Here is a 72,089-nt window from a genome sequence, read left to right as displayed (position 1 = left end):
TAATGTGTTAGTGGTCACTGACCATTTCACCCGATATGCCCAGGCCTACCCCACTAAAGATCAAAGGGCAATTACTGTGGCAAAAACATTATGGGAGAAGTTCTTCATACATTACGGGCTGCCTGCCCGCATCCATACCGATCAAGGAAGAGATTTCGAAAGTAGACTAATCAAGGAGCTATGTGCTCTCTGTGGGATCAAGAAATCCAGAACCACACCATATCACCCCCAAGGGAATCCTCAACCTGAGAGATTCAATCGTACCCTTCTGAACATGTTAGGCACTTTAGATCCCAGGAAGAAGGGACACTGGAGCAGGCATGTGAGCCAGTTGGTTCATGCCTACAATTGCACCACAAATGAGTCAACTGGATACTCTCCTTATTTCCTCATGTTTGGAAGGAAAGCCCGACTACCAGTGGATATTAGTTTTGGGACATCCATTAACCGTTCTAATGGGAAGACCTACTTAAAATATGTGTCCCAGCTGAAAGAAGATTTGACAAAAGCTTACAGATTGGCAGAGCAGGCCTCTGGTCGGTCAGGGAAGCGCAATAAGACTCGCTAAGACTGTAGGGTTCGAGAACAAGTTTTACTGCCTAGAGATAGAGTCCTTATCCAACTTCTGGGCCTTCCTGGGAAGCACAAGCTTGCTGATCGGTGGTGTCCTGACCCTTACGTGGTGATGGAGAAGTTGCCCGGTGTCCCGGCCTACAGAGTGAAGCCCGAGAAAGGGGGCGGAGCTGTTAAAACCTATCATCGACACCATCTGTTGCCTGTGGGAAAAAACATCACTTTACCCCCATTGCTAACTCAAGGAGGTCATACAACTCTTCCATGCAATAGGAGAAGTCGAAGTGTAAAAAACCACCCCAGACTGGAGTTGCCTCAGGAGGAAGTGACAGCGAGTCTGACGGTCAATGGAGCTACAGGTGGACCGAGGACCCATGCCCCATGGGCGTAGACCCTGAAAACCAGACCCCTGCAGTAGAAACAAAGAAAAAGGACATTTGTTAGGAGGCAAGTGCACCCTGCTCACAATTGGGGGAAAGTTCAGAAGAGGGACATTTATTGAATGAAGAGATCCACCTGGAGGAGCCCGTTCTTGAGAGACAAGAGTCGGGGGCTGAGGAGGGGGGCCCCTCAGTACACACTCGTCCCAAGCGGGACACTAGGCCACCCATGATGTTGACCTATGATAGAATGGGACATACCACTGAGGTCCCCAGATTGATACACCCTAATTCAAATTCTGTTTGGCCTTATTTCACAATATCTCCCATGTGTCCAGGAGGTGGTTTGTATGCATGTAAATTTGGTGTTAGTCAGGATGCCTTAACCCCCATTCATGGTTCAGGTGGTGAGTCCTCATGTCGTGATGGGACACTTTCAATGACTCACCAGGGGGAGAATGTAACACCTGCACATGGAACTGTCAGAGCAGCTACTGGTATACTGGGACTTACAGACACTAAGAAGAGCTTTGCAGCTGCTGTTAAACAGGGACCTACAGACATTAATCGTTTTTTCCCTGAGCTGCAGTGGACTACAATTTCCATGGACCCTTGTTTCAGTCAGATGACACAGCCTGGGAGGATAGGAGGGAGGAGGGACTTGGGGGAGGGAGCTGGAGAGAAAGTGAAAAAAAACTTGAGAGGGAAAAGAGTGTGGCAGCTTGTTGTTGTGAAAGACGGAGCGCTGTGGATCTGTATTCCTCTACGCTGCAGAGCGTTGCCGTCCCCTCTGATATACCCGCGCTGCTGGAGAGAGCGTGGCCCGGTCACCCGGTGCAGCAAGTGACATCAAGGACTCGGAGAGTTCTGCCGGCACTCCCACCGTATAAAGGCCTGAATCCTGCCGCCCCCAGCTGGTGTCCAGGGAAACCTACGACCAGTTGAGACGCACCGTGAGTGCCCCTTTTGAGACTTGTGGTTCTACCAGCGCCAGTTACAGTGAGTACACTACGCCCCAGACTTTTTACGTTAATGTTCATCTAAGTGCACCAACGGTTATAAATTTGCGCGCCAACATCCGCGGCAACTGGGCCCCAACGTTTGGACTGAGTTAATACAAGAAAAGGGAAACCCTGCTACGTTATATTTGCAGGGTCGGGGAAGAATTAGATTGTGATGTGTATATGATTTTTTATAGAGCACTGTTACCTGTATTGTATGTTATTTCTTTAAATCCACCTCATTTCTGCTGCATAGCAATAAACCTGTTAAACCGTTTTACTCCTGTCCCGGATGAGTGTGTACTGAGCTGTGGCAGGGGCTTCCCGAATCAGCCCCTGGCAGAAGATACCAGTCCTTCTGCAGTCCCAGTGAGAGCTCCAATCAAGATTCGGGTGGAGGCACTGCGCCCAAGAGAGGTGAGACCCCCCATAACACCCAGCATACCGTGGTAGCCCTAAAGGGGTGTTACACTGAATAGAAACTGTTATGCACACGCCCGGGCTAAGCGGCGTGTGCGTGTGATTGTAGTGATTCCACTGGACCGTGCCGGAGAGTGAATGCCTGGAGGGGCGTGACTAAGTATTCACCCGATCCGACCAGGGTCGCACGACGGCATACGACGCCAGTGCACCAAGGAGGAACCGAGCAGAGGGACCAGGTGCTACTCCAGGACAGACCCCGGACACGGCTGTTGACCCACACAGGGGAATACAGGAACAGGCTGGTAGGCTGGCACACAGACTGGTGGGTATAGGCAGGCACGACTGGTATGCAGGCAGGCGGGTATGCAGGCAGGGGGGTAAAGGCAAGCACAGAAAGGTTAAGACCCAGTACAGACTGGGTCACAGAACCGCAGATGCGGTAGACAACCACAGCAGAGAGGGAACGCCCGAAGCGGTGGGCAAGAACAGAGCAGGACAGGGCTGCAGGAGCAGCGAGCACAAGCAGGGCAGGACAGGACAGGACTGCCGGAGCAGCGGGCAGAAGCAGGGCAGGACAGGACTGCCGGAGCAGCGGACAGAAGCAGGGCAGGACAGGACTGCCGGAGCAGCGGACAGAAGCAGGGCAGGACAGGACTGCCGGAGCAGCGGGCAGAAGCAGGGCAGGACAGGACTGCCGGAGCAGCGGGCAGAAGCAGGGCAGGACAGGACTGCCGGAGCAGCGGGCAGAAGCAGGGCAGGACAGGACTGCCGGAGCAGCGGGCAGAAGCAGGGCAGGACAGGACTGCCGGAGCAGCGGGCAGAAGCAGGGCAGGACAGGACTGCCGGAGCAGCGGGCAGAAGCAGGGCAGGACAGGACTGCCGGAGCAGCGGGCAGAAGCAGGGCAGGACAGGACTGCCGGAGCAGCGGGCAGAAGCAGGGCAGGACAGGACTGCCGGAGCAGCGGGCAGAAGCAGGGCAGGACAGGACTGCCGGAGCAGCGGGCAAAGGAGTCAGAGCAGGCTAGGCTGAGTAGGGGGGACAGGGCTCTGTTCACACGGAACAGACAGGAAGGGAAAGGCAGAGCCAGACATCCACAGGATACTTGCAGTGAAGTAGCGAGTGGACCACAAACTCACAAACGGGAGTACAGAGACAACAAGCAGGAGTTAGGTACGAGTTCAGACTCTGCAGAAAAAGGAAGGGAACGGACATAGAGGCAAAACAGGTAAAGGATAGGAGAGAGTTCAGACTGGAACTGAGTGTACGGAGGAGACCGACACTGCAGCGGGATACAGGAGCGGGTCTGGGAATACGGCCCCCAGAGAGGCAGGACGAACAGGCAAGGAGCGTGTTCAGACAGGACAGACAAGATACAGAAGCGGGTCTAGGAAATCAGCCCCTAGAAGGCGAGAGGAACAGGCTAGGAGCGTGTTCAGACAGGTCAGACAAGATACAGGAACAGGTCTAGGTAATCGGCCCCTAGAAGGCAGGAGGAACAGGCTAGGAGCGTGTTCAGACAGGTCAGACAAGATACAGGAACAGGTCTAGGTAATCGGCCCCTAGAAGGCAGGAGGAACAGGCTAGGAGCGTGTTCAGACAGGTCAGACAAGATACAGGAACAGGTCTAGGTAATCGGCCCCTAGAAGGCAGGAGGAACAGGCTAGGAGCGTGTTCAGACAGGCCTGGAAATACAGCCTCCAGGATAGGCAGAAAAGAGAACACAGAACGGGACCTGGCACCTTCAGAGTGCAAGCACACACTGAAAGAAACACTATGCTCAGGCAGGGATAGAAGGGAGCTGCTGAGCTATATACCAAGTGTCAGACAGCAATAGGCTGAGGACGCACAAGGGGTGTGACCCACAGCAGGTACAAAAAGCAGGAAGTGATCGGGCGCCGCCCTTAAGCAGCAGAGACAGACACAAACAGACAGCATGGAGGGAAGCCAGAGAGACACTCTGGACAGGAGATCAAGTGCGCTCTCTTGCACAGTGGGAGATGGACCACCATGCAAGGACGCCGCCAGGTATGTTACAGTACCTCCCCCCTTACGCCCCCTCTTCTTCAGGCCTGCCAGAATCTTCCGCAGGGAATTCGAGGACCAGTCGTTCACTGGGTTGGAGGGGGACAGAGACTTGAGGGTAATCTCTGCTTCGAGGTACATCTTGTCAAGCTCACAGGAAAAAATAGACGGGTTATCAGGTACATAATGAGGAAAAGTCACTGTCTCTTTGTTATCTGGTGGTACCCCGGAGGATTCAGGAAACAACTGGAGGTCCTCCGCCGGATCAGAAGAGTGCAGAGGCTCAGAGAAAACAACTGCTTCAGAGTACACTAGGTCGGACTCACTGGAGGAAGCAGGCGAGGTATCGGGTACCGAGTATAGGAAAGTCTCTGTCCATTCACCACCAGGTGGCACCCCGAAGGGTTCTGAACACAACTGGAGGTCCTCCGCCTGGTCGGAGGGGTGTAGAGACTCGGGAGTAACCTCTGCTTCGGAGTACACTAGGTTGGACTCACTGGACGAAGCGAGCGAGGTATCAGGTACAGGATATAGGAAAGTCTCTGTCCATTCACCACCAGGTGGCACCCCGAAGGATTCTGAACACAACTGGAGGTCCTCCGCCTGGTCGGAGGGGTGTAGAGACTCAGGAGTAACCTCTGCTTCGGAGTACACTAGGTTGGACTCACTGGACGAAGCGAGCGAGGTATCAGGTACAGAGTATAGGAGAGTCTCTGTCCTTTCGCTACCAGGTAGCACCCCGAAGGGTTCAGGAGACAACTGGAGATCCTCCGCCTGGTCGGAGGGGTGTAGAGACTCGGAGGTAACTACCACTTTGGGGTACCCATTGTCAGGCTCACAGGACGAAGCGGACAAAGTATTGAGTACCGGGTGTAGAGAAGTCTCTCTCCATTTGTCATCGAGTGGTATCCCGGAGGATTCAGGAGGCAACAGGGGATCCTCCGCCAGGTAGTAGAGGTGCACAGACTCAGAGGTAACCACAGCTTTGGAGCATCCTTGGACATGCACACCGGTTAAAGAGAGAGAAGCATCTGATGCCGGGTGCAGGAAGTTCTCCTGTGTGGAGTCTGGATGGGCAGAAGTCTCTTCGGGCAGGAGAACTGGTGCACTACCCACGCACACTACCCATTGGGGTTTCTCCGGGATACAGGGAGATGAAGCTTCAGTAGGGACTTCAAGGTTGGGGTCAGGAGGTCTCAGGGAGGACAGGCCCTGGCGTGACGGCTTGCCTCTAAGTCTAGCACGTCTGGACTGCCTCTTGAGGTTGAGAGAAGTATTCCGGAAAGCGTAGTCACCCTGAGAGGATTCTGGGTGGGCAGTAGTCTCATTGGGCTGGAGGACTATTGCGCTACCCACACACATTACCCATTGGGGCTGCTCCGGGATATTGGGAAGTGAAGCTTCAGCAGGAGCCTCCGGGTTAGGATCATCGAAGACCATTAGAAAGGCCACCAGGAAGGCCATTAGGTCCCGGAGGATCGGATCCTGTGTTTCATATAGGGGGTTGATCCATTCCAAGGCATCACCCGCCAGGTAAGACATCATAAAGGCCACTTTAGCCCAATCGGAAGGAAAATAAAGAGGGTAGGCCTTAAAGTGTAGCATGCATTGCTCCACAAATGCACGACACTGTCTTGGATCCCCATAGTAACGTGGCGGATCCGCAGGAACGAGAGCTGATAGATCCATCTGGACGGTGCGTAATTCGCCTGGAACTCAGCTAAGGGAAAAAAATTTATTTATTTATTTTAATGCATATATTCGCTGGAAAACTTCTCAGAGGGCGAAGGCCGTGGGGCTCAACGGGAACCATGGCCTGAGCATGCTGTTATGCACACGCCCGGGCTAAGCGGCGTGTGCGTGTGATTGTAGTGATTCCACTGGACCGTGCCGGAGAGTGAATGCCTGGAGGGGCGTGACTAAGTATTCACCCGATCCGACCAGGGTCGCACGACGGCATACGACGCCAGTGCACCAAGGAGGAACCGAGCAGAGGGACCAGGTGCTACTCCAGGACAGACCCCGGACACGGCTGTTGACCCACACAGGGGAATACAGGAACAGGCTGGTAGGCTGGCACACAGACTGGTGGGTATAGGCAGGCACGACTGGTATGCAGGCAGGCGGGTATGCAGGCAGGGGGGTAAAGGCAAGCACAGAAAGGTTAAGACCCAGTACAGACTGGGTCACAGAACCGCAGATGCGGTAGACAACCACAGCAGAGAGGGAACGCCCGAAGCGGTGGGCAAGAACAGAGCAGGACAGGGCTGCAGGAGCAGCGAGCACAAGCAGGGCAGGACAGGACAGGACTGCCGGAGCAGCGGGCAGAAGCAGGGCAGGACAGGACTGCCGGAGCAGCGGACAGAAGCAGGGCAGGACAGGACTGCCGGAGCAGCGGACAGAAGCAGGGCAGGACAGGACTGCCGGAGCAGCGAGCAGAAGCAGGGCAGGACAGGACTGCCGGAGCAGCGGGCAGAAGCAGGGCAGGACAGGACTGCCGGAGCAGCGGGCAGAAGCAGGGCAGGACAGGACTGCCGGAGCAGCGGGCAGAAGCAGGGCAGGACAGGACTGCCGGAGCAGCGGGCAGAAGCAGGGCAGGACAGGACTGCCGGAGCAGCGGGCAGAAGCAGGGCAGGACAGGACTGCCGGAGCAGCGGGCAGAAGCAGGGCAGGACAGGACTGCCGGAGCAGCGGGCAGAAGCAGGGCAGGACAGGACTGCCGGAGCAGCGGGCAGAAGCAGGGCAGGACAGGACTGCCGGAGCAGCGGGCAAAGGAGTCAGAGCAGGCTAGGCTGAGTAGGGGGGACAGGGCTCTGTTCACACGGAACAGACAGGAAGGGAAAGGCAGAGCCAGACATCCACAGGATACTTGCAGTGAAGTAGCGAGTGGACCACAAACTCACAAACGGGAGTACAGAGACAACAAGCAGGAGTTAGGTACGAGTTCAGACTCTGCAGAAAAAGGAAGGGAACGGACATAGAGGCAAAACAGGTAAAGGATAGGAGAGAGTTCAGACTGGAACTGAGTGTACGGAGGAGACCGACACTGCAGCGGGATACAGGAGCGGGTCTGGGAATACGGCCCCCAGAGAGGCAGGACGAACAGGCAAGGAGCGTGTTCAGACAGGACAGACAAGATACAGAAGCGGGTCTAGGAAATCAGCCCCTAGAAGGCGAGAGGAACAGGCTAGGAGCGTGTTCAGACAGGTCAGACAAGATACAGGAACAGGTCTAGGTAATCGGCCCCTAGAAGGCAGGAGGAACAGGCTAGGAGCGTGTTCAGACAGGTCAGACAAGATACAGGAACAGGTCTAGGTAATCGGCCCCTAGAAGGCAGGAGGAACAGGCTAGGAGCGTGTTCAGACAGGTCAGACAAGATACAGGAACAGGTCTAGGTAATCGGCCCCTAGAAGGCAGGAGGAACAGGCTAGGAGCGTGTTCAGACAGGCCTGGAAATACAGCCTCCAGGATAGGCAGAAAAGAGAACACAGAACGGGACCTGGCACCTTCAGAGTGCAAGCACACACTGAAAGAAACACTATGCTCAGGCAGGGATAGAAGGGAGCTGCTGAGCTATATACCAAGTGTCAGACAGCAATAGGCTGAGGACGCACAAGGGGTGTGACCCACAGCAGGTACAAAAAGCAGGAAGTGATCGGGCGCCGCCCTTAAGCAGCAGAGACAGACACAAACAGACAGCATGGAGGGAAGCCAGAGAGACACTCTGGACAGGAGATCAAGTGCGCTCTCTTGCACAGTGGGAGATGGACCACCATGCAAGGACGCCGCCAGGTATGTTACAGAAACTTGGTAGGGAATATATACAAGAGATTGCCGATATACAACCTTGTGAACGTTTCCTTCATAATTCGGAGGATTTTCTACTCAGTTTCCTTCCTTCTTTTCTCTGTTGCTCACTATCTTCCTCTTTCCTCTGAGCTCTCTCCACTTGTCCTCGGTATTCACTGTTTCTCACTATTTCACCACAACGCGGCTTAGTACTACAGTCCTGTTTAGCAAGAGTCCTGTACTTGACCCGCGGTTCCACGTCTTCTCTACCCTTAGAAGAGCTATGTGTTATGATCTGCAACATAAACTAAGGAAAGATAGGGGAAAGCTGGCCCTACAGTAAGACTAAGCTGAATCCCTACGATGTAGCGGGCTGCCTGTTCCTTGTGATCAGACCCACCTTAGTCCTCGGCTAGTCTGAACGAAGACCTATAGAATTTAGGGAGGAGTCCCTAAATGAACTAATGACTGGGACAAAAATGGGACACCTCCTAAACAGAAGTTGTTGCAGAGCACAAAAGACAAACTGACAAAAAGTACTAGAGGTTCCAGAGGACCAAGCGAACTAGACAGAGATAGGCACCAAAGCGCCTCGCTAGAGAGACAGTCTAAACAACACTGAAGTCCAGCAAGGCCAGAAGGGCGGAGCTGGAATATATAGGCAGATGGTCATGTGACCAGAAAACACAAGATAGAAAAAACTAACAGGAGGGTTCTAACAGTACCCTCTCTTTTATGAGGATCCTCAGGATCCTCCAGGCCCAGGCCTATCCGCAAACCTCCTGTGGAAAGCTTTAACAAGCCTAGGAGCAGAGACATCATCCGACCTTACCCAGGAGTTGTCTTCGGGACCGAAACCCTTAAAGGAGACAAGATACTGTAATCTCCCTCTATGCCGTCTAGAATTCAAGATACGCGAAATTTCATATTTGCCATCTTCCACCACAGGGAGAACTGTGACAGTGGCATCCCTATCAGATACATCAGCCTTTTTCAACAAGGAAACATGAAACACATGATTAATCTTCCAGGAAGTAGGGACATCCAATGAAACAGCAGACGGGTTAACAACCTGAAGGACCCACAAACTTAGGACCCAGTTTTTTAGAGGGAATCCTCAACCGCAGGTTCTTCGAGGACAACCAAACCATGTCACCCACAGTAAACAAAACCTCTTTACGTTTCCTGTCAAAATACTTCTTGGACTTTTTGTTAGCCTCTTGAAGGTTACAACGTACAGTACAGACCAAAAGTTTGGACACACCTTCTCATTTAAAGATTTTTCTGTATTTTCATGACTATGAAAATTGTACATTCACTCTAAAGGCATCAAAACTATGAATTAACACATGTGGAATTATATACTTAACAAAAAAGTGTGAAACAACTGAAAATATGTCTTATATTCTAGGTTCTTCAAAGTAGCCACCTTTTGCTTTGATGACTGCTTTGCACACTCTTGGCATTCTCTTGATGAGCTTCAAGAGGTAGTCACCGTAAATGGTTTTCACTTCACATGTGTGCCCTATCAGGTTTAATAAGTGGGATTTCTTGCCTTATAAATGGGGTTGGGACCATCAGTTGTGTTGTGCAGAAGTCTGGTGGATACACAGCTGATAGTCCTACTGAATAGACTGTTAGAATTTGTATTATGGCAAGAAAAAAGCAGCTAAGTAAAGAAAAACGAGTGCCCATCATTACTTTAAGAAATGAAGGTCAGTCAGTGCGAAAAATTGGGCAAACTTTGAAAGTGTCCCCAAGTGCAGTTGCAAAAACCATCAAGCGCTAGAAAGAAACTGGCTCACATGAGGACCGCCCCAGGAAAGGGAGACCAAGAGTGACCTCTGCTTCTTAGGATAAGTTTATCCGAGTCACCAGCCTCAGAAATCGCAGGTTAACAGCAGCTCAGATTAGAGACCAGCTCAATGCCACACAGAGTTCTAGCAGCAGACACATCTCTTCAGCAACTGTTAAGAGGAGACTTTGTGCAGCAGGCCTTCATGGTAAAATAGCTGCTAGGAAACCACTGCTAAGGACAGGCAACAAGCAGAAAAGACTTGTTTGGGCTAAAGAACACAAGAAATGGACATTAGACCAGTGGAAATCTGTGCTTTGGTCTGATGAGTCCAAATTTGAGATCTCTGGTTCCAACCACCGTGTCTTTGTGCGACGCAGAAAAGGTGAACGGATGGACTCTACATGCCTGGTTCCCACCGTGAAGCATGGAGGAGGAGGTGTGATGGTGTGGGGGTGCTTTGCTGGTGACACTGTTGGGGATTTATTCAAAATTGAAGGCATACTGAACCAGCATGGCTACCAGAGCATCTTGCAGCGACATGCTATTCCATCCGGTTTGCGTTTAGTTGGACCATCATTTATTTTTCAACAGGACAATGACCTCAAACACACCTCCAGGCTGTGTAAGGGCTATTTGACCAAGGAGGAGAGTGATGGGGTGCTACGCCAGATGACCTGGCCTCCACAGTCACCAGTCCTGAACCCAATCGAGATGGTTTGGGGTGAGCTGGACCGCAGAGTGAAGGCGAAAGGGCCAACAAGTGCTAAGCATCTCTGGGAACTCCTTCAAGATTGTTGGAAGACCATTTCCGGTGACTACCTCTTGAAGCTCATCAAGAGAATGCCAAGAGTGTGCAAAGCAGTCATCAAAGCAAAAGGTGGCTACTTTGAAGAACCTAGAATATAAGACATATTTTCAGTTGATTCACAGTTTTTTGTTAAGTATATAATTCCACATGTGTTAATTCATAGTGTTGATGCCTTCAGTGTGAATGTACAATTTTCATAGTCATGAAAATACAGAAAAATCTTTAAATGAGAAGGTGTGTCCAAACTTTTGGTCTGTACTGTACATTAGTCCAAACTCTCTCCAAATCACCGGAAAAATTCTCCTCCTCCGGCACCGCAGACCCCAATTTGGAAAACGAACCAAAAGACGGATGTCTCCCAGTACAACAAAAAAAAGGAGAACACCCAGCAGAGGAGGATGTATGATTGTTAAGAGAAAATTCTGCGAGAGGCAGAAACTCAGACCACACCTCTTGATTGTCCGACACAAAACAACGCAAAAAGTGTTCTACATCTTGGTTCTTTCTTTCAGTCTGTCCATTAGACTCAGGATGATAACCAGACGAAAATGACAAATGGAGTCCCAACCTGACACAAAAAGCACGCCAAAAGCGAGCCACAAACTGAGGTCCTCTATCAGAAACAATATCCGTGGGAATGCTATGGAGCTTGACAATCTCCTTAACAAACACCTTAGCAAGTGTCTTGGAGCAGGGCAACTTAATGAATGGAACCAAATGACACATCTTACTAAAACGGTCCACGACCACCCAGATGACAGTAAAACCCTCGGACACAGGAAGATCAGTAATAAAATCCATAGTGAGATGCGTCCAAGGCGCACTAGGAACCTCCAGAGGGCAAAGCAACCCCGCAGCAGGAGTATGTGAAGCCTTTGACCTAGCGCACACAGTACAGTGACGCACCCACTTGATGACTTCCTTCTGCCATCCAGGCCACCAAAAACTGTGACTGATCAGTCTCTTAGTCTCCGAAATTCCTGGATGACCTGCCAACACAGACTCATGACACTCCACAAACAAATCTCTCCTAAAGGCTCTAGGCACGAACAACCTCCCATGGGGAGTGTTAGATAGAGCATCATCTTGAGCTTTCAGAATCCCATTCTCCAAAATGGAGTCCAAAGCCGCCACCACAACTCCTTTCTGTAAAATCCTCTCCTCCTCCTCGGCACCGACCGTAGGAGAGAAGCTGCAAGATAAAGCATTGGCTTTAACATTCTTAGTACCAGGGATATAGGTAACAGAAAAATGAAACCGAGAAAAAAAAAATGCCCACCTAGCTTGACGGGCATTCAAGCGCTTGGCAGCATCCAGATAGATCAAATTCTTATGATCTGTGAAAACCTGAATAGGAAATCTAGCGCCTTCCAAAAAATGACGCCAATGTTCAAACGCGAGTTTAATAGCCAGCAACTCCCGATTTCCAACATCATAATTCAGTTCGGTTTCCGAATTTTTTTTCGAAAAGAAGGCACACGGATGTACTCCACCCTTGTTCTCCTGAGACAAAACTGCTCCGACCCCCACCGATGAAGCATCAACCTCGACCAAAAAAGGCTTGGTCTCATCAGGCTGCATAAGGATAGGGGCAGAACTGAACCTCTCTTTGAGATACTCAAACGCTTCAATGGCCTCAGTAGTCCACTGGGCCGTATTCGAACCTTTCCTGGTGAGATCGGTTAGAGGTTTAACAATTACAGAAAAATTCTTAATGAATTTCCTGTAATAATTGGCAAAACCCAAAAATCTCTGTATACATTTCAAACCAATAGTCCTAGGCCATTCCTGCACAGCCTGAACCTTCACAGGGTCCATCTCAAAGCCCTCGCTGGAGACAATGTAGCCCAAAAAACTAATTTTCTGCACAGCGAACTCACATTTCTCCAGCTTAGCAAAGAGTGAATTATCACTCAATAACTGCAAAACTTCACGTACACTCTGCCAATGGGACTCCAGATCTGGTGAATAAATCAAAATGTCATCCAAATTCACAACCACATTCTTACCAATCAGAGGTCTCAGGATGTCATTAATAAGGTTCTGAAAAAATGCAGGTGCATTGGTAAGACCAAAAGGCATCACCAGATTCTCAAAATGACCTACCGGAGTGTTAAAAGCAGTTTTCCATTCATCACCCTCCTTCACACATAACAAATTGTATGCCCCCCGGAGATCAATTTTGGAGAACCACTTGGCTCCCACTAACTGGTTAAACAAGTCAGGAATTAATGGTAATGGGTAGGAATTGTGTACGGTAATCTTATTAATTTCACGAAAATCCAGACATGGACGTAAACCGCCGTCCTTTTTTTTAACAAAGAAGAATCCAACTGCCACAGGCGACTTAGAAGGTCTAATGTGACCAGCAGCCAGGCTAGTCTCTATGTACTCCTCCAAGGCCTTTCTTTCAGGGATAGTCAGATTAAACAAGCGACTTTTGGGAAGAGTAGCTCCAGGAACAAACTCAATGGCGCAATCATAATCCCTATGAGGAGGTAAAACTTGCGACTCCTCCTCCGAAAAAACCCTCCAAAAATCTTGAATAGGTACAGGTAATTCCCCTTTTTTCACAGCCGCAATGCGACCATTACAACATTTATCATAGCACTTGGGACTCCAAGACTTTATCACATTAGTAGACCAGTCCAATAAAGGATTGTGCAGTTTTAACCAAGGCAATCCTAGAACAACTGGAAAGGGCAAATTATCCAAAACAACCAAGTCCAAAATTTCTTGGTGAATGCCATTGATAGTGAGGGGAAATGCAGCAACCCTGTGAGTAATACATTTCAAAGGAGTGTTATCAATTGCAACCACAGAAATAGGTGATGACAAAGGTTTGGATTTCAATTTAAGGTTTTCCAAAAGCCCTTTATCAATCACATTAAGTGTTGAACCACAATCCACAAATACCTGAAATTCAATCAAATCTCCCTGCAGAGTAGTACTCCCAGAAAGAAATACTCCTGCAGAGCGTAAACAAGCTATACGGGCGTAACTGACCTTTTTTTTTCTTTACTTAAACGAAGCTCACAATACTTAATCAAATGATCAGCCTTACCACAATAAAGACATAAACCCTCGGCGAATCTCTGGTCTCTTTCCTGAGAGCGGAGTGACATTGCCCCCACCTCCATTGGTTCTCCGCTCTCAGAGCAGATTTTCTGGGAACTAGGACCTGACTTTACAGGAGTTTTTACATCATTCACCCTGGACCTCAGTCTCCTGTCCACACGAACAGCTAACTGCATAGCTTCCTGCAGAGTCTCAGGTGCAGGGAATGCAATTAGCAAATCCTTAACCTTTCACTCAGACCAGCAAGAAATAAACTTCTCAGCGCAGAATCAATCCATTTAACTTCTGAGGCCCATCTCCTGAAGTGTGTGCAATAATTTTCAACATCATCAGACCCCTGATTCAAACATCTAAGTTCTGATTCAGCAGATGAGATTCGATCAGGATCGTCATATAATAGCCCCATAGCAGAAAAAAATTCTTCAACAGAACTTAAACATGGATCATTAGGCTGGAGAGAAAAGGCCCAACCCTGTGGTTCTTTGCGCAAAAGTGACATAATAAAACCAATGCGCTGTGATTCACTCCCAGAGGATCTGTTACAGATCCGGATGGTGGAACCTCTGTGCTGCGGTGCAAGGAGGGACCCAGAGGGGCGGAACTAAGTATCAACTCGGACCGACCTAGGTCGTACGGCGGCTATCGACTTCGTGACCAGGGAGGGACCGAGCAGAGGGACCAGGTGCTACTCTGGGGACGACCTTGTAAGAGAGCAGGTGACTCCCACGGGTCAGATGGCTGGGACTGACCGATACAGCAGATGGGCACAGCAGGCAACAGGCGGGAGCCTCTAGGTAGGCTGTCAGGTGGTCACGGCAAGTGACGGGAAGGAGCCTCCAGGTAGGCTGACAGGTGGTCACGGCAGGTGACAGGCAGGAGCCTCTAGTTAGGCTGTCAGGTGGTCACGGCAAGTGACGGGAAGGAGCCTTCAGGTAGGCTGACAGGTGCTCACGGCAAGTGACGGGCAGGAGCCTCCAGGTAGGCTGACAGGTGGTCACGGCATGTGACAGGCAGGAGCCTCTAGGTAGGCTGTCAGGTGGTCACGGCAAGTGATGGAAGGAGCCTCTAGGTAGGCCCGGCAGGTAACAGGCAGGAGCTTCCAGGTAAGCAGGCGGGCTAAGCCCATAGACAGACTGGCGGACTGAACGGAAGACAGACTGTCGGGCTGGAGAGTAGTCTGGCTGGCAGGCAGGACTGATAGTCAGGCTAGCAGCAGGACCTGAAGGCTGAAGCAGAGGCCCCTTTAAAAGGGAGGGAGCGCGCGCCCTAAGCACAGTGCCCGGGGAGCTGCGCGTGCCGGCAGCAGGAAGAGGAGCACTGGAGAACGCAGAGCGGGGAGCGTGGGGAGCGAGGAGGTGAGTGGGACGGCGTCTCTGCCTGGCAGGGGGCAGAGACGCCGATGCTACAGTACCTCCCCCTTTACGCCCCCTCTTTTTTAGGCCAGAAAGGAATTTTTCAAGGAGAAGCGGGGCATGAATGTTCTCCCTGGGTTCCCAAGTTCTCTCCTCTGGGCCAAACCCCTTCCAATCCACTAGAAAAAGGGTCTTTCCTCTTACCCTCTTAGTGGCCAGAATGTTCTCTACCTCAAAAATGTCCTCAGCGGAAACCGGAGCAGGGGGAGTACCTGGATTGTTGGAAAAAGTGTTAAACACAACTGGTTTGAGGAGAGATACGTGGAAGGAGTTGGGAATCCGTAAGGTGGCCGGGAGTTTTAACTTGTAGGCCACTGGGTTGATTTGTTTGAGAACTTCAAATGGACCGATGAACCGAGGACCCAACTTATAGGAGGGTATTTTGAGTCGGACATGTTTGGAAGAGAGCCAGACTTTATCTCCCTGGCGGAATTGAGGCGGATCCAGACGTCTCTTGTCAGCATGTTTCTTCATCCGTTCGGAGGACTGAAGAAGTGCGGACCTAGTATTCTCCCAAATGGTGGAGAATTCGCTGACAAGAGCCTCCGCGGCAGGGTTGTCCACCGAGGCGGAGATGGGAAACGGAATCCGGGGAAGTTGACCGTAGACCACGAAGAACGGGGATTTAGAAGTAGATTCGCTCTCATGGCTGTTGTAGGAGAACTCGGCCCATGGTAGGAGCTCCACCCAATCGGTATGGTGAGCGTTGACAAAGTGCCGGAGGTAGCTGGTAAGGATTTGGTTGATACGCTCCACTTGGCCATTGGACTGTGGATGGTAGGCGGAGGAGAAATCCAGGGTGATATCCAGTAGCTTACAGGTAGCTCTCCAGAAACGTGAGGTGAACTGAACCCCTCGATCCGACACAATGTGGAGGGGTAGGCCATGGAGACGGAAGATATGACGGAAGAAATCCTTGGCCAGCTCTGATGCAGACGGGAGACCAGGCAGAGCGATGAAGTGGGCCATTTTAGAAAAGCGGTCGGCGACTACCCAAATGACTGTACAACCGGCAGAAACAGGGAGATCAGTAATAAAGTCCATGGCAATGTGCTGCCACGGGGCAGCAGGTACAGGAAGAGGCAGGAGGCGACTTGTTGGAAGATGTCTGGGAACTTTGTTGCGGGCACAGGACGAACAGGCCGAGACAAAGTCTACCACATCCTTGCGCAGGGTAGGCCACCAGTAATGCCGGGTAATGAGCAGGAAGGTCTTCTTTTGGTCAGCATGGCAGGCTAGTTTAGATGAATGACCCCAGTGAAGAACCTTCTCACGATCTGGTATCGCTACAAACGTCTTACCGGGTGGAAGACGAGTCAGATCCAAGGGAGCCACAGTCATCACTTTGGAGGGGTCGATGATGTGCATAGGCTCCTCCTCTTGATCGGAGGACAGGAAGGATCGGGACAAGGCATCGGTTTTGACATTCTTGTCCGCCGGGCGGAAATGTAGGATAAAGTCGAAGCGGGCGAAGAACAAAGAACACCGGGCCTGACGCGGATTGAGTCTTTGGGCATTCTGGAGATATGCCAGGTTTTTGTCATCCGTATAGATGATCACCGGGTATAGAGCCCCTTCAAGCAGGTAACGCCACTCCTCCAGCGCCAATTTAACGGCTAACAGTTCTCGGTCTCCTATGGAGTAGTTGCGCTCAGACGAGGAGAAGAGTTTGGAGAAGAAGCCGCAGGTTACCATTCTCCCGGATGAAGACTTTTGGGTGAGCACCGCTCCGGCTCCGGAGGAGGAAGCATCAACCTCCAGGTAGAACTGTTTGTTGCAGTCCGGACGGTGCAGCACTGGGGCAGAGCAGAAGGCTTGCTTTAAGGAAAGGAAGGCCTTCTCAACTTCGGGCGACCATTCCTTGGGATGTGCTCCCTTACGGGTGAGCGCAGATATGGGAGCAGCCCGGGAAGAGAAGTGCAGGATGAAGAGACGATAGTAGTTGGCGAAGCCCAGGAATCGCTGAATCGCCTTCAACCCCTCTGGACGGGGCCATTTTAGGACAGCAGAGAGTTTCTCGGGATCCATTCATAGGCCTGTCTAGGAGATAACATAGCCCAGGAATGGAAGAGAGGTCTGCTCGAAGAGGCACTTCTCGAATTTTGCATAGAGGTGATTCTGCCTGAGCCTAAGCAGGACCTGACGAACATCCCTCCGGTGTGTGGGAAGATCCAGAGAGAAGACCAAGATATCGTCCAGGTACACCACCACGCAAGAGTAAAGAAGATCACGGAAGATGTCGTTGACTAATTCTTGGAAGACGGCGGGAGCATTGCAGAGACCGAAGGGCATCACACGGTATTCATAGTGACCGTCCCGGGTATTGAATGCCATCTTCCACTCGTCTCCTTGACAGATCCGGACCAGGTTATATGCCCCACGTAGATCTAGCTTGGTAAAGATCCTAGCTCCCTTAAGACAGTCAAACAACTCGGAGATGAGCGTCAGGGGGTATTTGTTTTTGACTGTGATTTGGTTGAGACCTCTATAGTCAATACAGGGGCATAATGAACCATTTTTCTTCTTGACGAAAAAGAATCCGGCTCCAGCCGGGGAGGTAGATTTCCGGATGAATCCCCTGGCCAGATTCTCCTCGATGTACTCCGACATGGCTCAGGTTTCGGCCGACGACAACGGGTAAATACGGCCACGGGGTGGAGTGGCACCCGGTACCAGGTCGATCGGGCAATCATATGGCCTTTGAGGTGGCAGTGTTTCTGCTTCCTTTTTTTCGAAGACATCTGCATAGGACCAGTAAGGTTACGGTAGACCAGGTAAATTAGCAGGGGTAGGTGGAGGACGAGCCGGGCGAACCGGAACCAGGCAGGTCCTATGGCAATCCTGCCCCCAACGGAGTACTTCACCGGATTGCCAGTTCAGCACGGGTTCATGTCTCTGATGCCAGGGTAGACCTAGCAATAGGGGGTGAGAGAGTCCGGACAGCACATGGAAGGAGGTCCTCTCAGAGTGCAGCATTCCCACCTGCAGGGTTATAGGTTCTGTGACGAGCAGGATGGTCACCGGAAGGAGTCTTCTATCCACGGAGGCGACTGCCAATGGTTCAGCCAGAGGTTTGGTGGGAATCCGATATCTCTCTACCAGGGACTGGGAAATGAGGTTTCCAGTAGCTCCAGAATCCAGGTGAGCAATTTTAAAGTGACGGTTCTCTCCCCAGGAGATAGAGACAGACAAAGTCAGGGACGGAGAGGGTTTACTTTTGCCTAGGACGACCTCTCCGAGTGGTCCTAGACACTGGAGTTTCCCGGCTTCTCCGGACAGGAACGGATGAAGTGCTCCTTACTGCCACAATAGAAGCAGCCCCCTTCGGCTCTGCGCGTCTCCAGACGAGACTTGACCATCCTGGTTTGTTCAATCTGCAACGGTTCAGGCGAGCGTGCCCGGGGACTTGCTGGCTGGAAGACAGGTCTTGGGAGAATAGGAGCGAGGCGAGGGCATCCTCTCTCCCGAGTAATCTCCTTAGCTCGTTCCTGGAATCGGATGTCAATCCGGGTAGCAAGTGACACCTGGTCGTCCAGGGTGGTAGGAATGTCGCAGCCAGTAAGCTCGTCCTTGATCCGACTGGAAAGACCCTCCCAGAAGATGGATTCCAGGGTCTCGTTGTTCCAGGCAAGCTCAGAAGCGAGGGTATGGAACTGTATGGCATATTGGCCCACGGTGAGACTCCCTTGGCGGAGACGTAGCAGAGCGGAGGCAGCAGAAGATTTACGTCCTGGGTCATCGAAGACTTTCCGGAAAGCAGCGAGGAAGGACAATAGATCGGACACCAGAGGATCCCCCCTCTTCCACATGGGGTTTAGCCATGCCAGTGCCTCAGCAGTGAGATGAGACATGACGAATGCTACCTTGGCTCGGTCGGAAATGAACTGGTGTGCCAGGAGTTCAAAGTGCAGGGTGCACTGGTTTATGAAGCCTCGAGCTAAAGCAGGGTTGCCAGCAAAACGTGGAGGTGCCAAGAGCCGGGGTCCTTAGCTGGAAGCCATAGAAGGACTGGGTTGTGGTGCCGCGGGTGCAGGCTCCGTTTGGCCAGAGACGGGCTCAGACAGGGCGGATAATGCGCCCAGGCGAGAGTTAACATACCGCAGAAAGGACAAGACAGTCTCTTGTTGTACACTCTGACATAAGACCTCCTGGTGTAGGTCAGAGAATGCGGGGGTCAGGGAGGCACCGGGTTCCATGGCCCGAGCAAACTGTTACGGATCCGGATGGTGGAACCTCTGTGCTGCGGTGCAAGGAGGGACCCACAGGGGCGTAACTAAGTATCAACTCGGACCGACTTAGGTCGTACGGCGGCTAACGACTCCGTGATCAGGGAGGGACCGAGCAGAGGACCAGGTGCTACTCTGGGGACGACCTTGTAAGAGAGCAGGTGACTCCCACGGGTCAGATGGCTGGGACTGACCGATACAGCAGATGGGCACAGCGGGCAACAGGCGGGAGCCTCTAGGTAGGCTCTCAGGTGGTCACGGCAAGTGACGGGTAGGAGCCTCCAGGTAGGCTGACAGGTGGTCACGGCAGGTGACAGGCAGGAGCCTCTAGGTAGGCTGTCAGGTGGTCACGGCAAGTGACGGGAAGGAGCCTCCAGGTAGGCTGACAGGTGGTCACGGCAAGTGACGGGCAGGAGCCTCCAGGTAGGCTGACAGGTGGTCACGGCAGGTGACAGGCAGGAGCCTCTAGGTAGGCTGTCAGGTGGTCACGGCAAGTGACGGGAAGGAGCCTCCAAGTAGGCTGACAGGTGGTCACGGCAAGTGACGGGCAGGAGCCTCCAGGTAGGCTGGCAGGTGGTCACGGCAGGTGACAGGCAGGAGCCTCTAGGTAGGCTGTCAGGTGGTCACGGCAAGTGACAGAAGGAGCCTCTAGGTAGGCCCGGCAGGTAACAGGCAGGTGCTTCCAGGTAAGCAGGCGGGCTAAGCCCATAGACAGACTGGCGGACTGAACGGAAGACAGACTGTCGGGCTGGAGAGTAGTCAGGCTGGCAGGCAGGACTGATAGTCAGGCTGGCGGGCAGGACTAGTAGTGAGGCTAGCAGCTGGACCTGAGGGCTGAAGCAGAGGTAAGTACACAGTGCATTAACTATTGCTCGGGCACCTCCATATTGGAGGAGGTGCTTTAAATATGGGAGGACCTCCGGCAATTGGCCGCGGACTCCTTAGGGCGGCGCGCGGCCCCTTTAAGAAGGAGGGAGCGCGCTCGTGCGCCCTAAGCACAGTGCCCGGGGAGCAGCGAGCGCCGGCAGCAGGAAGAGGAGCGCTGAAGAACGCAGAGCGGGGAGCGAGGAGGTGAGTGGGACGGCGTCTCTGCCTGGCAGGGGGCCGAGACGCCGATGCTACAGGATCTTGGTCTCAAACGAAAATATAACAAACAAGCATTTTTAAAGGAAAAAAAATCTTGCTGTTTACCATAAAAACATCAGGCAGTCCTACCTTGGGTTTGACAAAATGCGCTCCAGGACAGCTACTCAAGTGTTGCTGAAGCTCGGCCACCTCCAGAGACAATCCCTGCAGGCATTGAGCCAACTCCTGGACGAAAACCATACTGATCCCTGAATTTCTTTCCTTTTAGTTTTTTTTTTTTGGGCTGGACTTACTGTTATGATCTGCAACATAAACTAGGGAAAGATAGGGGAAAGCTGTCTCTACAGTAAGACTAAGCTGAATCCCTACGATGTAGCGGGCTGCCTGTTACTTGTGAACAGATCCGCCTTAGTCCTCGGCTAGTCTGAACGAAGACCTATAGAATTAAGGGAGGGGTCCCTAAATGAACTAAGGACTGGGACAAAAATGGGACACCTCCTAAACAGAAGTTGTTGCAGAGCACAAAAGACAAACTGACAAAAAGTACTAGAGGTCCCAGAGGACCAAGCAAACTAGACAGAGATAGGCACTGAAGCACCTGGCTAGAGAGACAGTCAAACAACACTGAAGTCCAGCAAGGCCAGAAGGGCGGAGCTGGAATATAAAGGCAGATGGTCACGTGACCGCAAAACACAAGATAGAAAAAACTAACAGGAGGGTTCTAACACTATGGTGCCAGTATGGCCGGTACTTATCTTCTCTAATGCTGACGCTCTGGAACTCCCGCCCGGGCAATCTACTTGTCTTGCGTGCTCAGTACTGTCTAGGCCTGTTACCACCTGGAGCTAGCTATAAACTCTGGGCCTCTCTGCTAGGCATCCTCTCACAGGACCCATCTCCAGAAAATCACTCTGTATCTCAGTCACTTCTGGTCTGGATCTCGCTATCCCTTTCCTTCGGTTTTCTCTCACTTTGGGAACACCCCAGAATGCAGCAATGCTCACATTGGACCTTAGGTCATCTTTTTATGCACTCCAAGCCCTATCTGACTACCTACCAGGAAACTGTCACTTTTCCTTGAACTAATCGCCTCCCACTCTGAGCTAGCCCCAACCATTAACTCTTACGTTCTATACTGTTAGGCAACTCACATCAACATTACTAACATCATTCACATACATCACAGTTCTCATTACACCACATAACATTATACTTGTTTCTTCAAGGGGAAATGTGGGCAGCATGTCCATCTCCTTACACACTATTATATAATAAATATGACATTGTATTGTATTTCTTATTGAGCTCCTGTAGCTATTCAGTCTTTGGGGATATGATTTGTCCTCAAGATTGAGGTTCGAGATATATTTATCCATTGCCCCCTGGTCCTGCCGGTTTGAGCTTGCGCTCTTCCTCGCCTAACGTCTCTATTCATGTCCCAGAGTCTCTATGCGACTGTTCGCATGTCTGGGAGCCTAGGCAATGTGTCTTCGCTCCTGGACATGCGCTGTGTTCGCCTGACGACAGTGGTGAATGGATGACGTGCGCGGGGATCTGTGCGTGCGCCGAGAGGCCAACGAGGATTCATTGGGGAATGAACATGTAACTTAGGTCATCGGTTTATAAGGTCCTGCAAGGTCCTCCCTTCTCTATACTATTTCCCCTTGATAAAGCTACGTATGAATAAAGCGAAACATGCGTTGGGGTTGCTATTTATCTTATGAGGGATTATTCAGCACTATGGGTAAGACTTGACTGCCTTTTCGGCACTTTTAGTGGAGGATTAAGACATTATATTTTGTTATGTGGGGGAATTAAATACAATTTAAGGATAGAGGCTTTCTACCATTGAAAGAGATTCATCCCCTCCTTACCTTACCCTCCTACGTACTTGCACCTTTTTGTCTACCCATTTGCTGAATTTTCCTTCCCTCTTCTTTTTTCTTGTTATTGTTTATGTTATTTTCTTTTTGGACTCATTCTTTTTCTGTTGGTCATTTAACGTTCACTTCATTGTTTTTAGTGAGATATTTTGTACTAATAAAAGAATTAATATTTTAACATTTAAAACTCCACTTGTTCACCTTGTTTCTAAATATGACATTAGTAGAATTGCACTTTGTTGTAAACTCTGCAGACAAGTTGTGGCTGGAAGAAGTCGTCATGTCGGTCTGGGCCAGATGGAAAAGACAGGAAAAGTGGACGACTCCATCAGAAAGAATGTAATTTGTAAGTCACTACCTGTAACTGTACTGTAATCTGTTATATGTTCTGCAGGACTGGTGTGGCGCCCTTGAGGGTTCAGTCGCCATAGGGGTACTGCACCTCAGAATGAGGTGTGGCATCTCCTCTCCCAGGTAAGGATGGAGTACTACACAGGACCCCAACCACACACTCAACACTACACCACTCCAGTTCTGAAGGGGGCCAAAAGCACCATAGTGCTGCCCCGGGCCTGAATGGAAGAGTTGGGGGGAACCAAAGTGAGGGGGAACCACGTAGTGAGTGAGGGTGGAGGAAGCATTTACCTAAGCACTTTACTAGAATTCTATATAACTGGAGGCCATTTTAATAACAAGGTCTTTGGTCGTGGGTCTTTGGGACGGCAAGTCAGCACAAGGCTGCAGCCGGCTGAGGGTCCAAGGTCCCCGGTCTCAGGCCTCGAGACGGGGAGCGGGGTAGAGTTATAACCGGCTCTGTCCCTGGTCAGGGTCCAAGCAAGAAGGCCCAGGAGGGGAGCAGAGGAGATAGGCTCCACAGGCGAAAGGATCTCAGGGGGTGCGGACGGAGCGGAGTCGCCACCTGCATATGACGCACCCCCTGGGCCAGTGCTGTTAGGGAATACCCGGAGCCGGATCAGATGGGGGTTGTAGTCTCCGAGTGGCTGTGACCCGGTCCGTGCCCAGGGTGTCAAACTCAGTGTGTGGCAGTCCTACAGATGTTATTAGAGTTCTTTGTGTCGACTACGCCACCCGTTGATTTGCGGTCAAAAGGCCGCCGCTGCAGCAGGATCCGCTGAGGCTGTTGGTATGTGTGCAGCTTTGGTAGTATAACCCCCAACGGGAGGGGTATAGCCTCAGGGGGTCAGCCGTGGAGGATGGTGGTTGTGAAGGTGCAGCAAGGAGACTCAGAGGCATAAAATGCAGTTCCAGGGTTTTACTTACTGGTGTTGCTCGGGTCACTGTGTACAGCAGTGACCACCCAAGCCGTGCTGCGTCCACCAGGTCCTGGACTCGGTCAACTCCCAGGCAATTCTTGAGTATGGTCCTGAGCTCCTTTCTGACTCTCCCTTCTTCTGGCCGTTCCCACCAGGGATCCACTTTTGGCCGGCTCCCTCGGGTCTCTTGGTGGTCAAGCCTCCTCTGGGCTCCCTGACCCTATGCTTGGTATGCCTTTCTAGTGGATTTGGTGAGGGTCGTGGCAGATCCTGCCCACGACCTCCGGTTCCTGGCTAAGGTGTGCTGTAGCCTCTGCCAGCTTGGGATCCGGTACCCTTTTGCCGACCCTTCACCCTTTTGTCCTTATTTTGGGATCTTGGGGTCCCCTCTGCGCCTCTGGGTCTCTCTTCCTTCTCCTCTGCTCTGCTTCTCAGGCTCTCAGACAGACTGTCTGACTGGCTGACTGACAACTGACTGACCCTGATCTAAGATGGTGCCCACCTTATATACTCCCTCTATGTGTGAGCTCAGGTGACCAGCACCCAATGAGCTCCTAGCTTTACCCAGGCTGCTCCCCCTATCTGCCCCTACACTACTGGGATGTTCCACCCCCCTCCCACTCCAGCCAGGAACAGACACTGTCGTACCTGCACATTTCTCTAGTGGGAGTACCATCGGTCTGTTCCTCGGAAATGGGATGTGTGTAGTGCATGCAGCTAACTGAGCTCAGTTCCACACTCCATCCTTACCCGGGAGTGGAATATCACATCTCTGGCTGAGGTGCAATACCCCTGTAGCAGCCGAATCCTCAGGGTGCTACATTCCCCCCTGGTAAATCACAGCACGTCCTCGGGCTGTAAGATATAAAAAACATCCAAAACATACAATTTTTTTTCATAAACATAAACATAGAAAACATCATATAGATATCATCAGCAATAAACTTTTCATATATAACATTCTTGTTTCTGGTTCCTCCGGTCACGGTGCAACTTGTGACCGGGTAAAGTGCGACAGTCTCTCTTGGAAGAAAACAGTTTCCTATAAAACCGGTAGGGGGCGCCTTAAAAAGCGCAACTATATACAAAGGAAATATGGCCGCTCTCAGTCCTCGGCCAGGTATTAGGGAGGAATGACCGCTCTCAGTCCTCGGTCAGTGGGAATAGGGACACACGGGTTTCAGTTCAATCGGCTGGTCCCAACGGGGACTATATTTTAACTAGAACAGTTCTTATACCCTGACGGGTAACTATGTACAGTCTCTCTCTACCGTACTTCAACGACGGCGTCCTCCTGCTCCTTCTTTAGATTCTTCAGACCCGTCCGGGTCCTCTTGCTCCTCCTCACACCGCAGCTCCTCCTCCGTCAGGCGATGCACATGGAGGGCGTAGGGTCCTTTGGCACACTTGTGCCGGGTGAAGGTGACCTCGTCCCCTACGTACAGGTCACGACCTCTGTGTCCCTCCGGCAGATGGCTTTCTACGTCTCTGCGGGTTACAAAGACGTCGCCGGGGGTATGATGGTCTCTAATAAAGCCCCACCCATGCTGCATGTTGAATTTTATCACAGTCCCGGTGGAAGGGGGACCATGAGCTGCACGGGGATTCCTCCTGGTCCGGCTCTTCTGCTCCGCGCTCCTTATCTGTGCTTGCTGTTCCCGGACCCGCCTCTCTCTCCGCTCCTTCTCGAAGACCTCGAGCTGCTGGTGGCAGCACTCTGCACGCTCCGCTGCGGCCGCCCGAGTCTCCTGAGTGAACCCCATGAGGTCTTCTCCAGTGGGGTCCCACTTGAACTGTGCCTCCTCCAGCGGGGGCGAGATCCTCTTTGCGGGCTTCGGAGCCGGAATCAGGGGCTCGCACATGGGCCTTGCTCTCTGGAGTTCCAGCTGAATGTACTCCTGGGGCCATATGAAGGGCTGCCCATCCGGGCACGTATGCTGGGCAAATAGATTTTCACCCAGGTGCGGCACTCTAGATGTTGAGGGCGCGTTGATGGTAGCGGCGCCCGGGTCAACCAGGCCTAGCGACCAGGCTTGGGGCACCCTAAAGGCAAAGGGCACCGTAAGAACGGCGGCGCCCTGGGTTACTCGGCCCTGCGGCCAGGCCGGTGGCTCCGCGGAGGTAGGGGGCGCTGTTGGTATTGTGGCGCCCGGAGGTACTAGGCCTTGCGACCAGGCCGGTGGTATTTCCTGCTTGGCCACGCTCGAGGTCGAGGCGTGTGACGTCACAGGGGTCGCGGCCGCGGTTTCCGGTTGAGGCCTAGTCTGCGGCGGTGACGATGCAGCGACGGGCACGGCAGGGGGAATTTCGGGCTCTGCGACGGGGAGCTGGGGCAGGCACGCGGTTTCCCGGCTCGGGGTAGAGACGTCCCCTTTACCTGCCTCCGTCCGTTCAGCTCCCTTCTCGGCGCCGTCTCCTGCCTTCATTCCTCCTGCGCCATCCTCAGAGGCGGTCTGTCTCCTCGTCTCGGGTGGCGTGCTCCGCTGACGGGTTCCGGTCTGCTGGGCCATCTCTCGGCTCCACTCCGCCAACGTCTCTCGCTGCACCCGGGCCATCCTCCGTGCGAGGCCCTCCAGCGCGGTCTGTGCACACCCCCGGTCTCGGGGGAGCCGTGCTAGGATCTCCAGCAGGCCTTCTGGAGTGGCGACCTGCAACAGGCTCCTGACCACTGGGTCGGTGCTGCCTGTCTCTCCCTCCATCTCCGGGTACGCTCTCTCTGGACTCTCCTCCAGACGTCTTGTCTCCGGGTGCGCTCTCTCCAGACCCCTCCAGGCTGCACCCATCTTTGCTCTCTTGTTCTGTCTCCGCCCACATTGAGGGTGGTCCCGGGGCAACTTCAGTTCCAGGGGCAGTTCTCTCACGCTGATGGACACTTCCAGCATCACAGTCTCTGTTGGTGGGCGCGGTTTCCGCTTTTGGCGCCATTCTTCGACCTGGCCCACGATGGGAGGTGGCCTTTTGCCACCCTCTGGCACGCCCATAATGGCGTCCGCTCTTCCAAGGCGGGAAATCTTCGGAAATGGCGGAAATCGTCTCCCAGTGGCGGGAAACTCCATGGATGGCGGGAAAAAGCTGCAAATGGCGGATAACCGGCGGGAAACGACCTGTGATGGGGTCCGTTGGCGGGGACCCTCCGGAACCGGCAGGAGACTTCTTTTTGAGGTAACGGTGAACTTTTCTTCAGGCACGCAGTACCCGGTTGTTGCGGGCACGTTATCTTGCCGACTACGCCAAAGTTGACGCACCCCCTGGGCCAGTGCTGTTAGGGAATACCCGGAGCCGGATCAGATGGGGGTTGTAGTCTCCGAGTGGCTGTGACCCGGTCCGTGCCCAGGGTGTCAAACTCAGTGTGTGGCAGTCCTACAGATGTTATTAGAGTTCTTTGTGTCGACTACGCCACCCGTTGATTTGCGGTCAAAAGGCCGCCGCTGCAGCAGGGTCCGCTGAGGCTGTTGGTATGTGTGCAGCTTTGGTAGTATAACCCCCAACGGGAGGGGTATAGCCTCAGGGGGTCAGCCGTGGAGGATGGTGGTTGTGAAGGTGCAGCAAGGAGACTCAGAGGCATAAAATGCAGTTCCAGGGTTTTACTTACTGGTGTTGCTCGGGTCACTGTGTACAGCAGTGACCACCCAAGCCGTGCTGCGTCCACCAGGTCCTGGACTCGGTCAACTCCCGGGCAATTCTTGAGTATGGTCCTGAGCTCCTTTCTGACTCTCCCTTCTTCTGGCCGTTCCCACCAGGGATCCACTTTTGGCCGGCTCCCTCGGGTCTCTTGGTGGTCAAGCCTCCTCTGGGCTCCCTGACCCTATGCTTGGTATGCCTTTCTAGTGGATTTGGTGAGGGTCGTGGCAGATCCTGCCCACGACCTCCGGTTCCTGGCTAAGGTGTGCTGTAGCCTCTGCCAGCTTGGGATCCGGTACCCTTTTGCCGACCCTTCACCCTTTTGTCCTTATTTTGGGATCTTGGGGTCCCCTCTGCGCCTCTGGGTCTCTCTTCCTTCTCCTCTGCTCTGCTTCTCAGGCTCTCAGACAGACTGTCTGACTGGCTGACTGACAACTGACTGACCCTGATCTAAGATGGTGCCCACCTTATATACTCCCTCTATGTGTGAGCTCAGGTGACCAGCACCCAATGAGCTCCTAGCTTTACCCAGGCTGCTCCCCCTATCTGCCCCTACACTACTGGGATGTTCCACCCCCCTCCCACTCCAGCCAGGAACAGACACTGTCGTACCTGCACATTTCTCTAGTGGGAGTACCATCGGTCTGTTCCTCGGAAATGGGATGTGTGTAGTGCATGCAGCTAACTGAGCTCAGTTCCACACTCCATCCTTACCCGGGAGTGGAATATCACACCTCTGGCTGAGGTGCAATACCCCTGTAGCAGCCGAATCCTCAGGGTGCTACACATACCTTATTCTGGCCTAGCCAGAGGGACCCTGCCGCAAGAGGGGGTACTGGTCCCCGATTATCTGACTTTGCACTTCACATCTCTGTCGTAAAAGAGGCTTATGTGGATCCCAGGGGGATACAGACGGAGTGGAGTCGCCACCTGTATGCCCAAATCTGAGTTTAACCACAGGGACCCGGCCTTACGCCACATTCTCACCACAAGTCACCAAAAAGGTCACCCAGTCGGTCCGGGAACTACATGTTACCCACAAGGGACATCCCAGTACCTGTACGGGACTCAGTGGGGGACACAAGGCGGGAGAAATTGAGCAAGAGAGGAACACACTAGAGCGAGGTACTGACAAGTACTCCTGAACTAGCTGGAGAGTGCTGAACCCCACCCTGGCGGCCGCAGCTCGCCGTGTGACAGCAGAGAGAAGCTCTGAGCTGCCAAACAACAAAGTGAGTAAAGACTTGGATGACTTCAACTATCGCCTCTGTCTGTTCTTTCCTCCGCGGCTCTGCACCCGCCAGCGCTCTACTCTACACCCTCTCCACACTGCCCCGAGGCCTGCTCCACCTAAGCTGCCTAAACACCGGCCTCAGAGGACTGTTGCAGCGCTGGTGATCCTCACCAGACACCACGGGTGGCGTCACGAACATTCCCCTACCCCATATAATAACCTAACCTAAAAGAAAAACCCCGCATCTTTGCTGACCGCGCCGGGTCACGGTCACGGACCGGGCCAGCTGCCGTGATATCCTACCACCCCCCCCTGACCATCTAAGTGGGCCTGTGTTGCCGAGTACCGCACGGCCCGGCGGGCGTGTCACTGGTATCTACCACTATATGTCACCATATGGCAGTAATATAGGTAATATTGGTCTAGGTCTTTGCATAGTGATCTTTGTTAAGTGACACCATGGTCATCTGCTGAGGTGCCCACTATTCTCATTACAATTACTTACATCTCTAGTTGTAAGCAAACACCTGGGTAAGGTGTCTCCTGAGATGTGTTTTATCCCCAGTGCTGAATCCAGGTTACGCCTCTGAGCAATACATAGACACATGAGATAAATTCTTTCTATGACCTTCCTGTAAATGGTTCATTGCTTCCTGCTTTCTTTTCCCATAGCTGAATCATTCACTGCTTTTAGTGAGAAACGAAACTCTCTTCACCATTAGTCTCTTGCAGGATCAGACTCAGGACATGGCGACGTTTGCCCCCATTTACAATCCAGTAAGTAATGATCCTTTTGCTCCTTTCTCTGTTCTGCATTACAAGATATTACACGATTAGTCCTTATTTCACATCTATTGGGGTTCATAGTAAGAAACGTTTATTTGAAAAATAGATGCAAAGATGCCTAATGTCTACACTAGAGAAGGGAAGCGATAATATAATTGTAACAGTATTTATTCCATAATGAAATATTTTAACGTGACTCACACTTTAGACTTACAGGTTTCTATTCTGTAGCTCTGCGTGAATAAAATTGTAGCATTTTTTTTAAAGGAGTTATTCACATTACCCTTTTTTAGTACCCCCTCTTTGAAGCAGTGAATGAGGCTCATTCACACATCAGTTATTCTTGTACGAGGGCTATCCATGGTTTCTACAGGTAGCACTTGTACCTATAATAGTCTCTGGGGCCATTCACATGTCCTTGATTTCTGCAGACCCATCAGTCCATGCAAAATAATGGAGAAATGTCCGAGAGTCGTATCAAAATTGGAAATGGGTCTGTGAAAAAAAAAATCGGACAGCACTCTGATGCCATCTGAGGGCAGTCTAATTTTCACGGACTGCTAGATAGGCAAAGAATAGAGATTTTTTTTGTTTCCATGTACAAAAACAAATGATGACTCTCGGATCAAAATATTAATCGGTCCATTTTTTCTCGTACGTGGAAAATACTGATGTCTGAATAACCCCTAAGAACGGATGATTTTTATTGTTCTCCTTTCACACAATCAAATATAGCTAAAGATGTTGTTCGGCACTGCTCACTTCTGCATCAGGAGGTGAGGTGTGACGCTGAGCCCCCACATACTTGCCAGGACTCATTCTCAAATTACAGGTACCTATTGGAACATGCAATGTAGAAGTCCTTCAAGTCAAGGACATTGCTATAAAGGGGTGCCGGAAAACTTTTTCCCCTTTGAGGACACCAGCATTATAAATTCTGCATGGTAGTTTAGGGGGCGCTGTCACAGATTTAGCATTAGGGTCTAGAAAATTTTCGGTTACACCTTGATTTTAGTACCCAAAACAACCAATAGCTATTACGCACTGTACTGCTCTTGTTTTTGTCAGTTCTGTGTAATTTATGTTGCACTAAACTAGGAACGGCCTCTTTAATCCCTTTCCCTTAGTCAACTGGATGGACGTACAAATAAAATGTTCCAGCTGCTGAATATCTAAGGACTAAGAACTATTTAACCTACATAGCACTAGGCCATTTTTAATTAATTTCAATGGGATTTGTTTTGGCGAGAGGAATTGTATTGTTTATTAGCAACATTTAAAGGGTATGTCCACCATTGGGGATAAAATTTTATTTATTTTTCTTACTAAAATGCATTCATTTTTGGGCTACAAATCAATTTTTGCAATTTGGTTTCTTTAAAAATTTTGCATCATTTACCTTCTATAGCCTCTGTATTAGGCCATGTTCAGATGATCAGTATTGGGTCAGTATTTTACATCAGTATTTGTAAGCCAAAACCAGGAGTGGAACGGTCAGAGGAAAAGTATAATAGAAACACGTCACCACTTCTGCGTTTGGGTGGAGTGGGTGAAAAATACAGAACACGTGATCGTGGCCTTACACTGTCTATTGCTGACTGCCGCATCTGAGAATCCATCAGTGAGCGCATTCAGATTTAATGATGGGTAGAGATGAGCGAGAGAGAGTTCTATGGGGACTTACCTAACCATTGATTTCCATGGGGTTCTGGTTCTGGTTAAAGTTCGAGCAGAGTTCTGGCACCCGAACCAAACTTTGGAATAAAGTTTGGTTGAACCTTAACTTCCACGAGTCCACTCACCCCTTATGATGGGGTAATTCCAAACTCTTATCTGTCTTTTTCTGAGCTCCTTTAAGCTGATTTGCTGATTTATGACCACAGACCACATCAAAGTTTAATGTGCAGTGAAACAAAGAGCTTGTAAAAGCCAAACGCTGCAACATTTTTAATATTTCCTAATTGCAAAAATATTTTTTTAGCCCCCAATGCATGCAATTAAGTAAAAAAAAATGTCCCCTTAATAAATAATATATAGAAAAGAGGAAAAATAGTTATTTGCTTGCTAGAATGAAAAAAATCTAAAACAGCAATTCTACCAGTACTTTTTTAGTTTTAATTTTTTCTATGTTCACGGTGTGGTAAAAATACCATGTTAACTATTTTCTGCCTGTCAGTATAATAATGACAATTTTATACATTTTACTTATGCAAATTGTCTCTTTAGCAAGGAAGAGGACTTGAACTCTAGCGCCACCTAGCGGTGGCCACTTAGTGCCACCCAGAGGAGCATGCAAGGCATTTAAGTCTCCTCATATTGGCGTGCCAGACCTGGCATGTCACTCTCCACAAGAAGAAGCCTTACCCCTTAGATACATTTTACTTCAAATTTATAGAATTTTCTATTTTAATAAAGAATAATTTGATTTGTGTTGCAATATCATGAGTCCCATCATTTTTTAAATTTTTTTGTTAACGGACCTATGTGAGCGCTTGCTTTTGAGGGTCGAGTTTTGGATGTTTTTATCATTTTGTGGTTATATATGACTTTTTTTTTCTTGTTTTCTGATCCATTTTTTTGAGAGGATAGTTGACCAGCAAACAACAATTATGGCATTTTTATTTTATTGGCATTCATCATGATGGTTAAATAATATAATATGTATATGGTTCCAGTTTCTTACAAATAGGTTATTACCAATTATGGATTTTTTTTTTTAACTTAAAAGGAATCTGTCAGTAGGATCATTCCTCCTAAGCCGTCTATGTGGACATGTAGGTCATAGTAGGTTGAATAAAATGATACCTTGATATCTGCGATCCGATGTCTTATTCTTATTAAAATCTTATTAAAAGGGGAGCTACCAGTGTGAGACATGTAGATCAGGAGAGCAGACTGTCAGTCATTACATGTCTCACATTGGTAACTCTTCCTTCCATTTACAATAAGTCCTGGAGGATACTCAGGGAGATCTATGTCCCATAGATTTTAACAGCTCATTTTACTTATTAAGAAAAATGTGGATTTCTCTGGGATAAGACATCAGATCACAGATATCAAGGTACCATATTATTTATGACCTACATGCCCATAGACACAGCTTAGGAGGGTGGATCCTACTGACAGATGCCCTGTAACAAATGAAAAAAATAAATAATTTATTTTAGTTTTCTTTATGCTAAGTTCAGGCTAAGTAATTTCAGGCCCTGTGCATAATGTACCACACACGGACCAATGCTAGCCTCAGGTCCAGTAGAAGGCAGGAAGACATCCAGCAATCACAATGGAAAGCAAAAAAATATAAAAATATAATTTATTAATAACTGTTAAAATATCAAAAATGAAAACAAGTATACTAGGCCTACGTGTTTCGAGCACTAAAGCTCTTAAGCATCATATGCTATCTGGATAAGTGTGCAGAGCGTCACACGGACCCAGCCATGTCCCTAATTTGTGGACATAGATGGTCCACAAACCTCATTTTAACCCAAGGAAGGAGGGGGAAAGTGACAAACTTTTCAAAATACAGGGGCATGGCAAATTCGAAAATAAAATAAAAAAAAAACCATTCACCTCCCATACCCAGTGCTGCACCCCACTGGCATCCTTTTCTAGTGGGTGTCGTTGAATGGCTGCAGGGGTCACATTATGTTTGAGTTGTAAGAAATGGTCTCCTGGCTCTATCTTCTGGCTTAGATTGGCTGCAACGGTCACTTGATGCTCCTCATGGAAAGAGGAAGCCAGAAGGTCAACAGGGGACACCGGCTGCAGAATGGAGGAAGGGTCCAGTAGGTAAATCATGCATGTATTTCATTTTATTTCTAGCCCCGTCATGGGCACATTTTTAGAATTTTTTTTTTATCAATAATGGACAGGTCCCATCATTGCTGAGAAATATAAATGTTACATAAGATTCTAAATATGCCAAAATGTACCAATAAATCAATGGTTTGTTAATTATGGGTTATATTTGCAGAGTGTCCCCTTCCAGAGTGCAATCCTCGGGGGGATTACAGAAGGGAAGAGAGTGACAATTCAAGGACAAGCCCACAGCCATGCTAAACGGTGAGTAATATGGGGAACCGTAAAGGAAAGAGGTCAGTTATGAACTATAGACCTTTCCCAACCAACATCCTAGAAGAAGACACTGTTGGGATACGGTCATACAGTGGTTTAACGAGGGTAGCCAGGGCCGGGAAGGTAACCCAGTAATAATACTCACTGAATTTTCCTGTAAAAGAAACGCCTTCTCAGTGCCGATTGAAACATACAATGCCCACTAAGTGCCTCCATTTATAGTAATGATGCTCCCTTACAGCTCCTCCAAAAGTAATAATGCAAACTTTGTGCAATACCCTGCAAAAAAAAAAGTTTTATACTCTCCTAATCTGAGCGGCTGAGTCCTTTTCTCCTCAGCACACAAAGCGGGTCGATGCAGTGACATAATTGTGCGCCTACATTAGAATACTTACAACTTGTAGGCTGTGGGTATACAGTAGCCAACAATTTGGAGAGTGATGGTGAAGGGAGCCTATGGCCACAGGAGCCTAATAGTGATGAGCATAAGTGCCCATTACTCGAGTTTGCACCAAGTATCTCGGGTGCTCGAGTGACATGTTCGAGTCCCCACAGACACATGCTTCGCCGCTGTTACACAGCCACAAAACATGCGGGGATTGTCCATATTTGTCAGGCAATCCCTGCATACTTTGTGGCTGTCTAACAGCCGTGAAACCTGTGGCTGCGGGGACTTGAACATGTCATTTGAGCACCCGCGATACTTGGTGCATACCCGAGCACCCTAGACAAACTCAAGTAACGAGCACTTGTGGTCATCACTAGAGCCTACATCACTGAGTTCAACTGTACTGTCATCATGTGCACCCAATCAGAAATTTGGCGCATGTGCTGTTCCTTGGATCTTTGGTGCGAGGTAATAAATAAAAAAAAAGAAAAGAAATTAGGACTTTTGAACCCCTAAAAATTTTGCACTCAGGGCAACCACCTCTGTTGCACCCCCTCCACACTTTGCCTTTGCATTCCTACTTGCTTTATTGCTGCAAAGTTTCTGCTGCGGAGAAATCACAGCGGTAAATACTTCTGCAGATTTCCTTTCACCCTTTTCTTTGCTGTGGGTGACATATGCATCATATATTGCCATGCTTCATCTCAAATCTGCAGTGCTGATTGATTTAAGATGACAATAGGGGATTTTTCCAATAACAGATGTATGTGAAAGGTGAACCTGCACCGTGTATGTGAGCACTGTCTTGTCTGATCTGTAAAGTCTAGAATTCCTCCGTGTGGCTCACATCTATACATACATATGCCAAGGAAAGTGACATTTTGTGTTTTTCTAGGTTTGCGATCAACTTCATTAACTTCAACAATGACATTGCATTTCACTTTAACCCTCGATTTGATGAGGGAAATGTCATCGTATGTAACACAATGCAGAGCAAGTGCTGGGGCTCCGAGGAGAGAAAGTCCAATATGCCTTTCCACCGCAACAGCTACTTTGATATAGCGATCGTGGTGATGGGACACGCGTTTCAGGTGGGTACTTCAAGTGTCTTTTGGGTGCACATTTGCGTAAAAGGAGCATAGCAATGTATCAGTGAAAGAAAAAACTGTCTACGAGAAAACATAGTAGCAGCATAGAGCCCTCTCCTGTGCTAGACCCCGTCTTCATTTTTTTTTTTAAAAAGAAAAATTTATAAAAGTTTACCTGACCACCCTTTTCTCAAACCAAAAATATTATCACGTTTAAAAATCAGGCTATTTGAAATCCGTAAAAGTTCGATTTATCAAAATATAACATTTAATACATAAGGTATACTCTGTAAAGAAAAAAAATACACCAAAATTCTAATTTTTTTGCTCATGCACCCCCTAAAAATACATACTGCTATATAGAATGATTAAAATGTTATATGTTCATGGTGCCAATAAGAACTGAAACTCGGCATATAAAAAAACAAGCCTTCCTACAGCTCCATCGACAGAAAAGTCGAAAAGTCACAGGTCTCAGAAAATGCCGATAAAATCCAATTTTTTTTTAATACAAAGTTCTGAATTTTTTAATATTGGTAAAATTAAATAAAAAAAAAAATCCTATGTAAGTTTGGTATTGCTGTGACCTTAAGAATCATTCTGCCAGGTAATTTTGACTACAGCGTTAACACCTTAAAAACAAATCCCAAAAACAATGGTGCAGCAGCATTTTTTTTCTCACTATTTCACTCCACTTTATGGTAAAATGAATGGTGTCATTCAAAACTACAACTAGTCGCACTGATAACAAGCCCTCATATGGCTAAGTAGACAGAAACGTTAAAAAAAAATGCTGCAGATTCTGGAAGAAGAGGATTAAGAAAGGAAAGTGCAAACATAGCAAAAAAAGGCCAGGTTCTTAAAGGGTTAACTAAGGGTTAATTAAACCAGTTTGGCTGTATATAATCGTGGGATATAGCTCATGAGACTTTGTAAAAGTTAATATCTAATTTTATTAGACCAATGTAATTACCCACTTAAAAGGCGGCGCCATTATATTTTCAGCAGCGTCAAATATCATAAAACTATCACCGTGGGCCAAAAGGCACAACAGAAGGTGTAAAGGTCCCTTATGCGCACTGACACTGCCAATGACAAGGAGGCTGAACATTCGGGGAAACCTTCATTCCTGACTGTCTCGCTGTGCAATCATTCAAATGTCATACAGCAAACAAGCGTTGGTCGTCTGATGGCATCTTTAAAATCACTGATAACGGCTCATCACCACCATCGTGATCATTGGCCCTTGTCACAGTGGGGTTGCCCACCTTAGGGACATTTTTTACATTTTTACATTTTTTTTGCAATTTGGTTTCATTACAAATTTTGCACCTTTTGCCCGTTGTTCCCTTTTTTTTCTGCACATTCAGCTTTTATGAAGTCTATGGTCGTAAATCAGCTATAAGGAGTTCAGGAAAAGAAAGATTTAAGCGTTACAATTTTCCCCATCACAATGAGCTCACTGATGGATCCTCAGATAACTCCTTTTGCAGCCAGCAATAAACAGTGCTGCTATAGAGGCTATAGAAGACAAGCTGTGCAACATTTTTTAACAATTTTTACCCTGGAATACATGCATTTAGCTAAAAGAGGACAAATTCTGTAATTAATAGTTGGCAACAGCCCAGAATTTGCCAGAATTGTCTTGATTTTTTTAGAAACAATTCTGGCAAATTCAGTAGTAAAGGGGGAGGGTTTATTTTGGGGTAGGCTCACTTAATGGTGGGACAGTCAGTAGGAATTAAATGTGCCCATTGTAGTCCATTACACAAGTTTTTTTGTAGGTAAAGCCGCTTCAGGAAAACGCCAGCAGTGTTTTTCCCAAAAAAGGGTTTTCTTGCCTTTTTTTCTATACTTTACACTGTAATGGCGAGCTTCTTTCTAGAGGAAGCTGCACGAACACAGAACTTGTTACTTCTTTTAACCGCTTCACGGTTTTCGAACCCTGAAGCGGTTAAAGGAAGTAACAAAATACTGAACATGTGCACAGCAGTGTCGTTTTTACATTGCTGTGCATTATGTATTTTTGCTTCACTTTTTCAGGTAGATTCCAGGCAAAATCTGTCTGAAAAGGATGTTGCATGCACATACCCTTAGTGTGTACAAAACTCCTGCTGTCAAATGTATCGATAGTTCCATTCACTTGTCAGAAGCTACAAAGAATGCATTTTTGCCATTCTTTGGGCTTGTATATGTCGGTATTCATCAAAAAAGTATACAATTTTTTTCAACAATGGAACCTATAGGGCAACACATACAGTGGGAATAATAAGTATTTGACACACTTTCAATTTTGTAAGGTTTTCCACCTACAAAGAATGGTAAGATTTGTAATTTTTATCGTAGGTACACTTCAACTGTGAGAGACAGAATCTAAAAATAAAAAACAAAAAATTACATTGCATGATTTTTAAATAATTAAATTGCATTTTATTGCATGAAATAAGTATTTGATCACCTATCAGCTAGCAAGAATTCTGGCTCTCACAGACCTGTTAGTTTTTCTTTAAGAAGCCCTCCTACTCTGCACTCATTACCTGTATTAATTGCACCTCTTTGAACTCGTTACTTGTATAAAATACACCTGTCCACACACTCAATCAATCACACTTCAACCTCTTCACCATGGCCAAGACTAAAGAGCTGTCTAAGGACACCAGGGACACAACTGTAGACCTGCACAAGGCTGGGATGGGCTACAGGACAATAAGCAAGGAGCTTGGTGAGAAGGCAACAACTGTTGGCACAATTATTAGAAAATGGAAGAAACACAAGATGATTGTCAATCTTCCTCAGTCTGAGGTTGCATGCAATATCTCGGCTCGTGGGGTAAGGAGGATTCTGAGAAAGGTCAGGAATCAGCCCTGAACTACATGGGAGGACCTGGTCAATGACCTGAAGAGAGCTGGGACCATAGTCTCAAACATTACCGTTAGTAACACACTACACCGCCATGGATTAAAATCCTGCAGGGCACACAAGGTCCCCCTGCTGCTCACACCAGCACATGTCTAGGCCCGTTTAAAGTTTGCCAATGACTATCTGGATGATACAGGGGAGGCATGGGAGAAGGTCATGTGGTCAGATGAGACCAAAACAGAACTTTTTGGTACCAGCTCCACTCGCCGTATTTGGAGGAAGAAGAAGGATGAGTACAGCCCCAAGAACACCGTCCCAACCGTGAAGGATGGTGGGGGAAACATCATACTTTGGTGGTGCCTTTCTGCAAAGGTGACAGGAAAACTGCACTGTATTGAAGGGAGGGTTGATGGCGTCATGTATAGCGAGATTTTGGCCAACAACTTCCTTCCCTCATTAAGGGCACTGAAGATGGGTTGTGGCTGGGTCTTACAGAATGACAATGACCCGAAACACACAAACAGGGCAACTAAGGAGTGATTCCATAAGAAGCATTTCAAGGTCCTGAAGTGGCCTCGCCAGTCTCCAGACCAGAACCCAATAGAAAATCTTTGGAGGAAGCTGAAACTCAATGTTGCCCAGCGACAGCCCCAAAACCTGAAAGATCTGGAGAAGATCTGTATGGAGGAGTGGGCCAAAATCCCTGCTGCAGTGCGTGCAAACTGGGTCGAGAACTACAGGAAACGCCTGACCTCTGTAATTGCAAACAAAGGTTTCCGGACCAAATATCAAGTTCTGTTTTTTTATTGTATAAAATACTTATTTCATGCAATAAAATGCAAATTAATTATGTAAAAATCATACAATGTGATTTTCTGGTATTTATTGTTAGATTCTGTCTTTCTCTGGTGAAGTGTACCCATGATAAAAATTACAGACCTCTCCATTCTTTGTAGGTGGGAAAACTTGCAAAATGGGCAGTGTATCAAATACTTATTTTCCCCACTATATATCACTATACAGCGGCACACGTCAAAGGAATCTGTTGGTAATATACATAGGGAATTCCTCCCAATCTATACCTGTGATGTATGCTGCAAATACTGTGTGATAGATCCTTAAAAGGGGTGTCCAGGTATTGCAATATTTTAAAAATTGTCGGACACTGGTTCCATCACTTCAGGCTTCCTGCAAATCTCCCGTATGCGCACGGCTCTATTCGGCAGCATCATTGAGCCTCTGAAGCCAGGTGTACACTTTCCGGCTTCAGAGACGCACTATGCATGACCAAAACTGCAGAAGACGGTTGACATACATCTTCTGCACTTTCGGTCATGTGCAGTGCGCCTCTGAAGTGCACTTGAAAGGGGTTGGCCACTTTCTCTTGTTAGAGCATTTCTCCTCACACACTAACCCGCACTTCTGTCCCTAAAATGGCTGCAGGTGGAGGAGTGCGTGACCAGACCTGTCCAGCAGCCTCCTCCAATAGAAAAGCAGCTTTCCCTTGTTATCTGCTTTTCTATTGGGGGAGTTAAAATTTTACTGCGGCTCATGGAAGTCGTTCAGTATTACAGTGTGGTCCTCGGACCAGAAAAGGTTGTCCACCCATGCTTTAGAGACACAGAGTATTCAATCTTGTTTGGCAGTGCGGTAATCTCATGTGGTGTACGGCAGAGGGTTGTGCCCCTGGCGGTCAATAATGTGCCTCATTGCGGCCTAACTTTCTGTCATGATGAGCCGCCTTCCCTCCCCAATTAAGCAAACACAAAGTTCCACAATATATAAAAGGAAAGGGGTATACCAGTGGGAGATACACACGACTCAATTCAGACTACCTCACAGGAGTTAGCCACTACCACTCTCATGTGAGCTGCAGTCATTGGTTGACTGCCCAGGGGAGTTTGTTCCAGCTATTTCCAGAAGCTACTGCATACCAAGCAGAGCTGGGTCACAAGCCTCTATGGGGAAGATTAACCCTTTTTGTGCTGTCTGTCAGAAGGTCTCAGGACATGTTACAACATACAGTTTACACAGAAATCACAGTATTTGCATAGAACACACAATACATCTGGTATCCCAGGAAGATGGCCACTTTGTGGGATTCCACAGCAGATTTCCTTATTTTAAAAGCTGGTGAGAAATTTGGTAATAATCTTCAATCCACAGATCCTGCAATGGATGCAACTAGGGTATTGAGAATTAAGCCAATAGAGTCTTAAAACAGTACCGCCTTGTCTAAAGAAATGTAATAAAGTAACATTGTATATTATCTCAGAACTAATAATAATAGTAAGTCATCTATCTTCCTTCTGTATTCAGGTCACTGTAAATGGAGAGCACCTACTGGAATATCGGCATCGTCTCTCCTATCAATCCATCCAGTCCCTTCAAATAACTGGAGACCTCAATATTAGTTGTATCACCTTCTCTCCATCTGTAAGTACCTAATGCTAGCTAGAAGAATGAATAGTCTCCCATGTATAGCTGGTGATGGTGGAATGCTCATCTGCATATTATTAAAGCTAATTCTGGAAACCGGTCAGGAGACTCATGCTGCCTGAATCACGGGCAGAGGAAACCATGGTCAGGCATGTTTTACTCTAAAACACTGATGTTATGTTAAAACATAGTTGAAATAGGAGCCAGAAACTGGGAGAACAGACATTGGGGCGGGTCCCCACTTTTCTCTCCCTACATAGCTCAACTAGCTTGACCAATAGTACCCTGACTGCTGTTAAAGGAAACCTTTCCCGTCCCAATATGCTATTATCCTGCAGATATTGGGTTAATTACTTGGCCAGTCACAAAGGCGTGGCTGAAGCGGCTTCAGTCACCTCTAAGTAGCTGTTACCAAGTCCTGACACTGACTGACAGTTGACTCTGTACTGATACACTGCAGTGCCGGCTGTCAGTCAGTGTCAGGGCGCATTTCCAGCTGCTCACTGTATACTGAGCGGTGACTAAAGCTGCGCCGGCCACGGCTCTATGACTGAAACCCTGAGGCTGCCAGGAGGAATAAAGTTAATTTCCTCCCAGTAGCCAGGCTTTCAGTGCGGCGGCCGCACGGCTTTGGAACGCTGTTAACCTGAAGATTAACCGTATATTGGCAGGTTAATAGCATTTTGGGATGAGACAGGTTCCCTTTAAGTGTCAGTATTAATTCTTCTCAGCCATTGTCAGACCTTACACTTGTGCAGTGGACCCTGGGTTCCTCCTTGTGAGGACAATGCCGGCCTCGCAGTGTGTAGACAGTTCCCAAATGATGAAGGCATTGATGCTATTGATTGGCCTAAATGTTCTCCAGACCTGATTCCAAGGCTGAGTTCACACAATGTGTTTTTGATGTGTTTTCGCGGCAATTTTCCCGCCGCGGAAACGCTGTGAAAACACTTGTTAATAGGTCTGCCATGCATAGCAATGTGAATCCGGATGTGCTGTGCACATGATGTGGAAATTTCCGCTCCAGATACGCATTGTGTTAAAAAATGCAGCAGGACCATTTCTAGCGCAATTTCGCACCCATTGAGGGCCACTGAAACGCAGCAAACCCGCAGGCATATGTGGATTTGCTGCATTTCAATTAAAATTAATGGCTGTGAATTCGCGGCAGAAGCTCGCTGCGTGTGGTACCCTGGGTGGAGAGGAGGACTAAACTCCTCTCAGCCCGACTGCCGCTCCCGCTGATAACAGCAGGAGCGGTGTGGATGGAAGGAGCAGTAGTCTTTCCATCCAAGCCGGCTACCACGCGGTGTTAAAAAAAAAAAAAAGGGAAAAAAAAGTAAAAATCAAAAAATAAACCTCTATACTCACCTGTCTGGCGGCCCCCGGCGGCGATCTTCTCCTCCCGGCAGCCGGCAGTACACTACAGGGAGCGGGCTCGCTCCCTGTAGTATACTGTACTTACAGGACCTGTAGTGACATCAGTATCAGCTGATGGTCACGTGACCTCTCAGCTGATACTGACGTCACCGCTCAGCTTATGGTCACGTGACCATTAGCTGATCGTACACGCTCATCGGGGCTGAACTGCTGATCTTCAGCTGATCAACCCCAGTGACCTCCTGCAGCAATGTACACTGACAGGGGGTGATTTTACACCCGTGTCAGTGTATATTGCTGTCTTCTACAACAGTGACATCAGTGATGGCTGATGTCACCGCTGTAGAAGTGACACAGATCGTCGTGGGACACTCGTTGGCGTAATTGTGGACTGCGTCGTTGATGGTGGACAGTTAAGGAATATGGTTGTTTGCTATTTTACGTTTTTTGGAGGAGATTGAGGGCTTTACAGACGGAGGGTAATAAAAAAAATTGTAGAACCATGTGTGTTTTATTTCATTAAAATTCTTTATTCTGGCAGTGTGTTTTATTGAAAAAGCGCCGACCACTTTACTACGCGGTTAGTAATTGAGGGCGTCTTATAGACCCCCTCCATTACTAACCTGGGCTTCACGTCAGCCGCCAATAGAAGGCTGACGTGATCCCCAACCCTATTATCCCACTTGCCACCGCTACAGGGCAGTGGAAAGAGCGGAGGCTAAGCGCCAGATTTGGCGCATCTTATTGATGCGCCATTTCTGGGACTGTTGAGGGGTGATATTAATAGTCGTGGAGGGGGCTAGTATTCATGGCCCCTTCCCTGGCTATTAATATCAGCCCGTAGCTGTCTAGTTTAGCCTTTGCTGGTTAGATTTTATAGGGGGACCCAAGTCAATTTTTTTCTGGGGTACCCCTGTAATCTAACCAGTAAAGGCTAAACAAACAGCTGTGGGCTGATGTTAATAGCCAGGGAACATTATTGGCTAATGGCCCCTTCCCTGGCTACTAATATCAGCCCCCAGCGGTCGACTTTTCCTCTGCTGGTTATAAAAATGACGCGGGAGCCCACACCATTTTTTTTTCAATTTTAGGCTATGTGCCCATGATCCAGATATAGCAGCGCTTTGGACGCTTATTTTTTGCTGCGTCCAAAACGTTGCATTCTATTTAACGCAGGTAAATCCACATGTGTTCTCTGAACCATGCGGATTTACGGCATTCAATACATTCTAGTGGTCAAATTTCTGTTATGGAGACTAGCGACTCCGCAAGAGAATTTGACACGCTGCGGTCCTGAAAGACGTGCCACATTTCAGTGTCCGCGGGTGACCCGCAGCCTCTGATGCACGCATAGTGGACATGGGATTTCTATAGATCCCATCCACTATGCTGTAACATCCGGACGCTGCGGGTTTGTGAGATTATGTATCAGCTCATCGGATACAACCAAGAAGCGGCACATACCATTCAGGAGCTCACTGATACCTGTCTGGGAGAACAAGGACCTAGGATACCACCCGCCATCTCATCACAGGCATGTTCAGTTGTGATTGGGAGTGCATAACGGCACATGGGAGCCATACAAAATACTGCAGAAACACTGTAAAGACAATTGAGAGCAAAATAGGACTTTAACTGGTTAAAATAAATGCAAAATAAAAGCGATTTTACGCTCACCTTAATAAGTTGCAATTTGCAACTATATGAAAGCATATACCAGCTGCTGCACAACCGTGGATCAATAGACAAAAAGTGGATGGTTTTTCACTGCGCTGCTGGTCATCCACGTGGAAAAGACATCTCAAATCAAAATATTCCAATGAGGATTTTTTATTTGTTACAAACAAAAAAAAAATCCTTATTGGAATCTTTTGATTTGAGATGTCTTTTCCACGTGGATGACCAGCAGCGCAGTGAAAAGCCGTTTGAACTCCTTATTGCATATAAAATACTGCGACACATTATGAGCTGCCGTTTCCATATTTTCAGGGATATTTATCTATATATTAGACATCATTAAATACATATATTTGAATAATGTTCAGGAGAAAAAGTCTTTTACATGTTATGAGTTTTCTCATTTCTAGAAACTCTTTATCTATCATACAGCACAATCACGACCAATCTACACCTCTCCTATTGGACAAACAATCAGCAGATTCGGTTTTCAGTACCGTCTCTATGCTGATGACACCCAATTATACACCTCTTCTCCAGACATCACCCCTGCATTATTGTAAAATACCAGTGATTGTCTTTCTGCTGTCTCTAACACTATGCCCTCCCTCTATCTAAAATTGAATCTGTCAAATGCTGAATTACTCATATTTTCTCCCTCCACTAACCTACCTGTGCCCGATATTGCCATTTCCGTTTGTGGCTCAACCATTACTCCCCAGCAACATGTCCGCTGTCTTGGGCTCATACTCGATTCAGATCTTTCCTTCACTCCTCACATCAAATTACTCACTCGCTCGTGTCATCTACACCTCAAAAACATCTGTAGAATCAGAACTTTTCTTACCTTTGACTCGGCAAAAACTCTTACTGTAGCTCTTATTCATTCTCGTCTGGACTATTGCAACTCTTTACTAATTGGTCTACCTCTTTCTAAACTTTCCCCTCTCCAATCCACCCTGAATGCAGCAGCCAGGATCTTATTCCTCTCCAACCGATACACTGATGCCTCTTCCCTGTGCCAGTCATTGCACTGGTTGCCCATCCAATACAAAGTTCAATATAAACTTATCATTCTTACCCACAAAGCTCTCCACGATTCAGACCACTCTACATCTCCTCCCTCATCTCAGTCTACCACCCTTCCCGTGCCCTCCGTTCTGCTAATGACTTCAAACTAAAATCCTCCTTAATCCGAACCTCCCACTCCATTCTCCAAGATTTCTCGCGTGCTGCGCGAATTCCTTGGAATGCACTTCCCAGAACAATTTCGATTAATTCCCAATACCCACAGCTTTAAGCATGCCCTATAAACTCATTTCTTTAGACTGGCCAATCGCCTTTACTCACTTGTCTAACTGTCCCAGTTTGGCCATATCAAAATTTTCTTCAAAATCATGTTTATACCATCCATGCACTGATTAGCCTCTGTCTGTACTGTACACATACTGGCTGGCAACCAGTTCATGTAGTGCTATCTACTTACCCTATTTAGCATATTATGGCTGCATTATGCAATATTTGTACATTCTACCTTTTGTGTCCCCCCCTATTTCCTCATAGACTGTAAGCTTGTGAGCAGGGCCCTCACTCCTTTTAATATCTGAGTTATGCTTATTTGGTAACGTCTTTTTGTCTGTTTAAGCCCCCCCCCCCCCCTCTAAAATTGTAAAGTGCTGAGGAATATGTTGGCGCTATAAAAATAAAAATTATTATTACCCTCACACACCCTCACCTATTGTATCCTCACCCATCCCTTGTAGACTGTGAGCCCTTGCGGGCAGGGTCCTCTCTCCTCCTGTACCAGTCGCTGACTCGTTTTGTTCAAGATTATTGTGTTTTTGCTACGTATACCCCCTTTTTCCCATGTAAAGCGCCATGGAATAAATGACGCTATAATAAATAATAGTATTAATAATCTGAGCCTGAGCTATGTTCATGTTTTCTTTTTAGGTTCAGATGTCACCGGCTCCGCCGCCGTACACTCCAGGCTTTGTGAGTATTCAGATTATATCAAAATTGTTACTTTTACATTTTTCTAAAACTAGCCTATACGGGAAGATTTCACAATTTAGCATTTTCTGATGTTTTCCGCTGAGTGACAACCAAACTGGCCACCTGTGATAGGAGTTGTCGCCTATCCTTTCCTACATGGCAGCTGTGCCTGATTAGACCGACTCCTTTCATTCATGGCTGGCTAAGCATGTCATTGTACTGTTTATGACTTTATGTGTTTATAGGTGACAACCCCGGAGCTGGAAAAGTGCTTACGTTGGTTATCCTAGATAGAATATAACTAGCAAGTAGCTGAATGGAATTTTTAATAATTTTACGTAACATTCACCGAGCAGTATAATTACAGGCTATCTTAAAAATTGCTCTTTTAAAGTAAAGAACTATTAATAATAGTTGATTGTTAAGAATTTTACTCCCATCATGTTTCAGCATGGACATAATCTACCTTGCCTAAGGGCTCGTTCAGACAAGTTCGGTCAATGTGCTGTCCAATTGCAAAACTGAAAGCATACGGACTGTGGACCGAGCAGTCCAGGTCAATGTGGTAGTTTAGAAGAATGTTTTTAATTGCGAACCGATGGTTGCATCCTGCACTCCTTTGATCTGTATTTTGAATCATACTTGCCCATTATAAATTGAAGGGTTGTCCAAGCTTGGGGTACAAGTCTGCAGTCACTGTATGTGACTGCAGACTTGTGAATTCTCACAGCTTGCACAATGCGCGCTGTCAGGATTCTCTGGTGCCAGAGCCAATCTCCATATTTCCAGACACATTCCGACAAGACATGTCCAGGCTTGCTCAATTCACTTGCATTGAGTGAGGCTGTGCACGTTTAGTTGGCATGTAACCACATGTGTGCAATCACATACTTGAGGTCACGTTCCCGCCCGCTCTTGGCGCCGGCACTGGAGAATTCTCACAGAGCACATGTTGTGAGGATTCATAAGTCTGCAGTCAGATAGGGTGACTGCAGCCTTGTACTTCAAGCCTGGACAATCCTGTTAATCGGTGCACAAGAACTGTATCACATATGGGTTACCATCCATATGGCATCATTTTTTTGCAGATCCATTGCCATTATTGACATAGCAAACCGTATGTGACCTATTACTATATTTTAAATTATTGATATTTAAACCGTATGTCACACAAAAATAAGCGACCTAAGCAGTAACGTTTTTCTTTGTAGAGAGTGACATGCCTGATCTGGCACGCCAGTGTGAGGAGGCTTAAATCCATGCAATGCTTCTGTGGAAAATTAAACATGAAAATTTCCTCTTCAGAGAGAAAGAGGACTAGAACTCTAGTGCCACCTATTGGAAGTAGCTATCCTAAAAGTCAATAATGACCCTTTAATGAACCTTGCCACATGACTTCGGGCTCATTATTTTAATACAAATATCAAAAGACTGACCTTCACTTCCAAACAGTAAGACAAATGTGAACAGGTGCAAGCTAAGAAAGCCATTCTATTTGTAACAAACAAATTAAAGCTGCACTCTGAAACGCTATAGTATGCAAACATTAAATATATGAAATTGCATTATTGCTATAGAAAATAAGTTAAAAAATGAAGAAACTTAGTGCATAAATTGGCCAATTCAAGTGGGTCCAATAGCCAACGAAAAGGCGACCTCCTCTACTGGGACCCTAACCTAACTTGACACTTCTCCTTGACTGAAAGCCTACAATCATATGGCAGGTAGGATCAAGCTCTAAGAGAGCTTCTCTATATGTAACACTTAGCTTGCACCTGTTCACATTTGTCTTTCTGTTTGGAAGTGATGGTCAATCTTTTGATATTTGTAATACAAGCCCTCTGACTGAGCACTCCTCCCATCAGCCTATGGCGGTTTTATTCAGATCTTGATCTTACCTGCCCATATGATTGTTTCATTATTTTAATACTGTCTCCTATGAGCATAAATACAGCCCTAGATAAAGATAATTTTTATAAATACCCTTTATTATTGTGGTTTTATCATCTTAAATGACTAACCTGACAATAGATAATCTATAAAATGCTCATAACTAACATGTTCCCATGTTATTTGTCTTGTTTTAGGCTCAAAATTCATTTGTACCTCCAATCTATGGAGCACAGATGGTGAGTGCACCACATTATATAAAGAAAGTTGTACAAAATTGAAAGTTGTAGTAGAAGTTATACTGCCGTCTCCATTACTTTTTGCTGTTTATTGATACAGAACCTGATAGATACTAGCTACAACCTTTTCTTAGGTTTTGTTCACATTAGTGTTATTTATAACGTAAGCCACGACACTGTGCCGGATTCATGCTAAGGTGCAAAATATGCCGAACAGACCTCCACTGTGCTGACATGGAAGAAACTGTTTATTCTAATTATGTGTTATGACCCAATCAAATCTAATAACATTTAGATAACTAAAAGTTATCACCCCTAAATAAATATAATAGTCTATGGGGATAGCAATGTGATGCATAAACTGTAATATACTACTATACTTTTATTGCTTTAGATACCAAGTATGGCTGCACCCCCTGTCTTTGGGGCTAACAAGGTGAGCATATATACCTATATTCTGAATGTGGATCTGTCTGTATACTACTGCTGAATCTTTATGATATTATTTATATATATATATATATTCTTTTATATGTTTTCAGCCACAGAAAGTGCCCATGACTGTGTATAACCCGGTATGATTTTAACTTATTTTACTATACCTGTGGGTCTTCTTCCTCTTCCTCCTCCTCTTCCTGCTCCTCTTCCTCTTCTTCTTTCATACAAAGCAAGGTATACAGTATATAAGTATTTAGTAAAACAAGGTACAGAACAAGTATAACTAAATATGGCAAAGTGACAGACCGCTACAATGGGAGTGAGGGCCCTGCCCATGAGGGCTTACAGTCTACAAAGAGGGAGAAAGGACAGAGTAGGTGAGGGTAAGAGCTGCTGATAGGATTCAGGTTACATTTGAAGGCAACAAAGGTCGGAGAGAGTCTGATCAGTTGGGGTAAAGAGTTCCAAAGCAAGGGGAAAACATGGAAGAAAGTTTGTATGTGGTTGTGTAAAGAGTTTACGAAAGCTGAATGTCTTGTGAAGACCAACAATTACGTGTGGGGAGGTAGCAGGAAATTAGGTCAGAGACGTGTGTCAGAAACAGGTTATGTATGGCCTTGCAAGAATTTTAAACTGTCTTCTTGTTATGTTCTGCTACCAGAGCTAAGGAAAGAGAGGAGATCTGTCCCTACGATAGAACTCAGCTTGATCCCTACGATGTAACAGGGGACCTGATCCTGCGATCAGACCTGCTAAAGTCCTAAGCTAGTCTGTACGGAGACCGATAGATGTGGGGAAGGAATCCCTACAAGTACTAAGGACTGGGAGGAAAATGGGACACCTCCTAACAGAAATAGTAGCAGACAGACGAACAAACAAAATATAAAGAACACAGAGGTCCGTAGACCAAGCAAACTAACAGAGTTAGATACAGAGCACAGGCTAGCTAGAAAGTAGTTATACAATGAAGTCCAGCAAAGCCAGAAGGGCGGAGCAGGATTAAATAGGCCAACAAGGTCATGTGACCAGCAAAGGAAAAAACCTAAGAGCAAGGTTCTAACAGTACCCCCCCTTCTAAGAGGATCCTCCGGATCCCCTAGGACCAGGCTTATCAGGAAATCTCCTGTGAAACGCTCTGATAAGTCTGGACGCGGAAACATCATCCGACCTCACCCAAGAGTTATCCTCGGGTCCGAAACCTTTCCAGGCCACAAGATACTGCAAACTACCTCTATACCGTCTAGAGTTAAGGATGCGAGAAATTTCATATTCCCTGTCCTCCACCACCGGAGGAACAGAGGCAGAGGCGTCACAATCTGATACAACCGCTTTTTTCAACAGAGAGACATGAAATACCGGATTAATTCTCCAGGAGGTAGGAACCTCCAACCTAACAGCAGATTGGTTGACAACCTGAAGCACCTTAAAGGGCCCTACAAACTTGGGACCCAATTTCTTAGAAGGAATCCTCAACCGCAGATTCCTAGAGGACAACCAAACCATGTCACCAACAGCGAACAAAACCTCCTGTCGTTTCCTATCAAAGTAGTCTTTAGATTTTCTGTTGGCCTCCTGAAGATTACCACGCACATCCGTCCAAACTCTCTCTAAATCACCGGAAAAATTCTCCTCCTCAGGCACGGCAGATCCCAACTTGGAGAACGACCCAAACGACGGATGTCTCCCAGAACAACAAAAAAAAGGCGAACAACCAGCAGAAGAAGATGTATGGTTGTTAAGAGCAAATTCAGCAAGTGGCAGAAACTCAGACCACCCCTCTTGATTGTCTGCCACAAAACTACGCAAGAACTGCTCAACATCCTGGTTTTTCCTTTCTGTCTGGCCATTAGATTCAGGATGATATCCGGACGAGAACGACAAATGAACTCCCAACCTGTCACAAAAGGCACGCCAAAAACGAGCCACGAACTGAGGACCCCTATCAGAAACAATGTCAGTAGGAACGCCATGAAGTCTGACAATTTCCTTGACAAAGGCCTTAGCGAGAGTTTTAGCGCAGGGCAGTTTGACGAAGGGAACCAAGTGACACATCTTGCTAAAACGGTCCACGACCACCCAGATGACAGTAAAACCCTCAGAGGGGGGAAGGTCAGTTATAAAGTCCATAGCCAAATGTGTCCAAGGAGCACTGGGAACCTCCAAAGGACAAAGCAACCCCGCAGCAGGAGTATGTGAGGACTTAGATCTAGCACATATAGTACATTGACGCACCCACTTAATGACTTCCTTCTGCCATCCAGGCCACCAAAAACTGCGACCCACCAGTCTCTTGGTCTCAGAGATTCCGGGATGACCTGCCAACCGAGATTCGTGACACTCAACAAACAAATCTCTCCTAAAGGTCCCAGGCACAAACAACCTCCCATGAGGAGTGTTAGATGGGGCATTCTCCTGTGCTTTAAGAATCTCATCTTCCAAAACGGAGTCCAAAGCAGCTATCACAACACCTTCTTGTAAAATGTTCTCCTCTTTCTCAGCACCGACTATGGGAGAAAAACTGCGAGACAAGGCATCCGCCTTAACATTCTTAGTACCAGGGATGTAAGTAACGGAGAAATTAAACCGCGAGAAAAACAGTGCCCACCTAGCCTGACTGGCATTCAGGCGCTTGGCAGCATCAAGATATATCAGATTTTTATGATCCGTAAGAACCTGAACGGGAAATTCCGCACCTTCCAAGAAGTGGCGCCAGTGTTCAAATGCGAGTTTAATAGCCAATAATTCCCGATTACCAATATCGTAATTCAGTTCAGTCTCCGAAAATTTTTTTGAAAAAAAGGCACAGGGATGTAATCCATCCCCGTTATCCTGAGACAATACTGCGCCAACCCCCACAGAGGAAGCATCAACCTCAACCAAAAACGGCTTAGTCACATCAGGCTGCATAAGGATGGGAGCAGAGGTGAACCTCTCCTTGAGATACACAAAAGCTTCAATGGCCTCAGAAGACCACTGAACCGCATCAGCACCTTTCCTGGTGAGATCGGTCAGAGGTTTGACAATACTAGAAAAATTTTTTATGAATTTTCTGTAATAATTGGCGAAACCTAAAAACCTCTGTATCGATTTCAAACCAATAGGCCTAGGCCATTCCTGTACAGCTTGAACTTTAACCGGGTCCATCTCAAAACCTTCGCTGGAGATAATGTAACCCAAAAAACTAATTCTCTGTACAGCGAACTCACATTGCTCCAGCTTAGCAAAAAGCGAATTGTCCATTAATAACTGTAATACCTTACGTACGCTCCGCCAATGAGACTCCAGATCCGGCGAATAAATCAAAATGTCATCCAAATACACAACCACATTTTTGCCGATCAAAGGTCTAAGGATGTCATTAATAAGATTCTGAAAAAATGCAGGAGCATTAGTAAGACCAAAAGGCATAACCAGATTCTCAAAATGACCCACAGGAGTGTTAAAAGCAGTCTTGCATTCGTCACCCTCCTTCATGCGCAACAGATTGTATGCCCCCTTAAGGTCAATTTTAGAGAACCACTTGGCCCCCATTAACTGGTTAAACAGATCAGGAATCAATGGCAGTGGGTAAGGATTGCGTACAGTAATTTTGTTAATCTCACGAAAATCCAGACAAGGACGTAAACCGCCGTCCTTTTTTTTTACAAAAAAAAATCCAACCGCCACAGGAGACTTAGAGGGCCTAATGTGACCGGCGGCCAAACTTGTCTGTATGTATTCCTCCAAAGCCTTCCTCTCAGGAATAGTAAGGTTAAATAAACGACTTTTAGGAAGAGTCGCTCCAGGGACAAATTCAATAGAACAATCATAGTCTCTATGGGGAGGCAAAACCTGCGATTCCTTCTCAGAAAAAACTCTCCAAAAATCCTGAATAGGAACAGGCAATTCTCCCCTATCCAAAGCTGCAATACGCCCGTTACAACACTTGTCATAACATTTATGGCTCCAGGATTTAATTTCACTGGTAGACCAATCCAGTACAGGATTGTGAAATTTTAACCAGGGCAATCCCAATATTACTGGAGAAGGCAAGTTATTCAAAACTACCAAATCCAATTTCTCATGGTGAACACCATTAATAGTGAGAGGAAATTCACAGACCTTGAGAGTAATATTCTTCAAAGGGGAACCATCCACAGAAACCACAGCAATGGGGGATGATAAAGGTTCGGGTTTTAAATTGAGTCTTTCCAAGAATCCCCCATCAATTACATTCAGAGTAGACCCACAATCAACAAACACCCGAAATTGCATTAATTTTTCCTGAGCAATCGTGGAAGCAGCTAAAAATACACCCTTGGAATTTAAACAGGCAATACGGGCATGACTGACCATTTTTTTTTCTTTCTTCATACGAAGCTCACAGCCTTTAATCAAATGACCAGATTTTCCGCAATAGAAACACAAGCCTTCAGAAAATCTACGGTCTTTTTCTTGAGAGCAAGGTGCCACCGATCCCATCTCCATCGGTTCACCACTGTTAGTACACACATTCTCATAACCAGAAACTGACATCGCAGAGGATTTGCTCTCATTAACCCTTGCACGCAGTCTCCTATCCACCTGTATAGCTAATTGCATAGCCTGTTGCAAATCTTCAGGTGTAGGATAAGCAATTAGCAGGTCTTTAACCCTTTCATTGAGCCCAGCAAGAAATAGACTTTTCAGAGCAGAATCGTTCCACCCTGTTTGAGTAGACCAACGACGGAAATGAGTACAATATTTTTCCACATTACCTTATCCCTGTCTCAAACGTCTTAACTCAGTCTCAGCTGATGCGACACAGTCAGGATCATCATATAATAGCCCCAAAGCAGAAAAAAAACTATCCACTGATCTGAAGCATGTATCACTAGGTTGCAAAGAAAAGGCCCACTCCTGAGGCTCTTTGCGCAAAAGTGACATTATGAACCCTATGCGCTGGGATTCATCCCCAGAGGACTTGGGTCTCAAACGAAAATACAATAAGCAAGCATTTTTAAATGAAAAAAATTCTCGGTGTTCACCAAAAAATAAATCCGGCAAACATACCTTAGGCTCCAAGAAATGTGCTCCAGGACAGTTACTCACGTGCTGACGGAGCTCGGCCACCTCCAGAGAGAGTCCCTGCAGGCGATGAGCCAAATCCTGAACCGACACCATGAGAATTTGCAGGCTGGACTTACTGTTATGTTCTGCTACAAGAGCTAAGGAAAGAGAGGAGATCTGTCCCTACGATAGAACTCAACTTGATCCCTACGATGTAACAGGGGACCTGATCCTGCGATCAGACCTGCTAAAGTCCTAAGCTAGTCTGTACGGAGACCTATAGATGTGGGGAAGGAATCCCTACAAGTACTAAGGACTGGGAGGAAAATGGGACACCTCCTAACAGAAATAGTAGCAGACAGACGAACAAACAAAATATAAAGAACACAGAGGTCCGTAGACCAAGCAAACTAACAGAGTTAGATACAGAGCACAGGCTAGCTAGAAAGTAGTTATACAATGAAGTCCAGCAAAGCCAGAAGGGCGGAGCAGGATTAAATAGGCCAACAAGGTCATGTGACCAGCAAAGGAAAAAACCTAAGAGCAAGGTTCTAACACTTCTCTTGGCACTGGGAAGTCAGTGAAGAGATTTGTAGAGGTGAAAAGGGGACAAGTAACAAGGGTAAAGGTGGATTATTTGGCAGCGGAGTTAAAGGAGTTTGTCCACTTTCAGGAAAGTGGGCCCCATTCTCTGTAAAATGCTTTAAACAAATTCAAAAGGTAATCACCTTTCCTGGGTCCAGCATTGGCTTTTGGCCTAAGCTCCAGTGCCAGTGTTTTTGGCAGCAGTAGCGACGTCACATCAATAGCGCAGATCACCGATCTAGTGAGGTCAGCAGCTGTGTCAAGGTTCACTGATCTCAGTGCATGAGCTGCTGAACTCAGTGGTTGGCTACAGCTGTGATGCATGCTGTTGATGACATCACTGCTACAGCTAAAACATGGAGACTGGAGCAGCAGCGGGGAGGCAGCGCTGGACCCAGGGAGAGTGATTACTGGCCAAGTTTGTTGTTTTTGGTGTTTTACAGAGTTTGGGGCCTACTTTCCTGAAAGTGGATGACCCCTTTATGGATGGTTTAGAGGGGTACAGGAATACTAGATGGAAGGCCACAAAGGAAGCTGTTACAGTATTCTCTAGCTGGGAGAAGAGAAGAACATACACCACCATTTTTGTTGATTCAAAATTTAGAAAAGAGCAGATTTAGGAACTATTTTTGAGTTGCAAGTGATAGAAGTAAGGGTTTTATTGTGAGGTTTGATGCTGGGCAAAGTCAAAGGTTACGCCAAGGCAGCAAACATGGGAGACTGGAGAAATTCTTGAGGCTTTATTAATGATTAAGTGTGTGAGGGTGGGTTTGATCAAGGTGGTGTACAGTTAGGGAACTTATTTTTTTTTTTCATTTTTAGTTTAACCCTTTAACGCATATGGATGCACCAGTACATCAGAGCTGGTGTCCATAAGGGTTGAGAAGGCTCCGGAGCTGAGCTCTTGCCACAAGTGGCAGGTGCCAGTTGTGCTACATAGATGGCCTCTGTCTCTAACAGTAGTGGCTGGAGCTGAGCTACACTTAATCTCAACCGACATTCACCACCATTATCATGGGTGACGGCAATATCCCCATTGATACTCACCATTCAGCTGCTTCCACACTTCTGTCAATCACTTCCTCCTTTGGCCTCTTTCAGTGGTCCTCTACTGCCACCAGTATAGCAACCAAGTAGTAAAATGGTCAATCAATGTAGTGACATGGCCTATTGGTTGGGAAATGATGGTTCCTTGAAGGTTAGTGCTGGTCAGAGTGTACTTCAAAGGAAGGAAGAGTGAGGAACGGAAAAGGTGGAATAGGGTTGAAGGAGCATTTATCTAATAAGAGAAGGCCAACTCCCCCACCATGTTTACTGCCGGAACAGGGAGAGCGTAAATTGAAGGTCGCTGAATGAAAGTGCAGCAGGGAAGGCAGTATCAGAGGGTCTTAGCCATGTTTCTGCTAGGCTCAGAAATGATAAGTTGTGAGAAATGAAGATATAATTGATGTAGGAGTCTATTAGATTCCATAATGTTCCAGAGAGAGGACGACTGGAGGAGTGAGGGAGCAAGCAAACAGGTTTAAGATTGGAGGGGTTAAGAGAGTTAGTTTGCTAGTGGGAAGGAAATATGGTAGGGTAAATAAAAACTGAGGAGACCCTAGATTTGTAAAGCAAGGTAACAGAAGAAAAGATGGATAATAGATGTTAGTAATGTCCCCTTACACATTGGCCGAATTGGCTAACATCGCTGGTTTCGTCCAAGAATCTAATGTTTGTGGGTGCTTCTGCCTGATCAGGGAGGATTGGAAGAGACTTAGGTATTTATTGGTGGCAGGGGGGTATGTATCTATGTACAGTACAGACCAAAAGTTTGGACACACCTTCTCATTTAAAGATTTTTCTGTATTTTCCTCACTATGAAAATTGTATATTCACACTGAAGGCATCAAAACTATGAATTAACACATGTGGAATTATATACTTAACAAAAAAGTGTGAAACAACTGAAAATATGTCTTATATTCTAGGTTCTTCAAAGTAGCCACCTTTTGCTTTGATGACTGCTTTGCACACTCTTGGCATTCTCTTGATGAGCTTCAAGAGGTAGTCACCGGAAATGGTCTTCCAACAATCTTGAAGGAGTTCCCAGAGATTCTTAGCACTTGTTGGCCCTTTTGCCTTCACTCTGCGGTCCAGCTCACCCCAAACCATCTCGATTGGGTTCAGGTCTGGTGACTGTGGAGGCCAGGTCATCTGGCGTAGCACCCCATCACTCTCCTTCTTGGTCAAATAGCCCTTACACAGCCTGGAGGTGTGTTTGGGGTCATTGTCCTGTTGAAAAATAAATGATGGTCCAACTAAACGAAAACCGGATGGAATAGCATGCCACTGCAAGATGCTGTGGTAGCCATGCTGGTTCAGTATGCCTTCAATTTTGAATAAATCCCCAACAGTGTCACCAGCAAAGCACCCCCACACCATCACACCTCCTCCTCCATGCTTCACGGTGGGAACCAGGCATGTAGAGTCCATCCGTTCACCTTTTCTGCGTCGCACAAAGACACGGTGGTTGGAACCAAAGATCTGAAATTTGGACTCATCAGATCAAAGCACAGATTTCCACTGGTCTAATGTCCATTCCTTGTGTTCTTTAGCCCAAACAAGTCTCTTCTGCTTGTTGCCTGTCCTTAGCAGTGGTTTCCTAGCAGCTATTTTACCATGAAGGCCTGCTGCACAAAGTCTCCTCTTAACAGTTGTTGTAGAGATGTGTCTGCTGCTAGAACTCTGTGTGGCATTGACCTGGTCTCTAATCTGAGCTGCTGTTAACCTGCGATTTCTGAGGCTGGTGACTCGGATAAACTTATCCTCAGAAGCAGAGGTGACTCTTGGTCTTCCTTTCCTGGGGCGGTCCTCATGTGAGCCAGTTTCTTTGTAGCGCTTGATGGTCTTTGCAACTGCACTTGTGGACACTTTCAAAGTTTGCCCAATTTTTCGGACTGACAGACCTTCATTTCTTAAAGTAATGATGGCCACTCGTTTTTTTTTACTTAGCTGCTTTTTTCTTGCCATAATACAAATTCTAACAGTCTATTCAGTAGGACTATCAGCTGTGTATCCACCAGACTCAGGCACAACACAACTGATGGTCCCAACCCCATTTATAAGGCAAGAAATCCCACTTATTGAACCTGACAGGGCACACCTGTGAAGTGAAAACCATTTCCGGTGACTACCTCTTGAAGCTCATCAAGAGAATGCCAAGAGTGTGCAAAGCAGTCATCAAAGCAAAAGGCAGCTACTTTGAAGAACCTAGAATATAAGACATATTTTCAGTTGTTTCACACTTTTTTGTTAAGTATATAATTCCACATGTGTTAATTCATAGTTTTGATGCCTTCAGTGTGAATGTATAATTTTCATAGTCATGAAAATACAGAAAAATCTTTAAATGAGAAGGTGTGTCCAAACTTTTGGTCTGTACTGTATCTATGTATGTATTTGATGTCTATGTATTTATTCTAATGATTAATAAAGCAAATGAGCACCAATTCATCAAACATTGTGCGCCCATTTTGATGAATTTGGTGCAAAATCTACCTGCACAAAAGTAAAGGCAAGATAAAAAAAATGGCAATTAAAAATGCAAATAATGAATAAAGTCCCAAGTATTTAGCAAAAGGTAAAAAACTAAAATGATAATAAGGATGATGCCTTCAGAATGCAGCGTCGTACCAAGTAAACAATACACTTATGAAGTTGCACTTAGAGATGTTATACAGAAATGACCAGTCTACATTAGGACATATTTTTTTCCTGTTCATACATTGAAGACTATTTTCTCTCCAGGTAATGCCCTTCCAGGCTGCTTTCCAGAACTTTGGTAAAAAAGGAAAAATTATTATAACGGGAAATATCTCCTATGGAGCAGACAGGTGCGTTTCTTCATCACTAATTACAGTAGATCCTTTAGGGTATTTAAGGACAAAATGTAAGGTGCAGACTGTAAGTTTGTTTCAGTTGGTGTGGCCCACCAGAATTTTAAAGAATATTTTTTTTTTATAGTTTTGTCCAGCATGGAAGATTATAAAACTTTGCAAATCACTTCATTGTCTTCATACCTGTAAAAAATTGCAAGCAAGATGCTTCCGAACAATACTTCTCCCCAATCTATTTATCTGCTCTCAACTTAATTCATATCAGAATGTACTTATTTGGAGTATAAAAAATAGCAGCACAGGCTTCAATCAATGGTGCAATCCCTCCAAGGGCAATAGTCAAGAAAGTTCTCTTGATATACAATACAGACCAAAAGTTTGGACACACCTTGTCATTTAAAGATTTTTCTGTATTTTCATGACTATGAAAATTGTACATTCACACTGAAGGCATCAAAACTATGAATTAACACATGTGGAATTATATACTTAACAAAAAAGTGTGAAACAACTGAAAATATGTCTTATATTCTAGGTTCTTCAAAGTAGCCGCCTTTTGCTTTGATGACTGCTTTGTACACTCTTGGCATTCTCTTGATGAGTTTCTAGAGGTGGTCACCGGAAATGGTTTTCACTTCACAGGTGTGCCCTGTCAGGTTTAATAAGTGGGATTTCTTGTCTTATAAATGGGGTTGGGACCATCAGTTGTGTTGTGCAGAAGTCAGGTGGATACACAGCTGATAGTCCTACTGAATAGACTGTTAGAATTTGTATTATGGCAAGAAAAAAGCAGCAAAGTAAAGAAAAATGAGTGGCCATCATTACTTTAAGAAAAGAAGGTCAGTTAGTCCGAAAAATTGGGAAAACTTTGAATGTGTCCCCAAGTGCAGTTGCAAAAACCATCAAGCGCTACAAAGAAACTGGCTCACATGAGGACAGGAAAGGAAGACCAAGAGTCACCTCTGCTTCTGAGGATAAGTTTATCCTAGTTACCAGCCTCAGAAATCGCAGGTTAACAGCAGCTCAGATTAAAGACCAGGTCAATGTCACACAGAGTTCTAGCAGCAGACACATCTCTTCAACAACTGTTAAGAGGAGACTTTGTGCAGCAGGCCTTCATGGTAAAATAGCGGCTAGTAAACCACTGCTAAGGACAGGCAACAAGCAGAAGAGACTTGTTTGGGCTAAAGAATTGACATTAGACCAGTGGAAATCTGTGCTTTGGTCTGAGGAGTCCAAATTTGAGATCTTTGGTTCCAACCACCGTGTCTTTGTGCGACGCAGAAAAGGTGAACGGATGGACTCTACATGCCTGGTTCCCACCGTGAAGCATGGAGGAGGAGGTGTGATGGTGTGGGGGTGCTTTGCTGGTGACACTGTTGGGGATTTATTCAAAATTGAAGGCATACTGAACCAGCATGGCTACCACAGCATCTTGCAGCGGCATACTATTCCATCCGGTTTGCGTTTAGTTGGACCATCATTTATTTTTCAACAGGACAATGACCCCAAACACACCTCCAGGCTGTGTAAGGGCTATTTGACCAAGACTGAGAGTGATGGGGTGCTACGCCAGATGACCTGGCCTCCACAGTCACCAGACCTGAACCCAATCGAGATGGTTTGGGGTGAGCTGGACTGCAGAGTGAAGGCAAAAGGGCCAACAAGTGCTAAGAATCTCTGGGAACTCCTTCAAGATTGTTGGAAGACCATTTCTGAAGCTCATCAAGAGAATGCCAAGAGTGTGCAAAGCAGTCATCAAAGCAAAAGGTGGCTACTTTGAAGAACCTAGAATATAAGACATATTTTCAGTTGTTTCACACTATTTTGTTAAGTATATAATTCCACATGTGTTAATTCATAGTTTTGATGCCTTCAGTGTGAATGTACAATTTTCATAGTCATGAAAATACAGAAAAATCTTTAAATGAGGTGTGTCCAAACTTTTGGTCTGTACTGTGTATATATATATATATATATATATATATATATATATATATATATATATATATATATATATACGCAAAAATGGAGGCAGCATTCAAGGGGAAAAGTAAAAAAAATAAAATAATAATAATTATGTAGAGTTTTAGTCATCCATCTAGATGCAACGTTTCAGCTTCCCAACTGAAGCCCTTATTAAGGACCATTTGAAGTACTGATATAGTTACCATGACATTACCATGTCTGCTGATGTAATGGAAAATACTGGCCTGACAGTAAAAGAGTGTTACGGCTGCTACATAGACGACATTCTGATTATGTAATCGGATCCAGTGGCAGCTGTGCCAAACTTTATCTAGTATCCTAACAGTAATTAATTGCATTGATGATTAACAAATACTAACTCTTATTGTAAATTGGATTTCTTAGATCTTTTCTTGAAAGGAGAAGTAAAGACAAAAAATAGTTCATATTTCAATTGTTCTTAAAAAAAAAAAAAAAATTTGGCAATACAATACTTGATGCCACAAGTTACCATCCAGTACACACAATAAAATTGATTCTCTATGGTAAAATAATTAAGTTTAAATACATTTGTACATTTGCCGTTTTGTGACAGAGAAAAAAGGGTATGGAGAAAAATGAATTAAAGCAGCTGAAAAGTAGTTGATAGATTGGGACATTCACTAATATATGGAGACAAACTGGCCAAACATAATAAAGATAGAAAAAACTTGTGTCTAGCATTTCATTTAGCCAAAAGAATTAAAGGGAAAAACAATTATAGATAGATGCTTAACGATATATAAATTAGGATTTAACATTCAAAGAAATAATCAGTTTGTTACGCGAAGGGATAGATCCCTCGGTGATAGTTTATAACCAAGTCTACATGTAGATAAAAAAACCCTGGTTAGCGTTAAAATATTTTTTATCAACGCGGCAGTAATAGGTATAATATATGTCCTATGGCTGAAAAGAGAAAATCAGTATGTGTATCCCATGGTGTTGAATGCATGATAGACACTTTTGTCAGCTGTGATACGCTCCATGTTGTGTACTGTATAGAATGTAAAAGGGTAACATTTAGTGATAAGCGAGCGTGTTCTGTTAACCCTTTCGGCGAGCATGCTCGGGTGCTCGCCGAGTATTTGCGGCGTGCTCGAATATTATGTTTGAGTCACTGTGTGTGCATGATTTGCGACTGTTTGAAAGCTTTAATACATGTGAGGAATGCCTAGCAAACAGGCATTCTTCACATGTATTAAAGCTGTCAAACAGTCGCAAATCATGCACACGGAGTGACTCAAACATAACATTTGAGCACGCCGAAGATACTCGATGAGCACCCGAGCATGCTCGCTCACATTAGTAACATTAAATACATAATTAATTGACCGCAAAGGGGTGAAAACTGGCAGTGACAACTGTTGTTGAGGCAGGCGCACTGGATATTTACACTAGAAACTAGACCTAACGGAATGAATTTTATACATGGTTTATTGTTCATTTATTTTATTTATTGATGGTAGCTGGTGTTGTGTTTTGTGTCTTTTCTATCACATGTAGGCAATTCATTGTAATTATTATTATTCTTGCACCTGATTGGTCATTGTGATTTTAAATAGTTTTCTCAAGATTCTGAGATTTAGACTTCTGGCACTATATTTGCCAGTCTGTTTTATCAAGTGAATTCCAAACAAGTATTTTTGCGATGCTACTTTAATAGAATTTTGAATAAAGAAATCTGGATTTTTTTTACAAAAAAAATGGATGTTTCATTTTTCTTCAACATTTGGAGTACAGATGATGGCACTTGCAACCCATGCACTCACTATAAAATTCACATCAATACCAAAATTGCTCCATTGGTTTAAACAAAATCTAGTTTTTTTCTTTGTTAGGATGATCCCCAACAATAGAATAATCACAAGATATCAACTGGGCCCTCTGCAGTTTATTCAGGGACTTGCAATAAAGTTTTTAGTTCCCCTGCAGCGCCACCACAGGAGAAGTGAAGTATTACACAGCTTTGATATAAATTTCAGTAATGCAAAGATATTCCAGGTTCTCCAGAGTGTAAGCCACTTTCCTTTCTTGCTAAAATATGAAGGTCCTAAATGAAGGACCCCCACCCCCTCTGTCTATACTCTCAAGAAACTGAATATTAGAAAATCACTTTCAGGTGGTAGCTCTTTGTAAATTAATGTAAAATGTTCATATAATTGATGTTTCAGGTTTTTTGAGTCTTTTAAGCATTTTAAGGAAATGCTCTTTATTTGAGGATTTTTTCTTTTTGTGAAAAGTTTTTAAAGTGTTTTAGAGTTTGAAAGTCTTAAAGCGTTATATGTAGCATTTTGATTGGACTGCGCATAGTTTGCAGTGGATTGCATCAGGATCCACTTAAAAAAAAAAGTGTCTAGCCCTTTATTTTTTTTGCCACAAGTTTTTCAGAACTTCCTCAGGAAAAAGAAAAATGTTCAAAAAACTTCCTATATGAATAGTAAAGTGCATTTCAAAAGAGGTGAATAGGAAGTTTTCCAAATGTTTTTGAAGCACTTTTTGAGGAGGATTTTGATGTGAATCAGCTAAAAAAAAACGTAAAAAAATTGAGCGTGAATGTAGACTAAGGTTCCAAGTGCCAAATGTGTTAACTTTGAAAAAAATCATCCAGGACAATTTTCCTACTAAAACCAGTGGAGAACCTGTGCTAGAAGTAGAACAACAATAAAAAAAAATTACAGCTGTTTTGTGGTAATCCGATTTCCCAGCGTTGAGAAATCAAGTGTTTTAGCTACATGCAAATTATCCTGGAAATGCATAGGGGGCGTGTCAATATGCTAAAATTGCATTAACACCCCCCCAATGCACTTAAAGGGATATTCCCATCTCGAAGATTCTATCCCAATAGGTAGTAAGTGTAATAATAATGATATTAGAAAATACCTCCAATTAGAAATGTAGTATAGTTCTTCTGATTCACTTTGTCACTTACCCCATGTGCAGGGCATTGCAGTAGCTTAGGTAATCCTGGTTACCACCACTCATATAGTGACAGTTAGTTAATTAGTGGTCATAACCATGGATATCTAAGCTACTGCAATGCCCTGCACATAAGAAAAGGGACATAGCGAATCAGAAGAACTATACTATATTTCTAATTGGAGGTATTTGCTAATATTATTATTATTATTACACCTACTATATATTGGGATAGGATCTTGGAGATGGGAATATCCCTTTGATGGCTAATACCTGTGCAAACTTATCATTAACTTCAGTAGTAAAATCGTCTTCATGCATTCCCATTAAAATACATGTTCCCATTTCAGATTCCACGTCAATCTTCTGAACAGCAGAACAAGGAATATTCACCTTCATATAGCCCCGCGTTTTAATGAAGGAGTAGTAGTAAGAAATTCTCAGGACAGGGGCTCCTGGGGTCCTGAGGAAAGACAAATATCATTCTTACCATTCCAACCCGGGCAAAGCTTTCAGGTAGGAACAAAAGTTTTCTGGGATTACAAAAACATGTCTACTTTTTTTCAAAAGCAGTGCCACATTGGTCCACAGGTCACGTATGGTATTGTAGCTCATCCCAAATCATTTCATATCATAAGAGCTGAGCTGCAGTACCAGACACAACCTATGGACCGGAGTACTGCTGTTTTGGGAAGAAAAAAAACATGTTTCTAATCCCTGACACCAAGTTTAAAGAAGTGGGCATCAGTGGGTAATCATTTTTGTTTCATCCTACGTATTATTCACTAACAGATGGAAATCAGGAATGAAGGAGGTTGCTTCGGGGTCTATTCTAACGGAACAAAAATATTCAACTTTGTCCACCGCCTACCGTTCAACCAAATTGACATGATTGAAGTTGGAGGAGATGTCATCCTGACCTTTGTCCAGTACTAACCTCAATCAAGACAAAAGAATTAGTCAATAGGGAAACTAAACCAGCAACGTCATTATTACCTATAAATCCTATTGAAAGACCAAGTCAGTGGAAGAATACATGGAGGCATGTTGGTTACAGTCACCGACGTTTCATGCCTTGAGGATCTTCTTTGATTCTGGTCAATGTTTTACTAATTTACATTTATATTGTTTTGAGGTGCTGTGACAATCACCTTCTTTTGCCAATCTTAACATTTCAGCTTTGTACATTTCCTTAAAAATTGTTTGTATGCTAATTGAAAAAAAACTTTTCAAACTTTAATGTGCAAATTGCCTCTTCAGAGAAAAAGAGGACTTTAACTCTATAGCGCCAACTATTAAAAGCAGAAATCCCACAAGTCACAATCAACCCTCAGTCCAGAGCCTCTCATCTAGCCAGATCAGTTCTCATACTTTGCACTGATGAGGGCCAACAGCCCGAAACACCGTGTCTGCAAATTGAGATTCTGATTTGGCTTTTATCCTAAGTCATATTGCACGACTCATTAAAGGGTTGATTGTGACTTTTAGGATTGCTGCTTCCAATAGGTGGCGCTATAGAGTTCAAGTCCTCTTTTTCTTTGAAGAGGCAATTTGCATATTAAATTTCCCAGCCTCCTTACCTTGGCATGCCAGAGCCGGTATGTCACTCTCCACAAGGAGAAACGTTACCCCTTAGACAAACTTTAATGTAAAACTTTTGTTTCTTATTGTGTGATATTTATATATCAATGGCTTCCTCCAGGGCCTCTGTAAAGGGGCCCTCTTTTTATTTTTGTGTATGCAGGTATCTGAAAAAGACCCCCTATCTGCTCCGAGATGCAATGTAATTTGGCTACTGAATAAATTAATTGACTGAATTGATTAAGGAGCCTCTTATATGCCTTTGACTATTAAAACATGATGACGTGTGAACTCCACTTTTCACAGCTGGCATCTGTAGTAGCAAAGTATAAGTGTTCATACAGTACAGAAATGAATAATATGCACTGAGACACAATTTTCACATTGCATCTACTATGTGGGTGGTATGAAAAGATGAAGAAAACCACAGCACTTGTTTCAAGAGAAATCTGTTCTAGAATGCTTCGTTCACCAAAAAATACAGTAACGTTTCAACCCAGATGTTGTCATGTAGGATAACTATACTATACAATTAAAGCTCAGATAAGGCTCAGAGCATACCATCTGTCAATTCCTAAACTGAAGTGTAGGGGGCAGTACTTTATTTTTTTCTGAAGACTCTATTAGTCTATTGACACTTTTCTGTCCATGACCTCCCACTTATTGTAGCTGCCATAAAGCAAGCACATCCTTCTGAAATACATGTACAGACAATATAGGAAGGACATGTGTCTCCTGTATTTAACCACTTCGCGCCAGAGCCTGTTTTTGCCTTCGTGATCGGGCCAAATTTTTCAATTCTGACCACTGTCACTTCATGAAGTAATTACTCTGGAACGCTTGAACGGATCCCGCTGATTCTGAGATTGTTTATTCGTGACATATTGTACTTCATGATAGTGGTAAAATTTCTTCGATATCACTTGCGTTTACTTGTGAAAAAATTGGAAATTTGGCGAAAATTTAGAAAATTTTGCAATTTTCAAACTTTGAATTTTCATGCCCTTAAATCAGAGAGATATATCACACAAAATAGTTAATAAATAACATTTCCCACATGTCTACTTTACATCAGCACAATTTTGGAACCAAAATTTTTTTTTGTTAGGGAGCTATAAGGGTTAAAAGTTCACCAGCGATTTCTCATTTTTACAACAAAATTTACAAAAACGTTTTTTTAGGGACCACATCACATTTGAAGTCACTTTGAGGGGTCTTTATGACAGAAAATACCCAAAAGTGACACCATTGTAAAAACTGCACCCCTCAAGGTGCTCAAAACCACATTCAAGAAGTTTATTAACCCTTCAGGTGCTTCACAGGAATTTTTGGAATGTGGAAGAAAAAAAAAGTTAACATTTTACTTTTTTCACAAAAATGTTACTTTAGACCCAATTTTTTTTATTTTCGCAGGGGTAACAGGAAAAAATGGACCCCAAAATTTGTTGTGCAATTTCTCTTGAGCGCGCTGATACCCCATATGTGAGGGAAAACCACTGTTTAGGCGCACTGCAGGGTTCGGAAGGGAAGGAGCGCCATTAGACTTTTTGAATGTAAAATTTGCTTGAATAATTAGCGGACACCATGTTGCGTTTGGAGATCGCCTGATGTGCCTAAACAGTGGAAACCCCCCACAAGTGACACCATTTTGGAAACTAGACCCCTTAGGAAACTTATCTAGATGTGTGGTGAGCACCTTGAACCCCAAGGTGCTTCACAGAAGTTTACAATATTGAGCTGTAAAAATAAAATTTTCACATTTTTCCCACAAAAATGTTTTTCATCCCCTAATTTTGCATTATCATAAGGGTAATAGGATAAATTGCACCATGAAATTTGTTGTACAATTTCTCCTGAACACGCCAATACCCCATATGTGGAGGGAAACCACTGTTTGGGCGCACAGCAGGGTTTGGAAGGGAAGGAGCGCCATTTGACTTTTTGAATGTAAAATTTGTTTGAATAATTAGCGGACGCCATGTCGCATTTGGGGAGCCCCTAATGTGCCTAAACAGTGGAAACCCCCCAGAAGTGCCACCATTTTGTAAACTAGACCCCTTAGGGAACTTATCTAGATGTGTGGGGAGCACATTGGGAGACATAATAAACAAATCAGTAGCAGGTGAAGAATTGGTTTTATTTTTTTTTTACGCCGTTCCCCGTGCGGTATAAGTGATTAGACGACCTTATTCTTCGGGTCGGTGCGATTACAGAGATACCAGATTTATATCGGGTTTTTATGATTGATAGCTATCACACACTAAAAGACGCTTTTTTTTGCAAAATCTAGTTTTTGCATCGCCATATTTTGAGAGCTATAATTTTTCCATATTTCGGCGGACAGAGTCATGTGATGGCTTGTTTTTTGCAGGACGAGTTGACATTTTTATTGGTACCATTTTTGGGTACGTGACATTTTTTGATCACTTTCTATTCCATTTTTTGGGAGGTAAAAATTAACAAAAACTAACAATTCAGGAATTGTTTTTTGAGGTTTTTTTTATGCCGTTCTGCGTGTGGTAAAAGTGATCAGGCAGCATTATTCTTCGGGTCAGTACATTTACAGCGATACTACACTTACTGTAAATTTTTTTATGTTTTGGCGCTTTTACACAATAAAACAATTTTATAGAAAAAATATTTTTTTTGCATTGCTTTATTCTGAGAGGTATAACTTTTTTATTTTTCGGCTGATGGAGCTGTATAGCAGCTTGTTTTTTTGCGGAACAAGATGATGTTTTCAGCTGTACCATTTTTATTTCCATTTTGCTTTTTGATCGCATTTTTTTTCCACTTTTTGTTTGGCGATATGAGGAAAAAGCATAGTTTTTTGCTCCGTTTTTTATTTATTTTTATTACGGTGTGCAAAGAAGGAGTTAATTAATGTGACAGTTTTATAGCTCGGGTTGTTTCGGACGCGGCAATACCAAATATGTGTACTTTTTTTATTTTTGCATAAATATACGGATTTATCGGTTTAATATTTTATTTATTTATTTTTATTTATTTTGTAATTTTTTTTTAACAGTTTCAAAACATTTTTTTTACATTTTTACTTAGTCCCTGTATGGGACATTAATTTTTATTTTTCTGATCACTGATCTCATGTAATGTAATATATTACATTACATGAGATCTTTGCTGACTGTTTCACAGTCAGAGTCTGCTGCCAGGCTTCAGCTGCAGGCTGAGCCAGGCAGGACACCATATATGGCAGATCTGGAGGCGGTCATGTGACCTCCAGCTGCCATAGCAACGTCAGGTCCTGGAAGGTATAAGGGGGCCGTCGGAGAGGTAAGTGGATGACCCCCTCTCCTCCTGCTGTCTTCTATATGCCGCGATCACTATAGATCGCGGCATATAGAAGACAGCAAAGGGTTAACATCACTGGGACCTGATCCAATCAGGTCCCGATGATGTTCCCTGTCAGAGCTATCGCTCTGCACCGCACCCGTAGCGCTTGCAGAACCCTGGGGGTCCTGAGCGCTGCGGGAACACCCACTGTTTTTAAACGTCCGCGCTGCACAGAGCCCAGGCAGCGCGAACGTTTATCTACAGTGGGCGGTCGGGAAGCGGTTAAAAAAATAAAAGCAAAGGCTTAAAATTTCCGGAAAAAAAAAAAAAATCACATTATTTCTCTTCTACTGACTTACATTTAATTAAATAAAATACAACTCTACAACACTTCTATATGATCAAAGTCACAAAAAAATAGTAGATATGGGTGTAGTTCCAAAAGACTAATGATATTCAACAAAATATGGAAAGCAACACCCAATGATTGAATAAAATATAATTTTTATTGAATCAAAAGTATAAAAATTGCCACACAGCCAGACAAAAACATATATAAAACCGAGGAAAGAAAACAGGAAAAATCACAGGGAAATGTATACAATGTGGGTATCATAAATTGGTATAGCTAATGCAATAATATACTAGCAGAGCAAATCATAAGCCATAAATATACTGAGAATGTGCATACAATGGTCCAACAGAGGATAAATATCCTACAAATACACTGCTCAAATAAATAAAGGGTACACTTAAACAGAATATAACTCCAAGTGAATCAAACTTCTGTGAAATCAAACTGTCAATATAGTAAGAAGGAATAGAGGTACAGATAGACACATAAAATGCATGTACACTAATGCCAGAAGCCTCACCAACAAAATGGAGGAATTAGAGTTAATTTTGTTGGAAAATAATTATGGCATGGTGGGGATATCTGAGAAGTGACTGGGCGAGAGCCATGACTGGGCAGTTAATTTACAGGGCTATAGTCTGTTCAGAAATGACCGTACAAACAAGCGAGGGGGGGGGGGGGGTGTTTATATGTAAAATCATCCTTAAAACCTGTCTTGCAGGAGGATATATGTGAATCTAATGGAAATGTAGAATCCCTGTAGGTGGAGATAAGGGGAGGGGGAAAAAATAATAAATTACTGATAGGGGTTTGTTATAAGTCTCCAAAAATAATGGAAGCAGCGGAGAATATCCTCGTAAAGCAAATAGATGAAGCAGCGACTCAAGGAGAAGTCATTATTATGGGAGACTTCAACTACCCTGAAATACATTGGGGGACAGAAACCTGTAGTGCAAGCAAAGGTAATAGGTTTTTGACAACTATGAGAGACAATTACCTTTATCAACTGGTTCAGGACCCAACAAGAAGGGGGGCACTGCTAGACCTAATATTAACCAACAGGCCAGACGGCATATCAAATATACGAGTTGGGGGTCACTTGGGTAATAGTGATCACAAAATAATAAGCTTTCATGTATCCTTTAATAAGATGTGTAGTAGAGGGGTTACAAGGACACTAAACTTCAGGAAGGCAAATTTCCAATGGTTGAGAGATGATCTTAGTGCATCTGAAGAAGAATAACCTCATGACAAAATATCAACATGGGTTTACGAGGGACCATTCCTGTCAAACTAATCTGATCAGCTTTTATGAGGAGGCAAGTTCCGGACTGGACCAAGGAAATGCAGTGGATGTTGTGTGTTATTGGTCCGGGGGGTGAAACCTCTGTGCTACGGTGCAAGGAGGGACCCAGAGGGGCGTAACCAAGTATCAACCCGGACCGACCCTGGTCGTACGGTGGCTAACAACTCCATGACCAGGGAGGAACTGAGCCAAGGGACCAGGTGCTACTCAGGGGACGACCTTGTAAGGGAGCAGGTGACTCCCACGGTACAGATGGCAGGGACTGACCGGAATAGCAGGTAGGCACAGAAGGCAGGCTGGCGAGCGGAAGCCTCCAGGTAGGCTATCAGGTAGGCACAGCAAATGACAGCAGGAGTCTCTAGGTGGGCTGGCAGGTGGTCACGGCAAGTGACAGCAGGAGTCTGTAGGTGGTCACGGCAAGTGACGGCAGGAGTCTCTAGGTGGTAACGGCAAGTGCTCCCAGGTGAGCGGGCTGGCAGGCATGGCAGGTAACAGGCAGGCAACAGGCAAGTGCTCCCAGGTGAGCGGGCTGGCCGGCACGGCAGGTAACAGGCAGGAAACAGGCAGGTATCAGGCTGGCGGGCAGGACTGGTAGTCACGTTAGCAGCGGGACCTGAGGGCTGAAGCAGAGGTCAGAAACACTGTGCAACAACTTTTTCTTGGGCACCTCCATTTTGGAGGAGGTGCCCTATATATGGGAGGATCCTCGGCTATTGGCCGGGGACTCCTTAGGACGACGCGCGCGGCCCCTTTAAGAAGGAGGGAGCGCGCGCCCTAAGCACAGTGCCCGGGGAGCTGCGCGTGCCGGCAGCAGGAAGAGGAGCGCTGGAGAACGCAGAGCGGGGAGTGAGGAGTTGAGTGGTAGCAGGGGGCAGAGATGCCGATGCTACATTGTGTATATGGACTTTTCAAAAGCTTTTGATACGGTTCCAAACAAAAGGTTGATAGATAAAATGGGAACAATGGGATAGGGGAAAATATATGTATGTGGGTTAAGAATTGGCTCAGTGATAGGAAACAAAGGGTGGTTATTTATGGAACACACTCAGACTGGGTCTCAGTTAACAGTGGGGTACCACAGTGGTCAGTATTGGGCCCACTTCTTTTTAACATATTTATTAATGACCTTTTAGGGGGCATACAGAGTAATATTTCAATATTTGCAGATGACACTAAACTCTGCAGGGTAATCAATACAGAGGATGACAATTTTATATTGCAGGAGGATCTACAGTGCCTACAAGTAGTATTCAACCCCCTGCAGATTTAGCTGGTTTGATAAGATGCAAATAAGTTAGAGCCTTCAAACTGCAAACGAGAGTAGGATTTATGAACAGAAGCATAAATCTTACAAACCAAAAAGTTATGTTGCACAGTTGAATTTTATTACATTTTAAACATAAAAGTGTGGGTCAATTATTATACAACCCCTATCTTTAATATTTTGTGGAATAACCCTTGTTTGCAATTACAGCAAATAATCGTCTTTTATAAGACCTGATCAGGCCGGCACAGGTCTGTGGAGTTATCTTGGCCCACTCCTCCATGCAGATCTTCTCCAAGTTATCTAGGTTCTTTGGGTGTCTCATGTGGACTTTATTCTTGAGCTCCTTCCACAAGTTTTCAATTGGGTTAAGGTCAGGAGACTGACTAGGCCACTCCAACACCTTGACTTTTTCCCTCTTGAACCAGGCCTTGGTTTTCTTGGCTGTGTGCTTTGGGTCGTTGTCTTGTTGGAAGATGAAATTACGACCCATCTTAAGATCCTTGATGGAGGAGCGGAGGTTCTTGGCCAAAATCTCCAGGTAGGCAGTGCTATCCATCTTCCCATGGATGCGGACCAGATGGCCAGGCCCCTTGGCTGAGAAACAGCCCCACAGCATGATGCTGCCACCACCATGCTTGACTGTAGGGATGGTATTCTTGGGGTCGTATGCAGTGCCATCCAGTCTCCAAATGTCACGTGTGTGGTTGGCACCAAAGATCTCGATCTTGGTCTCAGACCATAGAACCTTGAACCAGTCTGTCTCAGAGTCCTCCAAGTGATCATGAGCAAACTGTAGACGAGCCTTGACATGACGCTTTGAAAGTAAAGGTACCTTACGGGCTCGTCTGGAACGGAGACCATTGCGGTGGAGTACGTTACTTATGGTATTTACTGAAACCAATGTCCCCACTGCCATGAGATCTTCCCGGAGCTCCTTCCTTGTTGTCCTTGGGTTAGCCTTGACTCTTCGGACAAGCCTGGCCTCGGCACGGGAGGACACTTTCAAAGGCTGTCCAGGCCATGGAAGGCTAACAGTAGTTCCATAAGCCTTCCACTTACGGATGATGCTCCCAACAGTGGAGACAGGTAGGCCCAACTCCTTGGAAATGGTTTTGTACCCCTTGCCAGCCTTGTGACCCTCCACGATCTTGTCTCTGATGGCCTTGGAATGCTCCTTTGTCTTTCCCATGTTGACCATGTCTGAGTGCTGTTCACAAGTTTGGGAAGGGTCTTAAATAGTCAGAAAAGGCTGGCAAAAGAGATCTTTAATCCACACATGTGAAGCTCATTATTCTTGGTGCCTGAACTACTTCTTAATACTTTAGGGGGACCAAACAGAATTCTTGTGGTTTGAGGGGTTGAATAATAAATGACACTCTGAATTAACTTTTAACATTTAAAAAACAAACAAACAAAAAAAAAAAAACAACAATATTTGCTGCAGTGCATTTCCCACTTCCAGGCTGATCTACAGTACAAATGTCACAATGCCAAGTTAATTCCGCATGTGTCAACCAGCTAAATCTGCAGGGGGTTGAATACTACTTGTAGGCACTGTATGTAAACTAGAAGCTTGGGCTAATAAATGGCAAATGAGCTTTAATGGGGATAAATGTAAGGTGATGCACTTGGGTAGAGGAAATAAAATGTATAATTATATGCTTAATTGTAAAACACTGGGCAAAACTGTCACTGAAAAAGACCTGGGTGTATTGGTGGACGACAAGCTCACATTTAGTGGCCAGTGTCAGGCAGCTGCTGCAAAGGTAAATAAAATAATGGGATGCATTAAAAGAGGCATAGATGCTCATGAGGAGAACATAATTTTACCTCTATACAAGTCACTAGTGCGACCACACTTAGAATACTGTGTACAGTTCTGGTCTCCGGTGTATAAGAAAGACATAGTGTAATAATTATAATGGATACCACAGGAGTCTTTTTGCGTGGAACAAAGATACAACAGAACACAACTTATAGGTGTCAAAGTGTATATTATAAACA

At 45.7% G+C, this 72,089-nt stretch overlaps 1 protein-coding gene across 1 annotated transcript; it reads left to right on the top strand.

The window, feature by feature from the left end:
• The first annotated feature begins 29,242 nt into the window (after window positions 1-29,242).
• Window positions 29,243-64,107, top strand: LOC141153235 (galectin-4-like). Its single transcript, XM_073637940.1, has 11 exons — window positions 29,243-29,386; window positions 33,372-33,460; window positions 34,756-34,951; window positions 40,127-40,243; window positions 45,257-45,298; window positions 47,386-47,427; window positions 47,822-47,863; window positions 47,970-48,002; window positions 57,268-57,353; window positions 62,633-62,798; window positions 63,075-64,107. The coding sequence occupies exons 1-11, from the start codon at window positions 29,357-29,359 to the stop codon at window positions 63,216-63,218; spliced, it is 987 nt and encodes a 328-aa protein (XP_073494041.1). The 5' UTR covers window positions 29,243-29,356; the 3' UTR covers window positions 63,219-64,107.
• Window positions 64,108-72,089: the final 7,982 nt, after the last annotated feature.

Source organism: Phyllobates terribilis, unplaced genomic scaffold (genome assembly GCF_046119375.1).
Source record: "Phyllobates terribilis strain yellow unplaced genomic scaffold, ASM4611937v1 Scaffold_7__3_contigs__length_470593459, whole genome shotgun sequence".
Lineage (NCBI taxonomy): Eukaryota > Metazoa > Chordata > Amphibia > Anura > Dendrobatidae > Phyllobates > Phyllobates terribilis.
The sequence above is the reverse complement of the archived record's forward strand: the minus strand, read 5'-3'. Positions and strand labels throughout refer to the sequence as shown.

Excerpts from the sequence above, each read along its gene's own strand:
- LOC141153235 (XM_073637940.1), top strand. The coding sequence starts at position 29,357 with ATGGCGACGTTTGCCCCCATTTACAATCCA. Across the intron at positions 29,387-33,371 it reads TTGCCCCCATTTACAATCCA|AGTGTCCCCTTCCAGAGTGC; the intron begins GTAAGTAATGAT and ends TTATATTTGCAG. Across the intron at positions 34,952-40,126 it reads TGATGGGACACGCGTTTCAG|GTCACTGTAAATGGAGAGCA; the intron begins GTGGGTACTTCA and ends TTCTGTATTCAG.